This window comes from Erythrolamprus reginae, chromosome 3, assembly GCF_031021105.1.
Source record: "Erythrolamprus reginae isolate rEryReg1 chromosome 3, rEryReg1.hap1, whole genome shotgun sequence".
Lineage (NCBI taxonomy): Eukaryota > Metazoa > Chordata > Lepidosauria > Squamata > Dipsadidae > Erythrolamprus > Erythrolamprus reginae.
In genome coordinates, this window is record NC_091952.1 from 4,099,563 (window position 1) to 4,170,805 (window position 71,243).

Sequence of the window (71,243 nt, forward strand, 5' to 3'; positions counted from 1 at the left end):
AAGAACTGGGCAAGACCCTCTGCCATCTTGTACCCCCCCCCCCCCCCCAAATCTAGCTGTTAACTTCTTGTTCATTCCTCTCCCCCACCCCTCTGCTGGCAGCCCTTCGCAGGAGGCGGGTATCGCTTGGGAGCGGCGCCCGAGGAAGCATCCGCTTACGTTGCGGGAGAGTTGCGGCAGAACGCCGCCCAAGATGTGAGTATTTCAGGCCTTGAACTGAATCCGTGGCAGCCGGAGGTTAGAGCTCTGAGGGTCCCAAACCTATTGTATGGAATCAAATATATATCACAGCCCAAGACCAGCAAAGGGCCCATACTCAGAAGGTGTTGGCAGGCTGTGGGATTTTTGATTTCTCCAACGTAAGGCAGAGTTAGGAAGCGGTCAGTCACTGTCGAGGCCTGGTTAAAGTCTTTGGATTTTGGAAAATTAGGAAGGTCTGGATCAGTACAAGAAAGCTGTAGATATTCAGTTGAACAAAGAGCTCCCTCCCTCCTCTTTCTTCTTTCTTTCTTTCTTTCTTTCTTTCTTTCTTTCTTTACATAGAAGTCTGACGGCAGAAAAAGACCTCATGGTCCATCTAGTCTGCCCTTATACTATTTTCTGTATTTTATCTTAGGATGGATATATGTTTATCCCAGGCATGTTTAAATTCAGTTACTGTCTTTGTTCTTTCTTTCTTTCCTTCCTCCTTTCCCCCCTCCATCTTTCTTTCTCTCTTTTCCTTCCTCTCTCCCTCTTTCTCTCTTCGTTCTTTCCTTCCTTCCTTCCTTTCCTCCCCCCCTCCCTCTCTCTTTCTCTCTCTCTCTTCCTTCCTCTTTCCCTCTTTCTCTCTTTCTTTTCTTCCTTCCTCCTTTCCCCCCTCCCTCTTTTTCTTTCTCTCTCTTCCTTCCTCTCTCCCTCTTTCTCTCTTCGTTCTTTCCTTCCTTCCTTTCCTCCCCCCCTCTCTCTTTCTCTCTCTCTCTCTTCCTTCCTCTTTCCCTCTTTCTCTCTTTCTTTCTTTTCTTTCTTCCTCCTTTCCTCCCTCCCTCTCCCTCTTTCTTTCTCTCTTCCTTCCTCTCTCTTTCTCTCTTCGTTCTTTCCTTCCTCCTTTCCTTCCTCCCTCCCTTTCTCCCTTTCTTTCTTTCTTTCTCTATTTCTCTCTCCCTTCCTTTCTTTCTTCCCCTCTTTCTCTCCCTCCCTCCCTCCCTCCCTCCCTCTCTCTTCCTCCATCTGTCACCCAGAGTGACTTGGATGGCCATATATATGTTATCAATCATAGAATGCAGCATTGAAGCCTCCTGCTGCCAGCTGCCAGGAGTTCGATTCTCACCTCAAGGTCGACTCAGCCTTCCATCCTTCCGAGGTCACTAAAACGAGGACCCAGATTGTTGGGGGCAAGAGGCTGACACTGAACTGCTCAGAGGGGGCTGTGAAAGCACCGCCAAGCGGCATATCACCCCAAGCACTGTTGCTCTTGCTCATCGACCTTGTCTTTGGCAGGTCCACGTCGTCCTGAAGCTGTGGAAGACCGGATTTAGCTTAGACAGCGGCGAGCTGAGGAGCTACCAAGACCCCGCCAACTCTCAGTTCCTGGAGTCCATCCGTCGAGGGTAATACTTCCGCCCCGGGGAAGATTCAAACCCATAGCTGGCCCTTCAACCAGCTGCTCAGATCTGACCTTCCGGGGGACTCAGTCCTGAGAATAGGAACGGGGGCGAGTCCCAAACTGCGTCTTCCTTCGGGCAAGGGCGGTGAGTGGACTTCCCCTGAGGGCGGCCTTCCTTCCTTCCTTTTTCTCCTTCTAGAGAAGTGCCCGCGGAGCTCCGTCGGTTGGCACGCGGTGGGCAAGTCAACCTGGATCTAGAGGATCACCGGGATGAGGATTTCATGAAGGCCAGGGCTGGTACCTTCAAGGCTTTCACCGGAGAAGGCCAGAAGCTAGGCAGGTAAGTAAGCGGGACACTTACCGTATTTTTCAGAGTACAGTGATACCTCGTCTTACGAACTTAATTGGTTCCAGGACGAGGTTCGTCAGGTGAAACGTTCGTAAGACGAAACAACGTTTCCCATAGGAATCAATGGAAAATTGATTAATGCGTACAAGCTCAAAACTCACCCCTTTTGCCAGCCGAAGCGCCCGTTTTTGCACTGCTGGGATTCCCCTGAGGCTCCCCTCCATGGGAAACCCCACCTCCGGACTTCCGTGTTTTTGTGATGCTGCGATTTCGCTGAGGCCCCCCTTGCTGGGAAACCCCACCTCCGGACTTCCGTTGCCAGCGAAGCGCCCGTTTTTGCACTGCTGGGATCCCCCTGCAGCATCGCAAAAACACCGCTTTAGGCATGAAAGCTGGCTGAGTGACTTTGGACCAATCGCCAGGAGACTGGGAGTTCTAGTCCCACCTTTGGCATGAAATTGGGTGGGTGACTCTGGGCCAATCCCTAGGAGACTGGGAGTTCGAGTCCCGCGCATGAAATTCAGCTGGGTGACTTTGGGCCAATCCCTAGGAGACTGGGAGTTCTAGTCCTGTGCATGAAATTCAGCTGGGTGACTCTGGGCCAATCCCTAGGAGACTGGGAGTTCTAGTCCCGCTTTGGGCATGAAGGCCGGCTGGGTGAGTTTGGGCCAATCACCAGGAGACTGGGAGTTCTAGTCCTGTTTTAGGCATGAAAGCCGGCTGGTTGACTCTGGTCCAATCCCTATTATTTTTTCCTCGCAATCCACCAATGGAGCTTTAATTCCTCCGTGGTGTCTCAGCCAGAGAGCGTGGCACTTTCCCACGGACCTTCCCTGCCAAGGACTCAAAAGCTTTTTTGCCAAATCCGACGTAGGCCCCCCTTTTCTCTGCTTTGGCCCTAGCACCGCCCCCCAAGTGATGGGCACCAGCTCGCCCACCCAGCAGGCAGAAAACGAAGCCAAAGCCCGCTCCCTGGTCACCATCGACGAGGCGGAGCCCACCACCAACATCCAGATCCGGCTGGCCGACGGTGGGCGCCTCGTACAGAAATTCAACCACAGTCACAGGTAAGTTGGGGGGGGGGGAAGGATGTGAGGGGGGAGGGGGTCAGAGGAGGAATGGTTGAACCAGCCAAAGCTTGAAAATTGATGCTGGATATGAACTTCTGGAAGTTTTAACGGTTCATTTAGGCAAGAAAGGCAACTTTGACTTTGAGCTAATATCTTTGTGAGTGACATAGGGGAAGGTTTCGTATGGGAAGGTTTGCTTATTTGCCGATGACTCTAAAGTTTGCAACAGGGCTGATATTCCTGGAGGCGTCTGTAATATGGCAAATGATTTAGCTTTACTAGATGAATGGTCAAAGCAATGGAAACCACTTTAATGTAAAAGAATGCACTTGGGGAAAAGGAATCCTCAATCTGAGTATTGTATTGGCAGTTCTGTGTAACAAAAAATTCACAAGATTTAGGGGTCGTGATTTCTGACAGTCTCCAAATGGGTGAGGAGCGCGGTCAGGTGGTAGGGAAAGCAAGTAGAATGCTTGGCTGCATAGCTGGAGGTATCACAAGCAGGAAGAGGGAGATTGTGATCCCGCTATATAGAGAGTGTTGGTGAGACCTCACCTACAAAAAGATATTGATAAAATTGAACAGGTCCAAAGACGGGCTACAAAAATGGTGGAAGGGCTTAAGCATAAAATTTATAAAGAAAGACTTAATGAACTCAATCTGTATAGTCTGGAGGACAGAAGGAAAAGGGAGGATACGATCAAAACATTGAAATATGTTAAGATTCAGGAGGGGTTTTTAATAAGAAAGTGAACCCAAGAACAAGGGGGCACAATCTGAAGTTAGTTGGGGGAAAGATCAAAAGCAACATGAGAAAATATTATTTGACTGAAAGAGTAGTAGATGCTTCGAACAAACGTGGTTGGTAAATAATAATAATAATAATAATAATAATAATAATAATAATAATAATAATAATAATAATTTATTAGATTTGTATGCCGCCCCTCTCCGAAGACTCGGGGCGGCTCACAACACGATAAAAACAGTATTATACAAAACCACAGGAACTGAATTTAAACCTGCCTGGGATAAACATAGATCCATCCTAAGATAAAATACAGGAAATAGAAGGGCAGACTAGATGGACCAGGAGGTCTTTTTCTGCCATCAATCTTCCATGTTTCTAAACACCAGGAGACGGTGAGTTCTAGTCCCGTCTTAGGCAAGAAAAAAGACAACTGGGTGAGTGAACTAATCACCAGGAGCCCGTGTGTTCTAGCCTCCCTTTAGACACGAAGGGCAGCTGGGTGACTTGTCGCCTTGTCTCCCCTAACCTACCTCACAGGGTGGTTGTTATGGGGGGAAAAATAGGAAGGACTACATAGGTCTACAAAAAAAGATTTTTGGTAATCATCGCAGTTGACCTTGTAAAAATGAGTGTGGGCACTCACGCATGCGCGAAAGCATGCGCCCACGCTCTTTTGGCACCCAAGGAAAAAAGGTTCGCATCACTGGTATACCCTGTTTCCCCGAAAATAAGACGTACCCCGAAAGTAAGGCATGTCAGAGGTTTTGCAGAATTTGCTAATATAAGGCACCCCCCGAAAATAAGGCGTAGTCAAGTTTACATAGGGTACGGTGGAAAAACATACGATACCATTCAAAGCTGTTCATAGAGCGGTACCGTAATAATGTGGCGTCCCCTGCTGGCCCCTTCCATCGCTTTGTACCGTCCAGTACAGCAGACACAGTCTGCTGCTGTCTCACCGCCATTACAGTCTCCACTACAGTGCGTAGACTGTAGCTCCTCTGGTGGCCGGAAGCTGCAATAGCGGGAGTATACTGTTGTACCATATAAGTGCCGTCGTTTGTGTGTGTGTGGGCCATCCTGACAGGTACCGTACCGTAATCGGTGTACCGTATGGTACACTTTCTTTGGGGGTGTCAGCTTTTCTGCCCGTGAATTTGTCTTATTTGAGAAATATAAGGCACCCCCCCGAAAATAAGACATAGCACAACTTTTGGAGCAAAAATTAATATAAGACAGTGTCTTATTTTCGGGGAAACACGGTATGCATTGACATTTGTGTGGATATGTGTTGAAAATAAAAAAATAAAAAAAAATTATCAGAAAAAGAAAGAAAAGCCATCCAACCACTTTTGCCCCTTTTCCTCGGGACAGGATCCGCGACATCAGGCTGTTCATCGTGGCCGCCCGGCCGGCTATGGCCGCCACGGGCTTCGTCCTCATGACCACTTTCCCCAACAAGGAGCTCTCGGACGAAGACCAGACACTGAAGGACGCCAATCTCTTGAACGCCGTCATCGTCCAGCGGTTCGTATAAGAGAGAACACGCCGTCCGGCCAACCGGTCCTTGCCGCCTGTCTCTCTCGCCGTCTCTCTCTCTCTCTCTCTCTCTTTGCCACCGTGTAAGGTGGCCACCAGGCGATCACGCCAAGTTCCCCCGCTCTGCGGATCGGCCTGTATGGGGTTGCGTATATTCGGGTTTTCTTTTCTGATTTCTTTTTTTTTTCCCCCTCCTGTGTTGATCTGTGGACTTTTACGAAAGAAACAAAGTACCAAACCCAGACAATTTTTTGTTTTCGTTTTCCGGTCTGCCTGCGGGGCACTTCGCCAGATAATGGAGGCAACAGCCTTCTTTTTTTGGAGGGGGGCGGGCGGGGAGTGGGAGCGTAAAAGGGAGGACCAGGAATCTGTCCTGGGTCCTGTTTTGGGAGTAGGTGGCACCCTCATTCTTCTGTATTAAATAAAGTGAACCCCAAAAAGGGACCTCTATTTTTTCTCTCCTCCTATCGTTAACCAAATCCCGGTTATTATTATTTTTCAATCTGGTCACCTTTTAAGATGGGTACGCTTTGGTTCTCGTATATTTCAGATACCGAACAAAATTTTCAGCAAAAATTTGCTTCGGTATCTGAACAAAAATTCAGATACCGAACAGCCACAGAAAATTTTGTTTATTATCCGAAATGTTACCGCTGGGGGCGGCTGCAATCCCAGCAGCTTCAGGGGGCTGAGGAGCTCTATAAGCGCTCCAAGCTGCAGGAAGGGTGGGGGCGGCTGCAATCCCGGCAGCTTCGGGGGGCTCTTTTCCTCAGTGCTTCGTCGTATTGGATTTGTTATTATGTACTGTTTTTTATTATTGTTGTGAGCCGCCCCGAGTTTGCGGAGAGGGGCGGCATATAAATCCAATAAATCTAATCTAATCTTTATTACTTGTATGCAGCTGCACCAATTTTCTCCTTCTCGGCGGCGGCAACAGCGGCGGCTTCCCTTCGAGTAGCAACAGCGCCGGGAACGTCACGTGATGAAGGGAAGCCGCCGGAGCTGTCTCAGCAGTTGCCGCTGCTCTGGCGGCTTCCCTTCATTACGTGACGTTCCCGGCGCTGTTGCTACTCGAAGGGAAGCCGCCGCCGTTGCCGCCGCCGGGAAGGAGGAAGTTGGTGCAGCTGCTTACAGGTAATAAGACGAAGCACTGAGGAAAGGAGCCCCCTGAAGCTGCCGGGATTGCAGCCGCCCCCACCCTTCCTGCAGCTTGGAGCGCTTATAGAGCTCCTCAGCCCCCTGAAGCTGCCGGGATTGCAGCCGCCCCCGGCGGTAACATTTATCCCATAGGAAATAAAGAAAATAGATTTAATTGGTTCCCAGCGAGTTAACAGGGGCTGGGAACCAATTAAATCCATTTCCATTATTTCCTATGGGATAAATTAATTCGGTACTCGACCAAATTGGTTCTCGACCACACTTCTGGAACGAATTGTGGTCGAGAACCGAGGTACCACTGTATCTAGAAAGCAATTTGTCTCCCCTTCCCCAATAGTTTTTCTTGATTTCAGTTTTTCCTACCTCTTAGTTTGAGTGCCCCCATAGCTCCTCTGTCCTGTGGGTCCCATTGGGGAAGAAAGACACCCAGTTCTTGCTTTCACATCAGGAATATCTCATGCAGTCAGGTTTTTCCACCCCATAACTGTATCTCAAGACATCGCTTGGATGGTTCAAAAAAAAGGATGCTATTGGGGGGTGTCCCCCCCCCAATTTTGTCTCAGCTAACGGAGTCCACAACCGCCGGTCCACGGCGAATTCTGTAAATTATTGTAATGTGTGCATTAAAAAAACAAACAAACCAAAATCTGACCATGGGACAACAGGTTTCTTGCCCCCTTTTTCCTAACCCAAAACAGCCAAGTGGGCATCGGGTGTGGGTTTGGGCAGAGGGAGGGTGTGAGTGGGCAGACGGAAAAAAAACTTTTCCCAAAACGTGACTTGGTGTGAGTTCAACAACAGTGCTGGAAAAATAAAGGTTACACTTTTCAGAAGAGGGATGGATTGGATGGATCGATGGCAAATAATTCCAAGTTAAAATGTAGTGGCCCAAGGAATTGATAGGCTTAATTAAAGAGGGGGGTGGGGTTGTTTTTTTCACCTGAAGGCATGTTAATTGAAATTTAATTAATAAATTTAATTAATTTGACTTCTGTGCCGCCCAATCCCCATGGGACTCAGGGCAGCTTACAACAGTAAATAGTTCATACAATAAACAAAGTCAAATATTAATAATAAGAGCGGTAAAAACCCATTATCAATCCTAACGAACTATCCAATCAAACCCACATACATACAGAATCAGTTACAAATCGGACATGGTAAGATGTTACATTCATGGCCCCCCAGGCTTGCCAGGTCTTCACGGACTTTCGGAAGGCTAGTTGGGTGGGAGCAGTATAAACATTGGGAGGGGATAGTTGGTTCCATAAAGCTGGAGCTGCCACAAAGAAGGCCCTCCCCCGCAGCCCTGCCAGCCTGCATTGTTTAGTCCAGTGATTTTCAACCTTTTTTGACCCGCGGCACATTTTTTACATTTACAAAACCATGGGGCACATTAGGGGGGGGGGGGGCGGCTAAAAAAAGTTTGGACAAAAAAATTCTCTCTCTCTTCCTCCCTTTTGCTCTATTTTTCCCTCCCTTTCCCTTTCTCTTTTTTCTCTCTCTCCATCCCTCTTTCTTTCTCCCTTCCTTCCTTCCTTCCTCTTTTTTGCTCTCTTTCTCTTTCCCTCCCTACCTCCCTCTGTCTTTCTCTCTCCCACCTTCCCTCTCTCTCTTGCTCTCTCTCTTGCTTTCTTTTTCTCTCTCTCTTGTTCTCTTTCTTTTTCTCTTTCTTGTTTTCTCTTTCTTTCTTTCTTTCTCTTGCTTGCTTGATTTCTCTCTTGCTTTCTTTCTCTCTCTCTTTCTCTCTCTTGCTTTCTTTCTCTTGCTTGCTTGATTTCTCTCTCTCTTGCTTTCTTTCTCTCTCTCTTTCTCTCTCTCTCTCTCTTTCTCTCTTTCTCTCCCTCTTTTTCGTTCTTTCTTTCTCTCTCTCTTGTTTTCTTTCTCTCTCTGAGCTTCACGGCACACCTGACCATGTCTCACGGCACACCAGTGTGCCGTGGCACACTGGTTGAAAAACACTGGTTTAGTTGACGGGACATGGAGGAGGCCAACTTCTTTTGATCTAATAGATTTCTGGGAGGTATATGGCAGGAGATGGTATAATAATAATAATAATAATAATAATAATAATAATAATAATAATAATAATAATAATTTATTAGATTTGTATGCCGCCCCTCTCCGAAGACTCGGAGAGCGGCTGGTCCTAAGCCATGAATGGCTTTATAGGTAATAACCAACACTTTGAATTGTGCCTGGAGACTAATAGGCAACCATTGCAGCTCGTGGAGCAAAAGTGTTATATGGGTGTATCTAGGAACAGCTCGCACGGCTGCATTCTGGACCATTGGAGTCTCCGAACACTCTTCAAGGGTAGCCCCATGTAGAGCATGTTGCAATAATCAAGACGGGAGGTGATGAGGGCCTGAGCAACTGGGCGTAGAACCTCCTGGTCCAGATAGGTCCGCAACTGGTATACCAGGTGAACCTGGGCAAAGGTTCCCCTGGCCACAGCCAAGAGATGGTGGTCAAGGCTCAGCTGTGGGCCCAGAAGGACACCCAAGTTGCAGACCCTATCTGAAGGTGTCAATGTTTCTCCCTCCCCATTTAATTAATTAATGTTAATCCATACCATGAATCCATTTTCTACATTGACTTGCAGCCAAACAATAGTCCTTGATTTGCAGCCAGCCATTTAGTGACCAAATGTGGGGGAGAGGGACTTACGACCAGTTTTCAGCCTTAACAACCCTTGTAGTATCCACAGGGTTCATGTGATCACAATTTGGACGCTTGGCAATGAATGTCAGCAGAACTCAGAGGCTAGAAGGTTTCCCCAAAGAACATGTTTATTGGATATGTTAAGTGTCAAGGAAAGTCCAGGGGGATCTCTGAGCCGAGGTGGCGCAGAAGGTGGAGCGCAGTACTGCAGGCCACTAAAACTAACTGCTAGATCTGCAGGTCAGCAGTTTAAATCTCATCATGAAACCAAGTTGCATTTTATGAAACCAGGTTGCAACGCCTTGGTCTCTTCAGCCTTGAAAGACGGTGTTTAAGGGTTGACTTGATTGAAATGTGTAAAATCCTGCATGGGATAGAAAAGGTGGATAGAGAAAAATCATTTTCTCTATCATACAGTACCAGGATGAGGGGGCCTTCCCTAAAACTGATAGGTAAGAAACTGAGGACAAATCAAGGGAAATATTTCTTCACTCAGAGAGTCCTTGGTTTATGGAATTGCCTTCCAGAAGAGGTCGTGACAGCTGTCAGCCTTGATAGCTTCAAGGCAGGATTAGACAGATTCATGGATGCCAAGTGTACCGGTGGTTATTGAAATGGATGTCCATGTGCCGCCTCTATGTTGGTTGAGGCAGGCAGGATTCCCTTGGGTCCCAGTTGTTGGGGGTCAAGGGAAAGGGAGGGTCTTGCCTTCTCCTTCTGCTCAAGATCCCCATGGACAATTGGTGGGCCACTTTGGGCCACAGAATGCTGGACTTGATGGGCTTTGGCCTGATTCAGCAGGACTCTTCTTCTTAGGTTCTTATGTTCATCCCCAGCTCAAGGTTGACTCAGCCTTCCATCCTTCCGAGGTGGGTCAAATGAGGACCCGGATTGTGGGGGCAATAGGCTGGCTCTGTTAAAAAGTACTATTGCTAACATGTTGTAAGCCGCCCTGAGTCTAAGGAGAAGGGCATCATAAAAAAATCAAATAAATAAATAAATAATAAATGAATAAATAAAATAAATAAAGATACTCAGAGAGGGGCGGCATACAAATCCAATTAATCAAATAAATAAGTAAATATTTATTTTATTTATTTATTTATTTATTTCTTTATTAGATTTGTATGCCGTCCCTCTCCGAAGACTCGGGGCGGCTAACAACAATAAAAAAGACAATGTAAACAAATCTAATATTAAAAATAGTCTAAAAAACTCCCATTTAAAGAACCAATCATACATACAAGCATACCATGTATAAATTCTATAAGCCTAGGGGGAAGGGAAGATTTCAGTTCCCCCATGCCTGATGACAGAGGTGAGTTTTAAGGAGCTTGCGAAAGGCAAGGAGGGTGGGGGCAACTCTGCTATCTGGGGGGAGCTGGTTCCAGAAGGTCGGGGCCGCCACAGAGAAGGCTCTTCTCCTGGGTCCTGCCAAACAACATTGTTTAGTCGACAGGACCCGGAGAAGGCCAATTCTGTGGGACCTAACTGGTCGCTGGGATTCATGCGGCAGAAGGCGGTCCCGGAGATATTCTGGCCCGATGCCATGAAGGGCTTTATAAGTCATAACCAACACTTTGAATTGTGACCGGAAAGTGATCGGCAACCAATGCAGACTGCGGAGTGTTGGTGTGGCATGGGCATACCTAGGGAAGCCCATGATTGCTCTCGCAGCTGCATTCTGCACGATCTATATATAAATAAATAAATACACACACACACACACACACACACATACATACACAGAGGAAATATGGAGTTTGCAGATGTCCAGCTGATAGTCCAGAGATACTAGTAGTAATTCAGTAATACAATCCAGATACAATCAGTGTATAAAATATTATTTACTTTGGCAAATGTCTTAGTCAAGAACAATCCTGGTCATACACAATTACATCAGTCAATAACTCTCAATACATATACAATACTACAAGCTTACTTGTTCAGCTTACAAATACATTAAACCAGCATTTGAACACACGGTTCTAAATAAAGCATGGTCACATAGACAGAATAACAAAGAGTTGGAAGTTGGGATCTTCGAAGTCTGCAAATCACACGATTTAATGCAGTTTTATCTCAGGTACAGAATGCTGCGAATGGTGTGCGTTGTGTGATTTACACTATTTGTGCAATGATGTTCTAACCTCTCGGGAGGTTGCCGTGACTTCATCCAGGTTGGTTCAGGTGGGGGAGAGACTCAGAAAATGGGTTTGTTTAATTTATATTGCCCCTTTTGTTATGTTTATAACCAACACCAGGTGGCAAACTTACTCAGTTACCCCTTCCTTCTACTGTTTTCCCAACAACCACCCTGTGAGGTATGTTGGGCTGAAATGAAATCTCCCAAAAATGCATTCATCCCTGAGGTGGGACTAGAACTTGATGTCTCCTAGTGATTGGCTCAAAGTCACCCAGGCAGCTTTCATGCCTAGGGCGGGACTAGAACTCACCGTCTCCTAGTGATTGGCTCAAAGTCACCAAGCCGCCTTTCATGCCTAAGGCGGGACTAGAACTCGCCGTCTCCTAGTGATTGGCTCAAAGTCACCCAGGCAGCTTTCATGCCTAAGGCGGGACTAGAACTCACCGTCTCCTAGTGATTGGCTCAAAGTCACCCAGCCACCTTTCATGCCTAAGGCGGGACTAGAACTCGCCGTCTCCTAGTGATTGGTTCAAAGTCACCCAGGCAGCTTTCATGCCTAAGGCGGGACTAGAACTCGCCGTCTCCTAGTGATTGGCTCAAAGTCACCCAGCCACCTTTCATGCCTAAGGCAGGACTAGAACTCAGAGTCTTCTGTTCTGTACCTTGATGTCTTGGCCAGTAGATCCAACTGGTTCTAGTTGAGTTGTCCAGTTGGGTCATGAAATGCTGGCAAGGAAGCAACCCAAAACCACCAGGAACCGCATAGAAATATATAGAATACAGTAGTTTGTAGTATCCCGGTGGTCACATGATCAAACTTTGGATGCTTGGGAGCTGGCTTGTACCTTTGGCTGTTGCATTGTCCTGGGAAAGGAGGGGACTGGGTGGGTGTGTCATGTGCCCCCCCCCCATTTGCAACCACCCCAGCTGGGGTTCAACAATCAGGCTAATAGAGGAAGCCAGATTTGCTTACTAACGGCATTAGTCACTTAATCACAGCGATTCGCTTAAGAGCCGGGGTTGCGCAGTGGTTAGAGTCCAGCACTGCAGGCTCCTTTGGCTGATTGCTACCTGTAGTTCAGCAGTTCAAATCTCACTACCGGCTCCAGGTTGACTCAGCCTTCCATCCTTATGAAGTGGTTAAAAGGAGGACCCAGATTGTTGGGGACAAGGGGGTGATTCTGTAAACCGCTTAGAGAGGCTGGAAAGCACTGTGAAGCGGTATATACTGTAAGTCTAAATGCTATTGTCCTTCCTTCCTTCCTTCCTTCCTTCCTTCCTTCCTTCCTTCCTTCCTTCCTTCCTTCCTTCCTTCCTTCCTTCCTTCCTTCCTTCCTTCCTTCGAAACATAGAAGACTGACGGCAAAAAAGACCTCCTGGTCCATCTAGTTTGCCTTTATACGATTTCCTGTATTTTATCTCAGGATGGATCTATGTTTATCCCAGGCATGTTTAAATTCAGTTACTGTGGATTTACCCACCATGTCTGCTGGAAGTTTGTTCCAAGGATCTACTACTCTTTCAGTAAAATAATATTTTCTCATGTTGCTTCTGAACTAACCTCAGATTGTGTCCCCTTGTTCTTGTGTTCACTTTCCTATTAAAAACACTTCCCTCCTGAACCTTATTTAACCCTTTGACATATTAAAATGTTTCCATCATCTTCCCCCTTTTCCTTCTGTCTTCCAGACTATACAGATTGAGTTCATTAAGTCTTTCCTGATACGTTTTATGCTTAAGACCTTCCACCATTCTTGTAGCCCCTCTTTGGGCCCGTTCAATTTTGTCAATATCTTTTTGTAGGTGAGGTCTCTAGAACTGGACACAGGATTCCAAATGTGGTCTCACCAGCATCATAATTTCCCTCTTCCTGCTTGTTATACCTCTAGCTATGTAGCCAAGCATCCTACTTGCTTTTCCTACTGCCTGACTGCACTGTTCACCCATTTTGAGACTGTCAGAAATCACTATCCCTAAATCCTTCTCTTCTGAAGTTTTTGCTAACACAGAACTGCCAATACAATACTCAGATTTAGGATTCCTTTTCCCCAAGTGCATTATTTTACATTTGGAAACATTAAACTGCATTAAACTTCCTTCCTTCCTTCCTTCCTTCCTTCCTTCCTTCCTTCCTTCCTTCCTTCCTTCCTTCCTTCCTTCCTTCCTTCCTTCCTTCCTTCCTTCCCTCCCTCCCTCCCTCCCTCCCTCCCTCCCTCCCTCCCTCCCCCCCTGCCTCCCTCCCTCCCTTCAAAAGCACTGAAGTGGTATATAAGTCTAAATACAATTGCTAATGAGTGGCAAAAAAAAAAGATCGCCAATGGGGCAAAACTCATTTCACTGTCCTGCTTATCAACCAAACATTTTAGGCGCCATTGGGGTGATAAGCTGAGGACTACTTGTAAGTCTTTTGACAACAGAGCCGGGCACGAAATGCCCACCTTGAGGTCCTGCATGAAAAGGATATAAATCTTGACGTACCGCACAGTTCATTTAAAAGCACAAATTGATTTAGCTTTGCTGGATAAATGGTCAAAGCAATGGAAACTGCAGTTTAATGTTTCCAAATGTAAAATAATGCACTTGGGGAGAAGGAATCCTCAATCTGAGTATTGTATTGGCAGTTCTGTGTTAGCAAATACTTCAGAAGAGAAGGATTGAGGGGTCGTGATTTCTGTCAGTCTCCAAATGGGTGAACAGTGCGGTCGGGTGGTAGGAAAAGCGAGTAGGATGCTTTGCTGCATTGTTAGAGTAAAACAAGCAGGAAGAGGGAGATTGTGATCCCGCTGTATATAGCGCTGGTGAGACCCCATTTAGAATACTGTGTCCAGTTCTGGAGACCTCACCTACAAAAAGATATTGACAAAATTGAATGGGTCCAAAGCCGGGCTACAAGAATGGTGGAAGGTCTTAAGCATAAAACGTATCAGGAAAGACTTCATGGACTCCATCTTTAGAGTCTGGAGGACAGAAGGAAAAGGGGGGACATGATCGAAACATTTAAATATGTTAAAGGGTTCAATAAGGTTCAGAAGGGAAGTGTTTTTAATAGGAAAGTGAACACAAGAACAAGGGGACACAATCTGAGGTTAGTTGGGGGAAAGATCAGAAGCAACATGAGAAAATATTTGACTGAAAGAGTAGTAGATGCTTGGAACAAACTTCCAGCAGACGTGGTCGGTAAATCCACAGGAACTGAATGTAAACAAGCCTGGGATAAACATAGACCCATCCTTAGATAAAATACAGGAAATAGTATCAGGGCAGACTAGATGGAGCAGGAGGTCTTTTTCTGCTGTCAATCTTCTGTTTCTATGTTTCTAATTGTGTTCTAACGCCTGGGACAAAAGACTCATTCCTGCAGAATTTTCTGCACTCACCTGCTCTCCTTCTGCTGCAGCATTTTCTGCTATAAAAATTATAACCAACCCCCCCATTTCTTTGTAAAAGCGGGGTAGGTTGCACAGTTGCTATCCCCCCCCCCCCCTCGGTCTGCACCATCTTAAGCAGAAGCCCACTTTGGCGTCCCTACCCGGATCAAATCCCATCTGGCTGTGAGCACGTGAGGAGCAGGAGGGGGGGGGGTTGCCCACATGGCAGCCCAGCTCGGAGTGGCCCCCCTCCCACCCTCTGCCATCTTCCCATTTGACAGCAGCCATCTGCCCATTCCAGCACACCGCTTGTCTTCCCCACTCGGCTTTCAAGATCAAGGAAAAAATCGTGGGATTACCAACTCTACTCGGTGGAAACCCTTCGGTTCTAGGGTGTTTTGGGTCCTCTTTTGAGTGACAGATTATTTATTATTTATTTATTAGTTGGACTTTTATGCCGTCCCTCTCTGAGGACTCACAACCAGTGTTTCTAAACCTTGGGCGTTTGAAGATGGGTGGACTTCAACTCCCAGAATTCCCCACCCATTTTCAAACGCCCAATGTTCAGAAACACTGCTCACAACATATAATAAAGCAATGCATAACATCCTAAATCCAATTAATTAAATATGAAATCTAAGAAAAACCCCAAGAATAATGGCCCCAAGCCTGGCGGCATAAATGAGTCTTAAGACTCTTGTGGAAGGCGAGGAGGGTGGGGGGCTGTGCGACTCTCCAGGGGGAGCTGATTCCAGAGGGCCGGGGCCTCCACAGAGAAGGCTCTTCCCCTAGGCCCCACCAAACAACACTAATTGACGGGACCTGGAGAAGTCCGACTCTATGGGACCTGACCTGTCGCTGGGATTCGTGCGACAGAAGGCGGTCTCACAGGTATTATTATTATTATATTTTTACTACTACTACAACTACTACTACTACTACTACTACAACAACAATTGGCAGCCAATGCAGTCTGCAGAGTTGTCTTTCTCTTGCTCTTTTTCTCTTTCCAGATAAAATAGAAGAGAAATGTAAGAAAGTTGGAAGGGACCTTGGAGGTCTTCTAGTCCAACCCCATTCTAGCAGTAAACCTTTGTTTTTAAATTAATTTTTAAAAATTCATTATAACCCAGAAAGACAAAAACAGACATCCCTGTTCAAGCAGGAAACTTTATTTATTTATGTATTTTATTTATTTATTAGATTTGTATGCCGCCCCTCTCCGCAGACTTGGGGCGGCTAACAACAGTAAAAAGACAATTTAAACAAATCTAATATTAAAAGTAATTTAAAAAACCCCAATTTAAGAAACCAATCATACATACAGACATACCATGCATAAATTTTATAAGCCTAGGGGGAAGGGAATATCTCAATTCCCTCATGCCTGACGACAGAGGTGGGTTTTAAGAAGCTTACGAAAGGCAAGGAGGGTGGGGGCAACTCTGATATCTGGGGGAGTTGGTTCCAGAGGGTCGGGGCCGCCACATAGAAGGCTCTTCCCCTGGGTCCTGCCAAACGACATTGTTCAGTCGACGGGACCCGGAGAAGGCCAACTCTGTGGGACCTAACTTGTCGCTGGGATTCGTGTGGCAGAAGATGGTCCCGGAGATATTCTGGTCCGATGCCATGAAGTGCTTTATAGATCATAACCAACACTTTGAATTGTGACCGGAAACTGATCGGCAACCAATGCAGACTGCGGAGTGTTGGTGTGACATGGGCATATTTGGGAAAGCCCATGATTGCTCTCGCAGCTGCATTCTGCATGATCTGGAGTTTCCGAACAGTTTTCAAAGGTAGCCCCATGTAGAGAGCGTTACAGTAGTCGAGCCTCGAGGTGATGAGGGCATGAGTGACTGCGAGCAGTGACTCCCGGTCCAAATAGGGCCACAACTGGTGCACCAGGCGGACCTGGGCAAATGCCCCCCTCGCCACAGCTGAAAGATGGTTCTCTAATGTGAGCTGTGAACGCCCAAGTTGCGGACCCTCTCTGAGGGGGGTCAATGATTCCCCCCCCCCCCAGGGTAATGGATGGACAGATGGAATTGTCCTTGGGAGGCAAAACCCATAGCCACTCCGTCTTATCAGGGTTGAGTTTGAGTCTGTTGACACCCATCCAGACCCCAACAGCCTCCAGACACCGGCACATAGCCTCAGTGCAGTACTGCAAGCTACTTCTGTTGCTCACTGGCTGCCAGCAATTTGGCAGTTCAAATCTCAGTAGGTTTGACTCCGTCCTTCCAAGGTTGGTATAAAGCAAGGAGTTCAGGGGGCAAACGATCCAGATAATCGGTCCAAAACTCCACACGGGAATTCTTGGCAAGTTCAAACATCGGCACACAACACTCCAGGAACTCAGCGGCTGTTCCCGACAAACGCCCCTCCTCATAGCGTCTCCTTAAGTCTCATTCCTCAGTTGTGCCTGGTGAAGCTGGGCGGGGCACTCTCCTCGTGAGTAGCCTCCTCCCCTGAGCTGATCCTGCCTCCTCTGCACTCTCCAAGCCCTGGCATCTAAAACGGGTGGTTCACACTCCTCGGTGGAGCTCTGTTGCTGCCTGCCTGCCTGCAGGCCTTGCTAATTCTGACCAGCCTGGTCACTCGCTGTCAGTTCTTGTTCCAGCTCATCTTGTCCGTGTGTGTTTGTGCGTTCCTCTCTCACCTTTCCTGGAAAAGATCCAGGAAGTCAACCGGGGCTGCTGTTCCCATCTGAACAATTACGTGCCTCTGTTAAAGAACGGTTTGTATGCTTTCCAAGGCCGCAATCCCCCAGCAAGAAGTGTGGGCTGCAACTGCGTACAAGTTGTACCTTTCTCGCAACACTGCTTGCTTTTATTTCCAGTTTCCTGGGTGGGGGGGGGGAGGTCTTTGGATGGCCGGAGATCAATAATAATTAAGAAAAAAAAAAAACCCTGGCATTTGTTCCTTCTGTGCCAGGGACCTCCACAATGGATATAATTTGACATTCAAGTCCTGGTGTAACTTATACGCTGGTGCTCAGCGTGGGCTTGAAGTAGAGAGAGAGAAGTCACACGCTGGGATTTATGCTTTGCAGCTTCAAAGGTATTACTGGCTTCCGTTTCTTCCTGCCGGTACCTCTGGAATTGTGCAATTCCCACTTGGGGGGTTGGATAAAAAATAAAAAGTTTTAATTTTATTCTGCCTACATGCTGCTTTTTCCTGTGCCAAGAAGGATGTGTCATATCTATAGATCTTTTAGAATAGTTTCCCCCCCCCCCCTACAATCTTGACTATTTTAGATTTTAGGGTTTTAGATTTTTACTAACTTTGCACACGTCTTTTAAAATAATTAAAAGCATAAAACGTATCAGGAAAGACTTAGTGAACTCAATCTGTATAGTCTGGAGGACAGAAGGGAAAGGGGGGACATGATCGAAACATTTAAATATGTCAAAGGGTTAAATAAGGTTCAGGAGGGAAGTGTTTTTAATAGGAAAGTGAACACAAGAACGAGGGGGCACAATCTGAGGTTAATTGGGGGAAAGATCAGAAGCAACATGAGAAAATATTATTTGACTGAAAGAGTAGTAGATGCTTGGAACAAACTTCCAGCAGACATGGTTGGTAAATCCACAGGAACTGGATTTAAACATGCCTGGGATAAACATATATCCATCCTAAGATAAAATACAGAAAATAGTATAAGGGCAGACTAGATGGACCAGGAGGTCAGACTTCTATGTTTCTATGTAATTAGATTTCTCATATATATTATCTTTATTTACAATGTTGTACGCCGCCCTGAGTCGCTTCAATAAGGGTGGCATAGAAATCTAATGAATGAATGAATAAATAAATAAATATTTGAAGAGGGGTGGACTTCAACTCTTGCTGGATGGGGTTGACGTCTGCCAGTTGCAAGATTAAATTCTCCTTTAAAATAATATGCATTGGTGTGTGGGGTGTGTGTGATCTCATTGCAGATTAAAATAATCTTCAATGGCTTCAGTAGAAGTATCTATTTTTATGACCAAGTCTTTCCTGATTTAATGAACTCAATCTGTATAGTCTGGACTGGAGCAGTGTTTCCCAACCTTGGCAATTTGAAGATATCTGGACTTCAACTCCCAGAATTCCCCAGCCAGCATTTGCTGGCTGGGGAATTCTGGGAGTTGAAGTCCAAATATCTTCAAGTTGCCAAGGTTGGGAAACACTGGTCTGGAGGACAGAAGGAAAAGGGGGGAAATGATGATTGAAACATTTAAACATGTTAAGGGGTTAAATAAGGTTCAGGAGGGAAAGTGAACACAAGAACAAAGGGGCACAATCTGAGGTTAGTTGGGGGAAAGATCAAAAGCAACATGAGAAAATATTTGACTGAAAGAGTAGTAGATCCCTGGAACAAACTTCCAGCAGACGTGGTTGGTAAATCCACAGTAACATGCCTGGGATAAACATAAATCCATCCTAAGATAAAAAACACAAAATAGTATAAGGGCAGACTAGATGCACCATGAGATCTTTTTCTGCCGTCAATCTTCCATGTTTCTAATGATGGGTTTGTTTAATGACTTTAAAAATCTGTTTAAAGCCAGGTTGTTCTTGCTAGCAGAATGGCATAGGCATACTGGAAGGGGGCTGGACATACTGGTTTCAATTGGGGGAGGGGAAGGCTGTCAGAGGTGCCTGCTACCATCTTTTATTTATCACATGCCACATTGACATTTTGATTTTTAAAAAATTCTGTAACCCGCTTAGAGAGGGCTGGAAAAGCACTGCGAAGCGGTCTATAAGTCTAAATGCTGTTATTGCTCTTCCTACTCCTTTTCCTCTCTTGCAAACGTCCCCTCAATTACTGTTGATGTTCCCCAGTTAGGTTATGAAACATCTGCAAGAAAACAGCCAAGCTCAGTTAGCACCAAGGATCATACTGTCAGTATCTGGCTCTGCCTTTTTGCAAACCCCGCTCCCATCAAGCACTGATGCTGTTCCCTAGTTGGGTCCTGAAACGTCTGCAAGCAAAGCACCAAGTTCAGAGAGCACCAAGCACCCCCTCAATTGCAACCTCGAGAGCTAGTAAGCATCGCCCTTCACTGGCAAGCTTCCAATTCTGCAGCAAATAAGGTGCAGAGAGAGAGAGCGCCCCAACCACGAGAGGGCGCCGAATGCCATTTCGCGCGTGCTCCCTAGCGGCCGCTGCCAGTACTGCAGGCAAATGACCCGGAAAAGCGTTCTACGAGAACGATGGCGGTGGGCGGCACCGTTTCGGCCTCTCTCGCGGTTAAAGACCCCCACGCCCGTCTTTGAAAACCCTCCCGCCGGACGCGGACAGCGGGGGACAGAAGACCCAACCCGGCAGAAAAAGGCGACCACTTTATGAGGCGCCCAAAATGGCGGCGGCACCGCCTTCCTTGGCTCCGCCCCCTCTCTGTTTAAGTCCCTCGCTCGCGCATGGCCTGCTGGGTTGCGGAGTGCGGCCCCGGGCGGTCGGGCGGGGAGGGGAGGAAGGGCCCATTTGCGCAGGCGCGGCTCCTCCCCTCCCCCCTCCAGCTCCCGTCCGTGCCGCTCGCTGGCCGCGCCTCGCCTCGCCTCGGTCCTCGCGGTGCGGATTTCGAAACGCCGGGACGACGAGAATGGGCGTCCGCATGGAGACCATCGCCCCCGGGGACGGTGAGGCGGGGCGGGCCGGGTGGGGGGCGTGGGACGCCTCCCACAACGCCCCCTCCCCTTCCCGGGTTGGGGAGGGGTCGTCATCTGAGGGGAGGGGGAGCCCCCTCAAAGCCCCCTCCCCCCTCTTGCCCCCCCCTCTTGCCCCCCCTCTTGACGGGTCGTTTCCTTTTCTCCCCCCCCCCCCCGCAGGGAGGACCTTCCCCAAGCGCGGCCAGACCTGCGTGGTGCACTACACGGGTGAGTGGGGGAGGGGGAGGTGGGGGGAGGGGAAATGGGTGGGGGAGGGGAGGAGGGTCTTTCTCCCGAAAGGTAGAGATGGGGGGAGGCTCCCCCCGTCTCCCCTCCATTCAGGGGTTGCCCCAAGGGGAGCCCCCCTCAACACATGGGGGTCTTTTGCATGGAGGGCAAGTGGGGGGGGAGGGTCCGCTACCCATCGTCCCCAGCCGGTGGCTCCGAAAAGGCTGGGAAAGGGGGCCAGCTGTCAGGGAGGGGGTTCCTGCTTGGATAGTGCCCCCTTGACATATAGTGGCAGAAATAGGCAAATAGAGAAATAGACAAGCTTGGTGTCCCCAATATTTCACACACACACACACTCCTGAGATCGCCCCCTCCCCCAGTTTCTCTCTTTCTTACACACACACACAAACATTGTCTCCTGGGATCCTTCACACACCCCTCTCTCTCTCTCACACACAGAGAAATACACAATCTTGGCCCCACCAATACACATGGACACACCTCTGGCACATTTTCTCTCTCCTTCCTTCCTTCCTTCCTTCCTTCGTTTCCCTCCCTCTCTTTCCTTCTCTATTTCTCTCTCCCTTTTCTTTCTATTTCCTTCTCTCTTTCTTTCCTCCCTCCCTCTCTGTTTCCCCCCTCTCTTTCCTTCTCTTTCTCTCTCTCTCCTTCCTTCCTTCCTCTCTGTTTCCCTCCCCCTCTCTTTCCTTCTCTCTTTCCTTCTCTCTTTCTTTCCTTCCTCCTTCCCTCTCTGTTTCCCCCCTCTCTTTCCTTCTCTTTCTCTCTCTCCTTCCTTCCTTCCTCTCTGTTTCCCTCCCCCTCTCTTTCCTTCTCTCTCTCTCCCTCTTTCTTTCCTTTCTTTCTTTCTCCATTTCCTTCTCTCTCTCTCTTTCTTTCCTTCCTTCCTCTCTGTTTCCCTCCCCCTCTCTTTCCTTCTTTCTCTCCCTCTTTCTTTCCTTCCTTCCTTTCTTTCTCCATTTCCTTCTGTCTCTCTCTCTTTCCTTCCTTCCTCTCTGTTTCCCTCCCCCTCTCTTTCCTTCTTTCTCTCCCTCTTTCTTTCCTTCCTTCCTCTCTCTCTCTCCCTCTTTCTTTCCTTCCTTCCTTTCTCTGTTTCCCTCTTTCCTTCCTTCCTTCCTCTCTGTTTTCCTCTCCCTCTTTCTTTCTTTCCTTCCTTCCTCTCTGCTTCCCTCCCCCCCTCTTTTTCCTTCTCTCTCTTTCTGTCTCTCACACACATAATTTTGTCCTCCCCCCACCAAACATTGCTAGTCCCTTGGCCCCCAGCAACTCGTGTACATACTGCTGGCACCTTCACACCCATACGTGCCCATCAACACACTCTTTCTCCTGGCATTTTGTCCCCCCTTCCTATTCCTGGCATCTTCCCCTCCCAACACACACACACACTGCTGGTATTTCAGCCCCCCCCCCAACTTCTGGCATCTCGCCCCAAAACAGCCCTGGCACCTGCACCCTTCAGATCAGATTGGCCCTTTGGCCATTGCCTCCCATTCCCCTCCGTCCTCGCCTTCCAGGTGGGCTTCTCTCCTCCAGGACGCCCCTTGGCCCTTGCCCTCCCCGGAATACAGACCCCCAACCCTGAGGCCCCCCCCCCTCCCTCCCTTCCTTAATGGTGAATTTTTCCTTCCTGCCATTCTCTCAATGGCACTTCACCCTCTTCTGCCCTGTTCCACGCTATGTGGATTGGACTAAGCTGTTTTAAAATGTATTGGTGTTTTAGAAATTACATTATATGTTTTTAATATTGAAGGGTTTTTAACATTAGATTTCTTACATGTTTTGTATTAATGTATTAATTAATTAGACTTCTACGCCGCCCTTCTCGAAACGTCTCGACATAATGAAAAACAATATGTATAAAGAAACCTAATTACGGTTAAAAAAGAGTTATTTATAAAATCATTTTAAAAAATCCATATGCAGTCATTGCCATTCATTCAATTAATCATTCATAATCAATCATTTACTTTTATTATGGCATTCAGTGGCCCAGCCTCTGCTTCGTAGGTTCAGTTTGTATTGAATGAGTGATTTTTGATATTCAGCTTTTATAATGTTTTAAACGAACTCTTCATATCAATTGGATCCAATTGTATTTTGTACAGTTTTATTGTTGACATGTTGTGAGTCGCCCCCAAGTCCACGGAGAGCAGCGGCATACAAATCCAATAAATAAATAAATTATTATTTGATTTCATTTATATATTTGCCAAGCAAATACCGGTATATAAATGTATTTATACGAGTACGTCTTTGTACAATTTTGTTGCAAGCCGCTCAGGAGAAGGGTGGCACATATAAATCTAATTAATTAATAACTAAATAATAAATGTGTGTTTTCCATTGGCAGTTTTGCTCCTTGGGGGGGTTGGTGACCGGAATATGCCCTCTAAGAGAGAGAGAGAAAAAATCCACATTCCTGATTCCAAAATTGTTGTGCTTTTAAAGAGCTGTTTGATTGAGAAAAAAAAATATTCCCTGACTTTTCTCAGGTAGCAAAGTTGTGGTTGGTTGCCTATTTATTATTTTTTTCCACGTTTTTGTATCTCCTTTTCCTCGATTTTATTTTTATTTGCACCCCGCCTTGATTAGTGCAAAATGCAGCTTTTCTCGACAGCTCCTGTCCGTGTTGCTTAGTAATTCATCCTGTGAGTTTTTTGGGTTTTTTAAAGCACTGCTTCGGTTAAAGATGCTCTCTTGCATGTTAGAATAGACCCAAGAATAAACCCAAAAGTTTTTTTTTACTTTGCAGGGTTTTTCATTGTTTCTGTCTGCAAAGAATGTTTTCCAAGCCCTAAGTCTTTGCAGGGTTTTTTTCATTACTCTAACTTGCTCTGAGTAAGTTTCTTTCCAGCCCTAACCAGATGTTCCCAGCTCTTACCAGCTTGCAAGCTCTTTCATTGTTACTCTCTGCTAAGAATGTATCCCAAACCCTGTCTTTGTAGGGTTGTTTTTCCATTGCTTTACTTGCTCCAGATGTTTCTTTCAAGCCCTTACCAGGTACTATTAATGTACCCAGCTCTTGCAAGCTCTTTCATTGTTACTCTCTGCAAAGAAGAATGTTTTCCAAGCCCTAAGTCTTTGCAGGTCTTTTTTGCATTGCTCTCCTTGCTCTAAATGTTTCTTCCCAGGTGTTAATGATGTTCCCAGCTCTTACTGGCTTGCAAGCTCTTTCATTGTTACTCTCTCTGAATAAATTTGTTAAGCCATAAACCAGGGGATAAAATAATGTCCTGAAACTGACCAGACTAAGGACGCTAGCCAGATGAATACCCGGTAAACAGATTATTTTCCCTATTTGGCTCCCCAAAAACTAAGCTGCATCTTATTTATTCATTCATTCATTCATTCATTCATTCATTTATTAGATTTGTATGCCGCCCCTCTCCGAAGACTCGGGGCGGCTAACAACAATAAAGAAAACAATGTAACAAATCTAATATTAAAAAATAATCTAAAAACCCCAATTTAAAAAACCAATCATACCAACAAGCATACCATGTATAAATTCTATAAGCCTAGGGGGAAGGGAAAAAATTTCAGTTCCCCCATGCCTGATGACAGAGGTGGGTTTTAAGGAGCTTGCGAAAGGCAAGGAGGGTGGGGGCAACTCTGATATCTGGGGGGAGCTGGTTCCAGAGGTTCGAGGCCGCCACAGAGAAGACTCTTCTCCTGGGTCCCGCCAAATGACATTGTTTAGTCGATGGGACCCGGAGAAGGCCAACTCTGTGGGACCTGACCGGTCGTTGGGATTCGTGTGGCAGAAGGCGGTCCCGGAGATGTTCTTATATTCTGGTGCGTCTTATACTCCGAAAAATACGGTATGTGCAAGATTCTGACATGGTAAATCTTTTAGTCTCCTGGTAGAAACCCCCTTTTGCAAAAGATCTCTCATCTCTCGATCTTGTTTTTTGCTCCTTTTGATTTATTTTTATTTATCAAACCTACATGCTGCCCGTCTTGGCTATTCAGAGTGAGTAAAATGTTGGTTAAAAGGCACACATTGCTATAGCAACCTTGAAACCGAGATGGTTAGGAAGTGATCTCCCTAATACAAGACAATTAGATGCTTATCTAGACCTGGACTTCATTCTGGGAAGTTTTTTTTAAAAAAAATCTGTAAAATAAACAACAGAAGAGGAATTTTTCCATCGCCTTGTTTATCTGCTTCATTTCTTCAGATGATAAAATTGAACGGGTCCAAAGATATCAGGAAAGACTTAATGAACTCCATCTGTATAGTCTGGAGGACAGAAGGGAAAGGGGGGACATTTTTGAAACATTTAAAGATGTTAAAGGGTTAAATAAGGTTCAGGAGGGAAGTGTTTTTAATAGGAAAGTTAATACAAGAACAAGGGGACACAATCTGAAGTTAGTTGAGGGAAAGATCAGAAGCAACGTGAGAAAATATTATTTTACTGAAAGAGTAGTAGATGCTTGAAACAAGCTTCCAGCAGACGTGGTTGGTAAATCCACAGTCACTGAATTTAAACATGCCTGGGATAAACATAGATCCATCCTAAGATAAAATACAGGAAATAGTATAAGGGCAGAGTAGATGGACCAGGAGGTCTTTTTCTGCCCTCAAACTTCTGTGAACTAAAACTGTCCACTTAGGAAGCAACACTGATTGACCATCAACTTCACCTGCTGTTGTGCACATTCAACTTTGTACAGAACAAAGTATTCAATGAGAATATTTAATTCATTCAGATCTAGGATGGGTTCTTTGAGGGTTCCCTTTATTATTATTTTTTTGAGCAGTATATATTGGAGATATTGGAAGGCTGCTATCATGTCTCCCCTGGTCCTTCTTTTCATTAAACTAGACATACCAAGTTCCTGCAATCGTTCTTCCTATGTTTGAGCCTCCAGTCCTCTAAAGATTGAAGCATCCAACCTCCAAAGTTTGAAGTACAGTACAATGATCTGGGGAGAATAATGATCTTTCTTCATCTTGACTTTTCCGTGACACCACCAACATTTATCTCAAGATTGCTTGCACAGTAGATAAGGAGTCAGACATTGGGGGATTTTGGGGTATGGCACGAAATTCCAAGCCCTAAATCACAATCGTGGGTAAATCTGAGCCAGGGTGGTGCAGTGGTTAGAGTGCAGCACTGCAGGCTCCTTCACCTAACTGCTAGCTGTAGTTCAGCAGTTCAAATCTCACCAGGGTCAAAGTTGACTCAGCCTTCTATCCTTCCGAGGTGGGTTAAGTGAGAACCAAGATTGTTGGGGGCAAGTGGCTGATTCTGTAAACCGCTTTGAGAGGGCTGTCAAAGCACTGTGAAGCGGTATATAAGTCTACATGCTATTGCTATTGCTACTTCCTCCCTCCCTCCCTCCCTCCCTTTCTAAAATGTGGACCCAGATTGTTGGGGGCAATATGCTGATTCTGTAAACCGCTTAGAGAGCTCTCAAAGCACTATGAAGCGGTATATAAGTCTACATGCTATTGCTATTCCTCCCTCCTTCCTTCCTTGTTTAATTTTGTAATTGTGCTTAGAGCCTGTATGAATGGAATGGAAAATATGGAATGGAGTAGAATAGAATAGAAAAAAATGGAATGGAATAGAGTAGAATAGAAAAGAAAATATGGAATGAAACAGAAAAGAAAAATGGAATGAAATAGAATAGAATAGAATAGAGAATGGAATGGAATATAAGTGGAATGGAATGAAATGGAATAGAAAATATGGAATGCAAAATATGGAATGGAATGGAAGAGAAAATATAGAACAGAATATAATTCTTTCTTGGCCAAGTGTGATTGGACACACAAGGAATTTGTCTTTGGTGCAGATGCTCTCAGTGTATTTAAAAGAAAAAGAGACATTTGTCAAGAATCAGGAGGTACAACACAATGATTGTCATAGGAGTCAAATAAACAACGAAGCAACAATATTAATAAAATTTTAATGATACAAGCAACAAGTTACAGTCATACATTCCTAAGTGGGAGGAAAAGGGTGATAGGAATGATGAGAAAAACTAGTAGTCATAATATTGCAGACTTAGTAAAAAGTTTGACAGTGTGGAGGGAATTATTTGTTTAGCAGAGTGATGGCATTCGGGGAAGTCTAGTTGTCTTGGTTTGCAGTGCTGTGTAGTGACCTTTTGACGGTAGGAGTTGAAGCAGTTTATGTCCAGGATGCAAAGGGTCAGTATATATTTTCCCCACCCTCTTTTTGACCCGTGCAGTCCACAAGTCCTCAATGGAAGGCAGGTGGGCAGCCATTGTTTTTTCTGCCGTTATGGACACCTGCAGCAAAATGGAGCCAGCCAGCTCTTGTCTTGCTGGCTCTCCACCCACGAGAATCTCTCTGGCAAGCAGGCTGAGAAAAAAGGAAAAGCAACCGAGGAACAGCAGAGGCAGCTCGGTGGGGGCTCGGAATTAAGAGTTCTTGGAAGGTGTGAAGCTAACACGGGAGTGATCCAGGCCAGGTTGTCTGTGAAGGTGGTTGGATGACCCCCGGAGGGCATCCGGTTGAGGAACGTTGACTCTACCAACCTTTCTAATTATTATTATTTATTATTATTATTTATTAGATTTGTATGCCGCCCCTTTCCGTAGACTCGGGGCGGCTTACAGCAATGATAAAAACAATATATAATGACAAATCTAATAGTTAGAATCTAAAATAATAATAAGACATTTAAAAAGTCTAAAAAACAAGAAACCCCAATATATAAAAAAGATACATACAGTCATATCATTAACAGAAAATTACATAGGCAATGGGGAGATATCTCAGTTCCCCCACACTTGATGACAGAGGTGGGTTTTAAGGAGCTTACGAAAGGCAAGGAGGGTGGGGGCAGTTCTAATCTCCGGAGGGAGCTGATTCCAGAGGGTGGAAGCCGCCACAGAGAAGGCTCTTCCTCTGGGTCCCGAGAAACGACATTGTTTAGTTGACGGGACCCGGAGAAGGCCAACTCTGTGGGACCTAACCGGCCTCTGGGATTCGTGCGGCAGAAGACGGTCTTGTAGATACCCCGGTCCGGTGCCATAAAGGGCTTTATAGGTGATGACCAACACTTTGAATTGTGACCAGAAACTGATGGGCAACCAATGCAGACTGCGGAGTGTTGGTGTGACATGGGCATATTTGGGGAAGCCCATGATAGCTCTCGCAGCTGCATTCTGTACGACCTGAAGTTTCCGAACACTCTTCAAAGGTAGCCCCATGTAGAGAGCGTTACAGTAGTCGAGCCTCGAGGTGATGAGGGCATGAGTGACTGAGTAGTGAGTCCCGGTCCAAATAGGGCCGGTGCACTAGGCAAACCTGGGCAAACGCCCCCCTCGCCACAGCTGAAAGATGTTTCTCTAATGTGATCTGTGGATCGAGGAGGACGCCCAAGTTGCGGACCCTCTCTGAGGGGGTCAATGATTTCCCCCCCCCGGGTGATGGACGGACAGATGGGATTGTCCTTGGGAGGCAGAACCCACAGCCACTCCGTCTTATCCGGGTTGAGTTTGAGTCTGTTGACACCCATCCAGGCCCCAACAGCCTCCAGACACCGGCACATCACTTCCACTGCTTCATTGACTGGACATGGCCGCCACCCCTTAATAATTTAATAATAATAATTTATTAGATTTGTTTGCCGCCCCTCTCCGAGGACTTAATCCAGTTCCTTGTGTTGTGGTGGCCCCCAACCATAAGCCTAGCGCCAATTCTCCCAACAGTGCTTGATTGGCAGGAAGGTCAGAGGGACACCCCCATTGCAAACACCTGATTGGTTGGTTTGTAAAAATCCTTAGTCGCTTAAAGACTTGATTGATTGATTGGATTTATATGCCGGCCCTCTGCCGAGGACTCAGGGCGACTTGTGGACTTCCAACTCCTGAGTGACCAAGGTTGGAGACCCCCCCTGCATCATAGATGAGAAACCACATCAAGGAAAATGCCCAGGGGGTAATTTCTGGTCCTTCCTGCCCTGTGGCTATTGTAGCTTGATGCTTCCGGGTTTATTTAATTTTATGTATTAAATTTTGTTTGCTGTCCATCTCGCCGTAAGGCAACTCTGGGGAGCTTTAACAGGGTTAAAAGCAATGAAACTATACAAATATATCTCTGTCTCTATATCTTTCTCATCTCTCTCCCCCCTCTGTATTTATCATCTATCAGGATGTACTACTGCAGGCTATCTAATTTATATCTACTATCTATATCCATCCTATCTGTAAATCATCTCTACTCTTTCATTACCACCCATCTATATCTCTGCCCATCCATCCATCTTCATCATCTACCTACTGACCTACCTACCTACCAACCATCCATCTAATCTCCCTTTGTCTGTCTGTCTGTCTCACTCTCTTTATCTGTCTATCCACCTACCATCCAGCCATCTAATCTCTGTCTGTCTATATCTGTCTGTCTGTCTCTGTGTATCTGTCTATCTACATCGTGTTTCTACCTATATACAATCCATTTAATTTCTGTCTGTCTGTCTGTTTGTCTACCTTCCATGCGTCCGTCTGTCTGTCTGTCTGTCTGTCTGTCTGTCTGTCTGTCTGTCTGTCTGTCTGTCTGTCTGTCTATCTATCTATCTATCTATCTATCTATCTATCTATCTATCTATCTATCTATCGTGTTTCCCCGAAAGTAAGACAGTGTCTTACTTCCTTTTTACCCCCAAAAGCCCCACTACGTCTTGCTTTCGGGGTATGTCTTACATTGGAAAAAAATTGAAAGGGTCGTGTTCCCGAAGGCATCTCCCCAGAGTCCAGAAGGGCAGCCGCGGGACAGGAGCCTCGTGAGCCCTTTTCCAAGTTCAACCTCAGGGCTCCAAGCGGCGTGCACGCGTGGAGCCACAGACGCGTGTCGGGGAAGCGTGTGTCTGGAGGGGAGGAGCCGCTCTGCGCAGTTGGGCAGCCCCACCTGCCTGCTGGAAAGGCGGGCGAAGGAGGGCGCAGCTCCGGCCGCTCGCCTCGGAGCTGGTTGGCCTCGCTGGCCGCTTGCAGCCGAGCCTCGGCAGGACTCGGTTGCTGGGACGAGCGCCTTCGCTGCAAGCCACCGCCCGCTCGGCTCGCTTCGGACCAGCGCCGTCCTTCGCTTTGCCAAGCCGGGGAAGAGGCGGTGGCGCCGCGGCGAGGCGAAGGCGAGGGGCGCACGGGGAGCTTGGAAGCGACGTCATCGGGCTCCCCCCCCCCCGGCAATACCCCCCGTGTTTCCCCAAAAGTAAGACATATGTCTTACTTTCGGGGTACGGCTTATATTAGCCAACCCCCCTGAAACCCCCGATACGTCTTACAATCGGGGGTGTCTTACTATCGGGGAAACAGGGTATCTATCTATCTATCTATCTATCTATCTATCTATCTATCTATCTATCTATCTATCTATCTATCTAATCTCTGTCCATTCTGTCTCTGTCTATCTGTGTATCTGTCCATCTACACTATTTATCTACCTACTTACTACCCATCTAATTTCTGTCTGTTTGTCTGTCTACCTTCTATCCATCCATCATCCGTCCATCTAATCTCTGTCTACACCATGTATCTACCTACCTATCTACCGTCCATCTAATTTCTGCCTCCCTGCCTACCTTCCTTCCATCCATCCATCCCTCCATCCATCCGTCTATATCTATCTGTCTCTGTCTATCTGTGTATCTTTCTACTATATCTATAGAAACACAGAAGACTGACGGCAGAAAAAGACCTCGTGGTCCATCTAGTCTGCCCTTATACTATTTCCTGTATTTTATCTTACGATGGATATATGTTTATCCCAGGCATGTTTCAATTCAGTTACTGTGGATTTACCAACCACGTCTGCATCATATATCCACCTTCCTATTATCCATCTAATTTCTGTCTGTCTTTCTTTATCTCATCTACCTACCATCCATCTAAATATCTGTCCATCCACCCATCCATCGATCCATCTGCATAATCTATTTACCTACCTACCATCCATCTAGCCCCCATCTGTCTGTCCACCCATCCATTGATTCCATCCATCTGCCAATCTATCTCTTATCATTCCTCCCCCTCTATCATTTTTCTCTCTCCCCCCCCCCCCCCCGTCATCTGTCTACAACAAAGTTATAAATCATGGTTAAAATTAAGGTAAAAAAGATGAGGGGGGAGGGGACGTGGCATGCAGTGGGGGAGAATGGGATCTCCTTATGGCCCATCCACCCACCCCCAGTGGGAAAATGTCCCCATTGGGGGGTCCCAAAGCCATCTGGCAGAGCCTGGTTTTCACAGGAAGGTCAGGAGGCTGGAAGGCAGATTTCCCTGGGGGGGGGGGGGGCAGGGGGGCTGGGCATTAGATGTACTAAAGGCCAGGATCCATGGCAGATTGATGCTTTTTTTTAATGGGGGGGCACCTGAATGTTCCCCTATGCAAGGGCCCCCAAACTTGGCAACTTTAAGACTTGTGGACTCCAACTCCCAGAAGTCTCCAGCCAGTTATTCTGGGAATTGAATTCTGGGAATTGAAGTCCACAAGTCTTAAAGTTGCAAAGTTTGGGGACCCTTGGTAATGCATGGCTACCAGACACCCCCCCAATATCTGTCCATGAATGGGAACTCAGACCCCCCCTCTAAAACAGTGGTCCCCCCCCCAGCTCCTCTTCAAGTCTCTCTTTGCTTCCCCCCCTCCTCCATCTGTTGGTTTCCCTTCCCTGCTGCCCTTGGGTGGGGAAGGAAATGACAGGCTGCGTCTGGGCTGACAGGAAGAACAGGATTTTAAAAAAAGAATGGGAAAAAAAATTGGCAGAGAGCCAGCTTGGCGTAACGGCTAAGGCGGCGAGGTTAGAAACCCGTAGGCTGGGAGTTGTACTCATTCCTCTTAGGCATGAGAGGCAGCCAATCACCAGGAGATGAGAGTGCTGGTCCCGCCTTAGGCACGAAAGCTTTGGGCCAATCGCCAAGAGGCAGTGACCTCTAGTTCTGCCTTAGGGGTGTATTCGGGGAGTGAATTTGGGCCAATCACCAGGAGGCTGGGAGTTCTAGTCCCGCCTTAGGCGTGAAACCAAGTGGGTGACTTTGGGCCAATCACCAGGAGGCTGGGAGTTCTAGTCCCGCCTTAGGCATGAAACCAAGTGGGTGACTTTGAGCCAATCACCAGGAGACAGGTGAGTTCTAGTCCCGCCTTAGGCACAAAAGCCAGCTGGGTGTCTTCGGGCCAGTCACCAGGAGATGGAGAGGTCTGGTCCCAACTTAAGCACAAAAGCTTTGGGTCAGTCGCTAGGAGACAATGAGTTCTAGTTTTGCCTTAGGTACGAAACTGGGTGGGTGTTTCTGAGCCAATCCCTAGGAGACTGAGAGTTCTAGTCCCACCTTCGGCATGAGCCAGGGTTCCACAGTGGTTAGACTGCAGCACTGCAGGGTTGACTCAGCCTTCCATCCTTCCGAGGTGGGTCAAACGAGGACCCAGATTGTTGGGGGCAAGAGGCTGAGTCTGTAAACCGCTTAGAGAGGGCTGGAAAAGCACTATGAAGCGGTATATAAGTGCTATTGCCCTTCCTTCCTTCCTTCCTTCCTTCCTTCCTTCCTTCCTTCCTTCCTTCCTTCCTTCCTTCCTTCCTTCCTTCCTTCCTTCCTCCTTCCTTCCTTTCCTTCCTTCTTCCTTCCTTCCCCCTTCCTTCCCCCTTCCTTCCTTCCTTCCCCCTTCCTTCCTTCCTTCCTTCCCCCTCCCTCCCTTCTTCCTTCCTTCCTTCCCCCTCCCTCCTTCTCCCTCCCTCCCTCCCTCCCTCCCTCCCTCCCTCCCTTCCTTCCTTCCTTCCTTCCTTCCAGGCCCAAATTGTTGGAGGCAATGTGCTGATTCTGTAAACCACTTAGGAGGACTGTGAAAGCAAGTGGTAGATAAGTCTAAGTGCTATTCCTATTTTGTGGCCAATGGGGAGGGAGCTCAATTCGCTCAACAACCACGCGACTCTCTAATGGCGGTGATTCACGTAACAACGGTGGCAAGTGAGGTGGTAAAAAGGGGGCAAAAACAAAAGGAGCGACACAAATTTTGGGGCTCAATTGCAGCTGAAAAGGTGGTACGTGGCTTGGGCTGGGGGGGGGGGGCGAGTGTTTGCCAGCCAGCAGTGTCCCGAAAAGTTTGGGTTTGGGACAAGCCTGGGGGGGGGGGGGGGGGGGGGGTTAATTTTAGGCCCTGAATCTGGCTTCCTGATGCTGTTTTGCCTCTCTGCCGGGGCTCGTGGCTCTCGCTCCAGCTGCCCAAATGAAAGCTAAACCCACGTCAGGTTGCCGAGAGCGCCCAGCTTGAGTCGCTGTGTGTGGGCGAATGTTCCTGCGTCAGCTCCACTTGTCTGGATTAAATTGGTTAAACAGGAGAAGCGTTGGAAGAGACCTCGGAGGTCCTCTAGCCCAATGCCCCTCCCCAAGCAGGAGACCCCACACCAGCGCTGGCGAACCTATGGCGCATGTGCCACAGGTGGTGGCACATGGAGCCATTATCTGAAGGCACGTGAGGTGTTGCCCTAGGTCAGCTCCTGGCTAGCCAGCTTATTTTCAGCTTCAGAGAAGACCATTTCGCCCTCTTGGAGGCTTCAGGGAAGTCCCCTAAAACCTGGAGTGCAAAAAACTGCCTAACTGGCAAACCGGAAATTCAAAAAACCGGACTTCCTGTTTTCCCATTGTGCTGTTTTTCACACCCTAGAGCAGTGTTTCCCAAGCTTGGCAACTTGAAGATACCTGGACTTCAACTCCCAGAATTCCTCTAGAGTTGTTAACCTGATCCTACGCAGCTTCTGCTCAGGCAACTTCACTCTACTCACAAGAGCCTACAAAACTTTTGCCAGACCCATCCTTGACTACTGCTCATCTGTCTGGAACCCATACCACATCTCGGACATCAACACCCTTGAAAATGTCCAAAGATATTTCATCAGAAGAGCCCTTCACTCCTCCACTCGAAACAGAATTCCCTACGAAAATAGACTAACAATCCTGGCCTAAAAAGCCTAGAACTACGGCGCCTAAAACACGATCTGAGTATTGCCCACGAGATCATATGCTGCAATGTCTTACCAGTCAATGACTACTTCAGCTTCAACCGCAATAACACAAGAGCACGCAACAGATTCAAACTTAATACAAACCGCGCCAAACTTGACTGTAAAAAATATGATTTCAACAATCGAGTTATCGAAGCGTGGAACTCATTACCGGACTCAATTGTGTCAACCCCTAACCCCCAACACTTCTCCCTTAGACTCTCCACGATTGACCTCTCCAGGTTCCTAAGAGGCCAGTAAGGGGCGTGCATAAGTGCACTGGTGTCCCTTTCATCCCCTGTCCAATTGTCTTTCCTTTCTTTCACTTATCATATATATTCTCTTCCTTTCATATATCCTCTCCTCTAAGTTCACCTTCACCCTCTTTTATATTATCACATGTCTATTTTCTTCCTATGTATTTGTGTATTGGACAAATGAATAAATGAAAAATGAATGAAAGTTGCCAAGCTTGGGAAACACTGCTCTAGAGGCTTCAAGATCCTTCCCTGAAGGTTCGGGAGTGCGAAAAACAGCCCAGTGGGCAAACCGGAAGTCCATTTTTCCAAACTTCCAGCTTGACTGTTTCTTTCACCGTCCTAGGCCTCAGTGAGGCCTGTACGCATGCATGGAGCTGAAGGGGGGATTATGCGCATGCGCTGGGGCAGTGCAGGGGTGTTGGCGCATGCATGGGGTGGGGAAAGGAATGGATGTGTGAACGAGCTCACATGCTAGCACACGCAAACCCTTTTGGCACATGAACCAAAAATGGTTCGCCATCATTGCCCTACACAAATGAAGACGAACCTTTTTTTTCCTCGGGGGCCAAAAGAGCGTGCGTGCACACTATCGCACATGCGCGAGTGCCCATACCCATAATTCAATGCCAGGGGAGGGTGGAAACAGCTTCCCCCGCCACCCGGAGGCTCTCTGAGGGCCAGAAACGGCCTGTTTCACAACTGGGCCCTGTAGGCTCATTTTTCACCCTCCCCAGGCTCCAAAGGCTTCTGTTGAGTCCCGGGGAAGGTAAAAACGCCCTCCCCCATCCCCTAGGAGGCTCTCGGGAAGCCAAAAACGCCCTCCCAGAGCCTGTGTGTGAGCCAAAAATCAGCTGGCCAGCACACACATGCACATTGGAGCTGAGCTATGCTCCAGTGGCTCACGTGCCAGCAGATATGGCTCCGCGTGCCACCTGTGGCACCCATGTCATAGGTTCGCCATCACTGTCCTACACCATTCCGGACAAAGGGCTCTCCATTCTCTTCTTAAAATCCTCCAGGGATGCAGCGCCCACAACCTCTGGTGGTAAGCAGTTCCACTGGTTAATTGTCCCCGAAAATAAGTCACCTCCGAAAGTAAGACATAGGAGAGGTTTCATAGAATTGCCTAATACAGTGATGCCTTGTCTTACAAACCCCTCGTCATACAAACGTTTCGAGATACAAGCCCGGGGTTTAAGATTTTTTTTGCCTCTTCTTCCAAACTATTTTTACCAAGCCACCGCCACTGGGATGCCCCGCCTCCGGACTTCTGTTGCCAGTGAAGCGCCCGTTTTTGTGCTGCTGGGATTCCCCTGAGGCTCCCCTCCATGGGAAACATCACCTCCGGACTTCCATGTTTTTGCGATGCTGCAGGGGAATCCCAGCAGTGCAAAAACGGGCGCTTCGCTGGCAACGGAAGTCCGGAGGTGGGGTTTCCCAGCGAGGGGAGCCTTAGCGAAATCGCAGCATCACAAAAACACGGATTTTTGCGATGCTGCAATTTTTGTGTTTTTGAGATGCTGCAATTTCGCTGAGGCTCCCCTCGCTGGAAACCCCACCTCCGGACTTCCGTTGCCAGCGAAGCACCCGTTTTTGCGCTGCTGGGATTCCCTTGCTGGGATCCCCCTGCCGCATCACAAAAACACGGAAGTCCGGAGTTGGGGTTTCCCATGGAGGGGAGCCTCAGGGGAATCCCAGCAGCGCAAAAACGGGCGCTTCGGCTGGCAAAAGAGGTGAGTTTTGGGCTTGCACGCATTAATTGCTTTTCCATTGATTCCTATGGGAAACATTGTTTCGTCTTACTTTTCACCTTACAAACCTCGTCCCGGAACCAATTAGGTTCGTAAGATGAGGTATCACTGTATAAGGCTTCGGAGAGGGGTGGCAAATCTCATAAATATTGTTGTTGTTGTTATCATTATTATTATTATTACTATTATAATAAAAGTAAGACATAGGAGACGTTTCGTTTTGTAGCATTTCCGAACAGAACATGTATAACATAAATTTGAAGAAAGTATAATTGTTGTAGAAACATAGAAACATAGAAGACTGACGGCAGAAAAAGACCTCCTGGTCCATCTAGTCTGCCCTTATACTATTTCCTGTATTTTATCTTAAAATGGATCAATGTTTATCCCAGGCATGTTTAAATTCAGTGACTGTGGATTTACCAACCACGTCTGCTGGAAGTTTGTTCCAAGGATCTACTACTCTTTCAGTGAAATCATATTTTCTCACGTTGCTTTTGATCTTTCCCCCAACTAACTTCAGATTGTGTCCCCTTGTTCTTACATGGAAATAACAGTACGGTAGCAGTAAGAAATTACAATCACAGTTTGTCTGGTTATGCTGGTTTGTGATGACAACTACTGTACAGTATATAATAAATGTTCATTTCTTTTGTTCAGCAATAAAGGTGAATTCTTCATTGAAAAAAAAAATAAGACATCCCCTGAAAATTATGTTTTCGGGGAAACAGGGTATATAGGTCTAAATGCAATAGTGCTATAATTGAAGCCAAAAGTGTTGTATGTGGCTTGGGGGGGGAGAGTTTGCCAAACAGCAGCTTAAGGGACAGGGTGGGGTTGGGACACGACAGGAGGGTGGCCTTTATTTAACCCCAAGTCTAGGTTTCTAAAATAGACCTCGCTCAATTCCTGCAAGCGTTTGTACGTTTTAGCCTCCTAATCCATCAATTGACCCCCCTCGTTTTCATTGGGTCCTCAAGGGTTTGTGTGTCGGTTCTGAGCGTTGCCGTGCCCAGTGGGTGAATGCTGTTCTCCGTACTGAAGGAGCGGGTCCAGCAGTCACATGGGTTGCTCATGTCCAATCCGGTGGAACTGAGCCTAGTATTAAAAAAGCTTGCCGGATCCGCCCCTTCCCCAGAATTCGCTCAGTTCGCATATCCTGCGGTTGTATGTGATAGCTCGTTCAACATTCTAACACCTTCCCTTCGATCTTTTCCTTCAAAAAGTAGTAAGATTTATTGTCTTTTATTATTTACTTGCACTAATTGCGCCAGCCGTTTAAAAGAAAAAAAGAATAAAAGCGGCTAGGCTTTTTTCCTTGGGAGAAGTTGCGGTTTCGTTTTCCCCCGGCGGTTTTGCCGGTTACGATTCCTGCGGCCGCTTGTGGATTCTTCTAATCCCTTGGCCTGGAGGTCCCGGTGCAAGTATTTATCCATTGAATTATTGATTATTTATTGTATACAAAAATATTAAGGGCTTATAAAATACCTCCTGCGGAGTGAGACGCCTTCTAGTCTCCTGGACTTAGTCGATCGCTTTCCCCTTAAGAATTTCTACGGAGCGATTTTTTCGGCGCGAAGGCCTTCGCGCCCTTTTTTAAAAATCTAGGCCTCTCGTGTTGGCCTTCTGCCAGCCGCGTAGGCCTCAGTCCACCGCGTGGATCCGGGAGCGGGCCTTGGGGGTCCCAGGCTAAATTCTCCACCGGCTAAGCCTCCAACCAGAGTGCCTTGGTTTTACTTAATTACAAAGTTTAGGGAGGCTGGCCCCGCTGGATTTGGGGGCACGAACTCTGGGTTTGCCCAGATTGTCCTCACTCTTCAGCAGCTTCGAGGCCTCGAAGCAGGATCCATTCCTCTTGGGAAGTCCTTGAAATTCTTCTCCTTATTATTTAATTATTGGCTCAGCCTTGTCTTCTGTTAATTGTCAGACTATGGCTTCCTTTCCCAAGAGAGGCACAACTAAAGGTCCCAGAGAGGCCAGGCCTACAGGCGATGAGATTACTAGTATCCCCCAGGCCTCTTCCTCCTCTTCTCCAGGGGCCCGCCCCTCGACCAAGGTCACCAGGGCCGAGAAGAGAAGGGACCTAGCCCTACAAAAAATTCATGACAAATCAGCCAAACGTTTGAAAGTGCAGGCCCAAGTAATCAGTAGTCAAGACCCACCAGAGGCCTCTAGTCTGCCTCCCTCTGGGGTCCCTGTGTTATCTCTGGATGAGCCAAACCTAGACAGACCCCAACCTAACCTATGGGGCATAGGTCCAGAGGAACCAGATATTATTGAAGATTCCCCCCAGCCAGGATCCTCCCAGGCCTTTAGGGATTCTTCTGCCATTTCTGCTGATATTTCCAGTTTACCTCCTGAGTTCCAATCTATTTTTGCTGTGTTGTCCAAAGCCATTGATGCCAAACTCTCTACCATCAATGAGCTTCCCTTACCTCTTCCTCCTTCTCGTTCCTCCCGCCCCTTGGGTTCTTCCCCAGCGGTCAGAGCTCCTATTCAGGATGATTCAGAATCCTCCCAGGATGAATATGAGGATGTAGAGGAGGATGAAGACCCTTTTCAGGGATTATCAGAGGATGAGGAATCCCAAATAAAGGTCCCTCCTCCAATTACTATTTTTCCTTCTCAACTATTCAAATCTCTCCTCCTCAAAGCTAGAATTTCTACGGGATTAGCGGCCCAGGAGAAACAAGCCTCCACTTCCACTGATCCCCCGGAGGAGAATCTACCTTACTTCACAGAGGAACAGGAGGATAACGAGGTAATTCCTATGCCTAAACTGTTTAAAGATGCCTTACTCAAACAGTGGGATTTTCCAGCCTCTGGCCTTAATCCCTCTACCAAGGACAGAAAGTTGTATAAACTCTCTTCTTCCTATGAAGAGCTTCTATCCTTTCCCAAACCAGATGAACCTGTCAAGATTCTTCACTCGGCAGCGGCTGTGCCAGGCGAGGCGGAGGAAGTCCTCCGCCCAGAGGACAAGCGCATCGAGCAAATGCTCAAAAGAGGATTCACCGCTGATTCCTGGGCTATTAAAAGTTCTGCAGCGGCCTCCTTCTTCTCCAGAGCCATGCTGCTGTGGCTTCGCCAACTTCAACAGCACATTCCTCCCGATGACTTGAGAGGTCAGCAAGACTTCAACAAGGTCTTTGCAGCTGCCCAGTACGTGGCTGATGCCACCTTACAATCTACTAGATTTTCTGCTAAGTCTATTGCAGCTTCTACAACGGCAAGAAGACTCCTATGGATTCGCCCTTGGCAAGCGGGAGTTCGCCAAAAGTGGCAGTTATCCCAGGGCCCCTTAAAGCGCGACCTTCTCTTCGGTGATCTTCTGGATCCACTCCTCACGGAGACCTCGGACAAGAAGAAGGTTTTGGGTCCAACCACGAAAAAGGTTACCAAAACGCAGTCCTTTCGTCGCCCAGGGCGCCAGCAAGAGCAAGCGGCTTCCTATCAGAGATCTCCAGGTCAGTATTCCCCCCGCTTTCGTTCCCAAGGCAGGAACTCCAGGGGTAGAGGGTTTCGTTTCCAAAGGGGAGCTTCCTCTAACAGGACTTCAAAAAAACCTAGATGGTAATCTTACCTCCATTCCCATAGGGGGTCGCCTGGCTCATTTCGCCTCTAATTGGCGTCTCACCTCCAAGGACCCTTGGGTCATTGACACTGTTCAATCAGGCCTTCTTTTAGAATTTATTTCTCCTCCCCCAAAACGTTTTATTTCCTGCCCTTCTCCCAGGTCATCCTCAGATTGTAACCGTATGGAGGAGGCCATTTCTCATCTATTGTCCATCAGAGCCATTCAACCGGTCCCTTCCGGTCAGAGGGGCCTAGGTTTTTATTCCATCCTATTTATGGTTCCAAAGTCCTCCGGAGGTTGGAGAGCCATTTTGGATTTAAAGAAACTAAACCTATTCATCAAATATAGGAAGTTTAAGATGCACTCCTTGTCTTCTATTTTGGCCGCCATTCACTCGGGAGATTTCATGGTCTCCTTAGACCTCACTGAGGCTTACCTTCACATTCCTATAGCCAAGTGCCACAGAAAATTTTTACGTTTTTCTTTTCAAGGCAGGCATTTCCAATATAGGGCGATGCCATTTGGCCTCTCCTCGGCCCCTCGGGTCTTTACAAAGCTCTTGGGGTCCCTGGCGGCCTATATCCGGGCGTCTCCCATCCACATTTTATGTTATCTTGATGATATTTTAATTCATGGGAACTCCCTAGAGAGAGTGAAAACAGACCTTTCTGTCACCATGTCAGTCCTCCAGGACCATGGATTTTCCATCAACTTTGATAAAAGTCACCTCCAACCTTCCACTTCCATTTCTCACCTGGGATCCATTATTGATTCAAAATCCTCCCAGGTTTTTCTCTCTCCCGAGAGAAAACTCAGTATAGTGGAGTTAATTTCTAACATTTTATCTAAGCCTTCAGTATCCATAGTTACTCTATCTTCCCTTTTGGGGAAGATGGTGTCATGCATAGGCATCATTCCCTGGGCTCGCCTTCATGCTAGGGAACTCCAGTGGCTACTATTGCCTTTTCAGAGATCGGGGCACAGCAACTCAAATCGACGCATTGTCATCCCACTGAGTGTTCGCAGATCCTTCAAGTGGTGGAAGTCTCCAGCCATGGACAGAGGATCCCCGTTCAGGTGCCCGGATCAATTTGTCATCACCACAGATGCCAGTCTATCGGGATGGGGCGCCCACGCCCAGGGGATGATAGCCCAGGGCACGTGGTCCCCGGAGGAAGCTTCCAGGCCAATCAATTGGCTAGAGTTAAGAGCCGTTTTTCTGGCTCTGAAGCATTTCTCTCCTCGCATTCCCAACCGGCACGTTCTCATTCTCACCGACAACATTGCCACAAAAAGCCATATCTGCAGACAGGGGGGCACGAGATCCAAGGCTCTCATGAGGGAGGCCCTCAAGTTGGGTCTTTGGGCGGAAAAACATCTCCTGTCGCTCCTAGCCGATCACATCTCGGGGAGTCTCAACGTCCAGGCGGATTGGCTATCCCGAGCAACAATAGACCCAGGAGAGTGGAACCTTCACCAAGACCTGTTCCATCAAATCACCCTCAGATTCGGCCTACCAGTCCTGGATCTCTTCGCGACCAATGCGAACGCCCAGCTCCCTCGCTTCTATTCCAGATTTCCATCCCCGGGAGCGGAAGCAATCAATGGCCTCCGGAGTCCATGGCCTCCAGGCCTACTCTACGCATTTCCTCCAATTCCAATCCTCCCGGACGTGATTCACAAGGTCCTCACCGAGAGGGCCCGAGTAATCTTGATCGCCCCTCATTGGCCCCGCCGGCCCTGGTTCGCAGATCTCCAACAGCTGTCCGTCCAGGACCCTTGGCGACTCCCCGTTTCGGGGGATATGCTGCGGCAGGGGGCCTCTTTCCATCCAGACCCGGAGTGGTTCCACCTCACCGCCTGGCTGTTATCAGGAGAGATTTAGAACTGCGTGGTCATGACTCCGATTCAGTGGAGGTCATTCTAAAGGCCAGGAGGGGCTCGACCAATCGAATCTACGACCACACGTGGTCCAAGTTTCACCAGTGGTGCCTACAGGAAGGTTTCTCCCCTCTGTGCATCCCCATACACAGAATTATTTCCTTCCTTATGCAAGGCTTCCATAAAGGACCTTCCACCAGCACCCTCCGGCGTCATCTGGCAGCCATTTCATCTGTCCTAGGGGGTCCCCGCAGACAGCCTCTCCGATCCTTCCCTGAAGTCCAGGAATTCCTCAAAGGCATAGCCAACCTCAGACCTTCCAAGGTCCACAGGTATCCATCCTGGGATTTGCCTCGGGTTCTACATTCCCTCACGCAGGCACCATACGAACCCCTAAAATCGGCGTCCCTCAGGTACCTATCCTTTAAGGTAGCCTTCTTGGTGGCTATTACCTCTGCCCGACGCATTTCGGAGCTAGCTGCCCTCTCAATCAGGCAGGACCTTTGCCAATTCCATCAGGACAAGGTAGTCTTGCGACTGGACCCCACCTTCTTACCCAAGGTCAGTTCCATGTTCCACAGATCTCAGGATATTGTACTACCTTCCTTCTGCCTCCAACGAGACCATCCCTTGGCAATTAGATGGCACACCCTGGATCTCACCAGAGCGCTGAGAATATATATCCAACGCACAGGACCCTTTCGGAGGTCAGAAGCACTTTTTGTAGCCTATCATCCCAGAGTCATGGGGGCCAAAGTGTCTTCATCAGTAATAGGCCGTTGGATCAGAGGGACTATATCTAAGGCCTACGAGTCGGCCTCCCTCTCAGTTCCAAGGAACATCACTGCGCATTCCACCAGGAGCGCAGCCACCTCGGCCGCTTGGGCGACTCAAGCCCCGTTGGAGGAGGTCTGCAAAGCAGCCACTTGGGCCTCGCCAAATTCCTTCATCAGGCACTACAAAATTGATTCTTACGCTTCAGCGGACGCTGCCTTCGGCAGAAGGGTACTCCAATCCGTTATCTCACACGATAGCAAGCTAATCCCTCCCTAGGGACCATCTATTGGGTATGTCCCATGTGACTGCTGGACCCGCTCCTTCAGTACGGAGAATAGGCGTTGATTGCTTACCTGAACGCCTCTTCTCGTACGGTGAGCGGGTACAGCAGTCACTTCCCGCCCTTGTATGTGTCTTCTTTACCTTTCTATATCTTTCTTTCCTCTAACAATGAGAGTTGAACACTACAGAGCTTCACAACTGAGCCTAGTCTATGGATTCGCGAATTCTGGGGAAGGGGCGGATCCGGCAAGCTTTTTTAATACTAGGCTCAGTTCCACCGGATTGGACATGAGCAACCCATGTGACTGCTGTACCCGCTCACCGTACGAGAAGAGGCGTTCAGGTAAGCAATCAACGCCTATTTTCTGGTGCCAGCGTGGGCGCGAGAGATTTGCATGACGAAGAGCAGGCTTGGCTAATTCCTTTTTTTTTAAAACTGGTGCTTGTTCAAGAGAGTTGGAAACCAAACGTTGATTAGCGGCAGCAATGCGGGTTTTTAATTTCGTCTTATTTTTGTTCAGGAGCTGCCAGGCACGGCAATTAAACCCGTTCTTCTTCTCCCAAATAATTTAAAAGCAGCACCGTCCTCATAATATGCCTGGCACCGTTGGCCTCCCAAGCTTTGCCATATACAGTGGTGCCTCTACTTACGAACTGAATTTGTTCCCTTGACCAGGTTCTTAAGTAGAAAAGTTTGTAAGAAGAAGCAATTTTTCCCATAGGAATCAATGTAAAATCAAATAATGCGTGCAATTGGGGAAACCATAGGGAGAGTGGAGGCCCTGTTTCCTCCCAGGAGATTCCTAGAGAGGCCCCACAGAGGCGTCTCATCGCCTTTTCCGGCCCTGTTTCCTCCCGGGAGATTCCTAGAGAGGACCCACAGAGGCTTCTACCCGCCTTTTCTGGCCTTGTTTCCTCCCAGGAGATTCCCAGAGCCCCCAGGAAGGCTTCTCCCTCCGGCCCTGTTTCCTCCCGGGAGATTCCTAGAGAGGCCCCACAGAGGTTTCTCCCTGCCTTTTCCGGCCCTGTTTCCTCCCGGGAGATTCCTAGAGAGGACCCACAGAGGCTTCTCCTTGCCTTTTCCGGCCCTGTTTCCTCCCGGGAGATTCCTAGAGAGGCCCCACAGAGGTTTCTTCCTGCCTTTTCCGGTCCTGTTTCCTCCCGGGAGATTCCTAGAGAGGACCCACAGAGGCTTCTCCCCACCTTAATTGGTATGGCTGGATTGGCAACTGTGTGCCCCAGGGATCCTGACCCTGGCAAGGAAGGTTTCCACAGGGGTAGGTTGAGGCCTCGTCTCTATGCTGATGACCAAAGGACCAAGGTCAAATAGGGAAAACATTTGGAGCTACTGATAGAAGAGTATATCTTCTGCTCAAGGTTGATCTTGTAGCGTCCTTGGTTGCTCTACAGGCTGAACATCATCAGTGCTAGATATGGAATAGTGGAGAGGAGGAGGAAGGGTGGAGAAGAAGAGGGGAAGGAAGAAGGAGAACAATGGTGGAGCCCTTTCTGTTATCTGAAATTGGTTGTTTTCTGGAAGACATTTCATTAACCAACTAGGTAACATCATCAGGGCTAGAAGGGAGTACAGTTTGCAGATTTAGAAGAGGAGGAGGAGGAGGAGAGAAGGAAGGGAGGAGGAGGAGGAGAAGAAGAAGAAGAAAAGGGAGGAGGAGCAGGAAGAGAGGGAGGAGGAGGAGGAAGAGTGTGGGGTCCTTTATGTTTTCTGAAATTGATTGTTTTCTCGAAGACATTTCATTGCCCAACTAGGTAACATCAGCAGGGTTAGGAGGGAATGGGGTTTGCAGATTGAAGAAGGGGGGCAGGAAGAGGAGGAGAACAATACTGTGGGCTCCTTTCTGTTCTCTGAAATTGGGTTTCCCCCCCCCCCCCCTTGCAGACGTTTCATTACCAAACTAGGTAACATCATCAGGGCCAGAAGGGAGTGGGTTTGCTCTCTCTTTATCTACATTGACTTGCCAGTGTTAATGGGATAGTGACAGAACAACATTTTTTTTAAAAATCCCACTGCCAGCAACACGAACAGGGCAAGCCACTTGTATACAAACCCTCCTAGCCCTGACTATGTTCTCTAGTTGGGTGATGAGATGTCGGCAAGACAACAACAGAAAAAGACCTCATGGTCCCTCTAATCTGTCCTTATACTATTTCCTGTATTTTATCTTAGGATGGATCTATGTTTATCCCAGGCATGTTTAAATTCAGTTACTGTGGATTTAGCAACCACGTCTGCTGGAAGTTTGTTACAAACATCTACTACTCTTTCAGTGAAATAATATTTTCTCACGTTGCTTCTGATCTTTCCCCCAACTAACCTCAGATTGTGCCCCCTTGTTCTTGTGTTCACTTTCCTATTAAAAACACTTCCCTCCTGAACCTTATTTAACCCTTTAACATATTTAAATGTTTCGATCATGTCCCCCCTTTTCCTTCTGTCCTCCAGACTCTACAGATTGAGTTCATTAAGTCTTTCCTGATACGTTTTGTGCTTAAGAACTTTCACCATTTTTGTAGCCTGTCTTTGGACCCGTTCAATTTTATCAAATACTGTATCTTTTTGTAGGTGAGGTCTCCAGAACTGGACACAGTATTATTCCAAATGGGGTCTCACCAGCGCTCTATACAGCGGGATCACAATCTCCCTCTTCCTGCTTGTGATACCTCTAGCTATGCAGCAGGCTTTCCCTGCTTCCGACTCTTGCTATCTTGTTGTTCATTCCGGGTGGCACACGGCCTTCGAAGTCTCTGTGGTGGGCACCCGGCCAAACAGGGCAGAGTGAATGAGCAACGCCTGCCAGCCTGCCTTGGAAAATAAAATAAAACCCCCTAATTCTTCACTCAGCTTCCAACTTGCAGGCACATGCCCACAGTTGTTGCCCCGGGATAGAGGTCCCATTTGCGGGGCTGTTGCCTCTTTCTCCACTTTGCAAGGGCATCCAGCAAACCTAGAAAAACAGGGAAATCCGGGAATTATCAGGGAAATCAGCGGTTCGGAAAATATTAGGGAATTTGTGGGAAAAAACCCAGGGTAAACCAGGGGGGAAAACTAAACTGTATTTAAATGTTTAAAAGTCAGGGGAAAATCATGTAAACAACAAAAAAAAAACCCCGCATAACTGTGGCAACAAACTCAACCCTGATAAGACGGAGTGACTGGGTTTTGCCTCCCAAGGACAATCCCATCTGTCCATCCATAACCCTGGGGGGAGGATTATTGACCGCCTCGGAGAGGGTCCGCAACTTGGGCGTCCTCCTCGATCCACAGCTCACATTAGAGAAACATCCTTCAGCTGTGGCGAGGGGGGGCGTTTGCCCAGGTTTGCCTGGTGCACCAGTTGCGGCCCTATCTGGACCGGGAGTCACTGCTCACAGTCACTCATGCCCTCATCACCTCGAGGCTCGACTACTGCAATGCTCTCTACATGGGGCAACCTTTGAAGAGTGTTCGGAAACTTCAGATCGTGCAGAATGCAGCTGCGAGAGCTATCATGGGCTTCCTTAAATATGCCCATGTTACACCAACACTCCGCAGTCTGCATTGGTTGCCGATCAGTTTCCGGTCACAATTCAAAGTGTTGGTTATGACCTATAAAGCCCTTCATGGCATCGGACAAGGATACCTCCGGGACCGCCTTCTGCCATGCAAATCCCAGCGACCGGTTAGGTCCCACAGAGTTGGCCTTCTCAGGGTCCCGTCGACGAAACAATGTCGTCTGGCGGGGCCCAGGGGAAGAGCCTTCTCTGTGGCGGCCCCAGCCCTCAGGAATCAGCTCCCTCCGGAGATCAGGACTGCCCCCACCCTCCTTGCCTTTCGCAAACTGCTCAAAACCCACCTCTGTCGTCAGGCATGGGGAAATTGATTCCCCTGGGCCGTTTCCGTTTTATGTATGGTCTGTATGAGATGGATGATTGTTTTCTATATTAAGGGTTTTTAATTGTTTTAAATGTTGGATTTGTTTTGTTCTTGTTGTGAGCCGCTCTGAGTCCTCAGAGAGGGGCGGCATACAAATCGAATGAATGAATGAATGAATGAATGAATGAATGAATGGGAATGGAATGGAATGAATGAATGAATGAATGAATGGAATGAATGAAATGAATAAACAAACAAACAAACAACTTGCTTCCTCAGCTACCAATATTTCTCCATGGCTTAGCCATTTGGTATGGCGTCTTCTACGACCGTGCCTTGACTAGATCAGCGTTTCCCAACCGGTGTGCCGCGGCACACTAGTGTGCCGCGACCCACCGTCAGGTGTGCCGCGGCGAGAGGCGGCGGAGGAGAGTGGGCGGATCGGGTGGGCAATGGGGCAGGGCGGAGAAGCCAGGGGCGCGTTTGGCCGGAGGCACCTACTGCCGCACCTCCCTGCCCCTGCCTCCCCACGGTGCCTCCGGCCAAACGCGCCCCTGGCTTCTCCGCCCTGCCCCATTGCCCGCCCGATCCGCCCACTCTCCTCCGCCGCCGCCTCCTGCCTTGGGGCGAGCAATCCGGGAGTCCGGGACTGTGTGGCTTTGCGCCATGAAGAGAAAACGGCCGACTTTTCCCTGCTGCCGTTTTCTCTTCATGGCGCAAAGCCACACAGTCCCGGACTCCCGGATCGCTCGCTTCTCCGGTCAGCAAAGCCATCTGCCCAGGAAAGCGCCGCGCTGGCCGGAGAAGCGAGCGATCCGGGAGTCCGGGACTGTGTGGCTTTCGGCCGGGCTAACGGGAGGCGGTGCGAGGCCGGGCGCTGGGGACGTCTGGGAGGGCGAGGAGGCTGATGGCTGCTGTGCACTCCACTCTCTCTCCGGCTCTCTCTCGCTCTTTCTTTTTCTCTCTGTTGCTGGCGTGGTGAACGAGAGAGAAAGAGAGAGAGAGAAAAAGGAGGGGGGAGAGAATGAGAGAAAGAAAGCAAGAGAAAGAGAGGGAAAGAAAGCAAGAGAGTGAGAGAAAGAAAGGGGGGAAGGAGGGAGAGGGAAAGACATAGAGGGAGGGAAGGAGGGAGAGAGAAAGAGAGCAAAAAAGAGAGGAAGAAAGAAAGAAAGAAAGAGGGATGGAGAGAAAGAAGGGAAGGAAGGAAGAGAGAGAAAGAGGGAGGGAGAAATAGAGTGAAATGGAGGAAGAGATATTTTTTTTGTCCAAACTTTTCTTTAGCCCCCCCGCCCCCCCCTTCAGTGTTCCCCAGAATTTTGAAAACATGAATAATGTGCCGAGGCTCAAAAAAGGTTGGGAAACACTGGACTAGATCACAAGTTACAGGGAAATGTCAGGGAATTTCAAAATGCTTTCCCCCTGGACACCCTGAACTCGTCCTGTCTTTTAATCCGTCCTGCCGGATTCTCCTTGAAGGTTTCGCCCGCCAGCCACCGAGTCCGGTTTAAGGCCGTTTGGACGGATAAAATTCCATCCATATTGCGTATCCAAAGGCTGATGGTCAAGATTGAAGCCATTCTGCCTCTGTAAAATGAATCATGCATCGGATGAGCGTTTCAGAAGATCCACCCAAAATTTGGAGCAGCCTATAAGTTAAATAGATGCTGATGGTGGTTGAAATATACCGCCAGCCCATCTCTGGGTACAGTTTCTGGCGATTTGGGTTTGTGTTTTTTTAACAGTTATGTTTGAAACGAAGGCAGCCTGCTGGTCGGCAGAATAATATTTGGGAATAGAGATGTGCTTAAACGTGAGCTGGTGTTGTGACGCAGCTGCCCAAAAAGAGAGTGCGGTTCTTACTTTGTTTCCCCCGAAAATAAGACCCTATCTTGTATTGTTTTGAACCCTGAAATAAGTGGTTGGCCTTATTGCCACCTGCTCAAAACCACAATTGGGCTTTTTTATTATCAAGGGATGTCTTATTTTGGGGGAAACAGGGTATCTATCCATCCATCCATCCATCCATTTCCTTCCTTCCTTCCTTCCTTATTTCCTTTCCTCCCTCCCTCCCTCCTTCCCCCTCCCTGAAAATAAGAACATGTCTTATAATTTTTTGAACGTTGAAGTAAGCACTTGGCTTTATTGCAATGTACTCAAAAGCCCAATTGGGCTTATTATGTTTTATTTTGGGGAAAACAGGGTATCTATCTATCCATCCATCCCTATATCTGCCTGCCTGCCTGCCTGCCTGTCTCCATCCACCTTTCCATCTACAGTCCTTCCTTCCTTCCCTCCCCCCCTCCCTCCCTGAAAATAAGAACATGTCTTATAATTTTTTGAACCTTGAAGTAAGCCCTTGGCTTTATTGCCATGCACTCAAAAGCCTGGTTGGGCTTATTGTGTCATATTTTGGGGAAAACAGGGTATCTGTCTATCTATCTATCTATCTATCTATCTATCTATCTATCTATCTATCTATCTATCTATCTATCTATCTATCTATCTATGTCTGTCTGTCTGTCTGTCTGTCTATCTATCTGTCTTAGTTCCATCTATCTAGCTCCGTCCTTCCTTCCTTCCTTCCTACCTTCCTACCTTCCTACCTTCCTACCTTCCTTCCCTCCTTCCTTCCTTTTCCCAAAAATGCCAGTTGTGGCATCGAGAACTACCTGTATCGATGTTTTCATTTCAATGTCAGCTTCACAGCAAGGTGGTTGACAAAAAGATAAACAATGATTTAATAAATAAAGCAGGTGTATTGGGCTTTCTTGGGTAGCCAAACCACACAAATACAGTGATCCCTCGTTTTTCGCAGGGGATGCGTTCCAAGACCACCTGTGAAAAATGAATTTCTGTGAAGTAGAGGAAAGATATTTTTTAATGTATGTAACGAGTATTTGGACTTTTAAAACCCACTCTTTGCATTAAAAAGTCATAGAAACATAGAAGTCTGACGGCAGAAAAAGACCTCCTGGTCCATCTAGTCTGCCCTTATACTATTTTCTGTATTTTATCTTACAATGGATATATGTTTATCCCAGGCATGTTTAAATTCAGTTACTGTGGATTTATCTACCACGTCTGCTGGAAGTTTGTTCCAAGGATCTACTACTCTTTCAGTAAAATAATATTTTCTCATGTTGCTTTTGATCTAGAATGTTTCTCAGCTGGAACTACATGTGATATCCTACCAGGTTCTTTAATAGAGTACAGTAGGACTGTAGAACAGTGTTTCCCAACCTTGGCAACTTGAAGATATCTGGACTTCAACTCCCAGAATTCCCCAGCCAGCAATGCTGGCTGGGGAATTCTGGGAGTTGAAGTCCAGATATCTTCAAGTTGCCACGGTTGGGAAACACTGCTGTAGAAGAATTTTATGAATTTTTAATGGATTTAAGCCCCCTTTGAAAACCCGTAGTTTATAGTTTATTAGAGCCCCTCCGAAGAAGTAGCGAATCCGCGAAAGATGAACCGTGAAGAAGCGAGGGATTACTGTACCTTGCTGGAAATCCCCCCCCCTCCCTTCAGAGGTCTTCAAACTTAGCAACTTTAAAGACGTGTGGACTTCAACTCCCAGAATTCTCCAGCGAGCAAAGAGAATTCTGGGAGTTGAAGTCCACAAGTCTTAAAGTTTCCATGTTTAAAAGTCCTCTGGTCTTGTCCCACATATCTGAGAACCAGGACAATGGGAAAGATTAATTTAGATCACAGGAAATCCCAAGAGATCCCCGCAGGCTGGCTGACCTAAAACAGAAGGTAGAAGATGAAAGACAGCTTGTCTTTGACTTATTCCCACCATGGAGCCCAGAATTTTATGTTGCTAAGTGTGACCTTTATTCACACTTCTTGTTGTTGTTGTTCCTCTTCTTCTTAGAAACATAGAAGACTAACAGCAGAAAAAGACCTCATGGTCCATCTAGTCTGCCCTTATAATATTTCCTGTATTTTATCTTAGGATGGATCTATGTTTATCCCAGGCATGTTTACATTCAGTGACTGTGGATTTACCAACCACGTCTGCTGGAAGTTTGTTCCAAGGATCTACTACTCTTTCAGTAAAATAATATTTTCTCATGTTGCTATTGATCTTTCCCCCAACTAACTTCAGATTGTGTCCCCTTGTTTTTGTGTTCACTTTCCTATTAAAAACACTTCCCTCCTGGACCTTATTTAACCCTTTAACATATTTCAATGTTTCGATCATGTCCCCCCTTTTCCTTCTGTCCTCCAGACTCTACAGATTGAGTTCATGAAGTCTTTCCTGATACGTTTTATGCTTAAGACCTTCCACCATTCTTGTAGCCCGTCTTTGGACCCGTTCCATTTTATCAATATCTTTTTGTAGGTGAGGTGGTCTTCTTCTTCTTCTTCTTCTTCTTCTTCTTCTTCTTCTTCTTCTTCTTCTTCTTCTTCTTCTTCTTCTTCTTCTTCCTCCTCCTCCTCCTCCTCCTCCTCCTCCTTCTTCTTATCATTATCATTATGTCAATACAACACAGCAAACGAGATCACTATGCTGGATTTCGTATTTCATCACCAGTCGGGCACTTCCCAATCATTATTATTATTATTATTATTATTATTATTATTATTAATTAGATTTGTATGCTGCCCCTCTCTGAAGACTCGGAGTGGCTCACAACAGCGATAAACAATGTGACAAATCCAATACTTAGCAACATCTAAAAAACCTAACGATTGTTGCTGCATTCCCTGGGGTCACGTGATCAGTGGATAAAAATGGGGTGGTTTTTTCAGGGTGTCCAGCAAACCTGGAAATCAGGGAATTATCTGGGAAATCGGCAGTTCGGGAAATATCAAGGAATTTGTGAAAAAACAGCATAAATCGGGGGGGGAAACAAATTGTATTAAAATGTTAAAAGTCAGGGAAATAATCATGCCAAAAAAAAAAACCCCAACCAAAAACCGGATTGTGCTGCCTGGCAGAGTCCAGCAAAAATGAGCATAACTGTGGCAACAACTTGCTTCCTCAGCTACTGATATTTCTCCATGGCTTAGCCGTTTGGTATGACCTATAAAGCCCTTCATGGCACCGGACCAGATTATCTCAGGGACCGCCTTCTGCTGCACGGATCCCAGCGACCAGTTAGGTCCCACAGAGTGGGTCTTCTCCAGGTCCCATCAACTAAACAATGCCGCTTGGCGGGAGCCAGGGGAAGAGCCTTCTCTCTGGCGGCCCCGGCCCTCTAGAACCAACTCCCCCTAGAGATTAGAATTGCCCTCACCCTCCTTGCCTTTCATAAGCTACTTAAAATCCACCTCTGCCACGAGGCATGGGGGAATTGAGATGCTCTTTCCCCCTAGGCCTTTACAATTCTATGCATGTTATGTCTGTATGTATGTTTGGTTTTTATAATAATGGGTTTTTAATTGTTTTTAGTATTGGATTATTATTGTATGCTGTCTTGTTATTGCTGTTAGCCGCCCCGAGTCTCCGGAGAGGGGCGGCATACAAATCCAATTAATAATAATAATAATAATAATAATAATAATAATAATAATAATAATAATGACATCATCTACGACCGGGCCTTAATTAGATCGCAAGTTACAGGGAAATGTCAGAGAATTTCAAAATGCTTTCCCCCCTGGACCCCCTGATACTTTATTTTGCTCCTCCCCACAGGCATGCTGGAAGACGGGAAGAAATTTGACTCATCTCGCGACAGGGGCAAGCCGTTCAAGTTTGTGATGGGCAAACAGGAAGTCATCCGCGGCTGGGAAGAAGGGGTCGCCCAGGTAGGTTGTCCATCCATCCCTCCCTCCCTCCCTCCATCCATCCATCCATCCGAATTTTGAGGCAGGAGATCATCAAAGCCCAGGGTTGTGTGTTTCTCAACCTTGGGAGATGGGTGGACTTCAACTCCCAGAATCCCCCAGCCAGAATAAAGGAGACTTGGAAGGGACCACTCATTTTCCGGGGTGGGGAGACACAATATAATGAATAGGTAATGAAAGAAGTTAATGTGATTTATGCCCTTGGAATTTAAATAATTTTTGTTTCCCCCCCTGTATTGCTGTGGTTAGACTTAAGGCATGAAATAGTTGATATGAATTGATATCTTTGAAGATAAGTAAATTTTGGATTTTCTTCTTAAAGGGCAAATGTTATAAATAAGGGTTAAGCAATAGGTATGAAATAAGTAAGCGCATTTGGAAATGATTGAAGTACCATGGCCTAAATTTCTTAGATGAGAGGAACAGACTGCAGAAATTTATCAGTTAACAGCGTTTTAAATTTGAATAAGAAAAGAAAATAATTTTTGTAATCCAGGTGATAAAATTAAAAGGAGATAACATATGATAAATGATGTAGACCAAAAGGAAACAGATACGAACTATTGCTAATAATAAATAAATAATACATAATAAAATAATACGAATTATTGCACTGTATTGAAGATGCAAGATATATGACACTGCATGTTTGTATGTGTGAAGAAAAATAAAAAACTTTTGCAACAAAAGAAAGAAAGGGGATTCTCCGAATCAAGAGCTATATATCGTATTTTTCGGAGTATAAGATGTACCTTAGCTTGGGGCAGGAAAATAAGGGAAAAAAATCTGCTTACCAGGTATTCATCTGACCAGCGTCCTTAGTCTGGTCAGCTCCAGTACATTATTTTATCCCCCGGTTAAGGGCTTTAAAAAAACTTTATTCGGAGAGAGTAACAATGAAAGAGCTTGCAAGCGGTAAAAGGCGGGAACATCATTAGCACCTGGAAAGAAACATTTGGAGCAGGTAGAGCATTGGAAAAAACCCTGCAAAGACTTAGGGCTTGGAAAACATTCTTCGCAGGAGTAACAATGAAAGAGCTTGCAAGCTGGTAAGAGCTGGGAACATTGTTAGCACCTGGTTAGGGTTGGAAAGAAATATTTGGAGCAAGTTAGAGCAATGGAAAAAACTGCAAAGGCTTAGGGCTTGCAAAACATTCTTTGAAGAGAGTAACAATGAAAAAGCTTGCAAGCGGGTAAGAGCTGGGTACATTAATAGTACCTGGTAAGGGCTGGAAAGAAACATCTGGAGCAAGTAAAGCAATGGAAAAACAACCCTACAAAGACAGGGTTTGGGATACAATCTTAGCAGAGAGTAACAATGAAAGAGCTTGCAAGCTGGTAAGAGCTGGGAACACCTGGCAGTCTTGATTTGAACCCAGAACGGCTTCTCAACCCTCTTTAACTTCTCATTCTCCTTTGTTTTCCCCCACCTCAGATGAGTGTCGGCCAGAGGGTCAAGCTGATAATTTCTCCAGATTATGCTTATGGACCGACCGGTCATCCTGGTATCATCCCTCCACACGCCACCCTAATTTTTGACGTGGAGCTTCTAAAGATGGAATGACCGAGAGAGGCTTCCGCCCTCCCATTTTCCCTGCTCTGGGGTAAAGGATCGTCTCCCAAGACTCCGGGATGGCCTTTCCAAATTGGGCATTGGGGGAGGGGGCGCTGGTTGGAGGAAGAGGGACCTTTTGGGGGGGAGTGTTGGGGGGTCTCTTGGCTTGGGAGAGCAAGGTGTACTGAGCTCAGGATTGGACTGTGAGGTCCTTGGTGTGCTCAAGACGTGTCCAGTGGTTAAATGGGAGTAAGCCTTATTTATCTATCTATCTATCTATCTATCTATCTATCTATCTATCTATCTATCTATCTATCTATCTATCTATCTATCTATCTATCTATCTATCTATCTTATCTATCTATCTTATCTATCTATCTTATCTATCTATCTCTATCTATCTATCTATCTATCTATCTTATCTATCTATCTCTATCTATCTAATCTATCTATCTTATCTATCTATCTCTATTTATCTATCTATCTATCTTATCTATCTATCTATCTCTATCTATCTATCTCTATCTATCTATCTATCTATCTATCTATCTATCTATCTATCTATCTATCTATCTATCTATCTATCTATCTTATCTATCTATCTATCTCTATCTATCTATCTCTATCTATCTATCTATCTATCTATCTATCTATCTATCTATCTATCTATCTATCTATCTATCTATCTATCTATCTATCTATCTATCTATCTATCTATCTATCTATCTATCTATCTATCTATCTATCTATCTATCTATCTATCTATCTATCTATCTATCTATCTATCTATCTAATCTAATCTAATCTATCAGATTTGTATGCTGCCCCTCTCCATAGACTCGGGGCGGCTAACAACAACAATAAGACAATATAGACAAATCCAATATTTAAGTTAATTTTAAAACCCTAATTTAAGAAACCAATCATACATACAGACACCATGCATACATTTGATAAGCCTAGAGGGAAGGGAAAGTCTCAATTCCCCCATGCCTGACGGCAGAGGTGGGTTTTAAGGAGCTTACGAAAGGCAAGGAGGGTGGGGGCAACTCTGATATCTGGGGGGAGTTGGTTCCAAAGGGTCTGGGCCCCCACAGAGAAGGCTCTTCCCCTGGGTCCCGCCAAACAACATTGTTTAGTTGACGGGACCCAGAGAAGGCCAACTCTGTGGGACCTAACCGGTCGCTGGGATTTGTGTGGCAGAAGGTGGTCTTGGTGGTATTCTGGTCTGGTGCCATGAAGGGCTTTATAGGTCATAACCAACACTTTGAATTGTGACCAGAAACTGATCGGCAACCAATGCAGACTGCGGAGTGTTGGTGTAACATGGGCATATTTGGGAAAGCCCATGGTTGCTCTCGCAGCTGCGTTCTGCACGATCTGAAGTTTCCGAACACTTTTCAAAGGTAGCCCCATGTAGAGAGCATTACAGTAGTCGAGCCTCGAGGTGATGAGGGCATGAGTGACTGTGAGCAGTGAGTCCCGGTCCAAATAGGGCCGCAACTGCTGCACCAGGCAAACCTGGGCAAATACCTCCTGTGCCTTTTGCAGTGTCAAGGGCGGGGTTCTTGCTGTTTCCTTGATTAGCCTTTTGGTGGCCTTCTAGCGCTGATGATGTTACCTAGCTGGATCGCAAAACGTCTGCGAGAAATCCAAAAGTGAATTAAATCACAACGTACACACACACCACCATTGCTGTTATGGGCCTACCAAGATATGCTCATGTCTCTTCAGCACTCCACGGACTGCATTGGCTGCCAATTGGTTTTTGGACCCAATTCAGAGGGTTGGTTATGACCTATAAAGCCCTACATGGCATTGGACCGCCTTCTGCCGCATGAATCCCAGCGCCCAGTTAGGTCCCACAGAGTCAGCCTTCTCCGGGTCCTGTCAACTAAACAATGTCGTTTGGCAGGTGTTAGGGAAGAGCCTTCTCTGTGGGGGGCCCGGCCCTTTGGAATCAACTTCCCCCCAGATATTCACACCGCCCCCACCCTCCTTGCCTTTCATAAGAATTTGAAAACGTACTTATGTCGGCAGGCTTGGGGTCACTGGACCCCAGCCTCTGCCCAGTAAATGTATTGGATGTGACAGTATGTATGCGATTGTTCGTTTTTAAAGGACTAGTTTTAAGGCAATTTTTAAAGGAATTTATTCTATTATTTGGCTTAGAAATGTTTTATATTGTATCTTTTTTATCGAAGTGTTGTGAGCTGCCCCGAGTCCACGGAAAGGGGCGGCATATAAGTCCAATAAACAAACAAACAAACAAATAAATTATTATTATTATTATTATTATTATTATTATTATTATTATTATTATTAAAGATGGGAAGTGTGTTGCAATTTGTTTATTTATTATTTATTGAGTAATAAATAATAAATAAACAAATTGCAACACACTTCCCATCTTTAATAATAATAATAATAATAATAATAATAATAATAATAATTTATTAGATTTGTATGCCGCCCCTCTCCACAGACTCGGGGCAGCTCACAACAACAATAATAACAATGTGTCAATGTAACAAATCTAATATTTAAAAAACATCTAAAAACCATACAACCCAACCATACCTTACATATAAGCCTGGGGGAGGTATCTCAATTCCCCCTTGCCTGGCAATACAGGTAGGTCTTAAGCAATTTACGAAAGACAAGGAGTGTGGGGGCAGTTCTGATCTCTGGGGGGAGTTGATTCCAGAGGGCCGGGGCCGCCACAGAGAAGGCTCTTCCCCTGGGGCCCGCCAGATGACACTGTTTAGTTGCGGGGACATGGAGGAGGCCAACTCTCTGGACTCAGAGCGGCTCACAATAAATAATGCAATAAATAGGGAAATGTTTTTAATAGGAAAGTGAACACAAGAACAAGGGGACACAATCTGAAGTTAGTTGGGGGAAAAGATCGGAAGCAACATGAGAAAATATTATTTGACTGAAAGAGTAGTAGATCCTTGGAACAAACTTCCAGCAGACGTGGTTGGTAAATCCACAGTAACTGAATTTAAGCATGCCTGGGATAAACATAGATTCATCCTACGATAGAATACAGGAAATAGTATAAGGGCAGAATAGATGGACCACGAGGTCTTTTTCTGCTCTCAGTCTTCTATGTTTCTATAACAAATCTAATATTAAAAACATCTAAAACCCCACATTAAAACCATACAACCCAGTCATTCCGTGCATTAACTATATATACCTGGGGGTATCTCAGTTCCCCCATGCCCAAAGAGATGGGGAAATCAAGCTCTGCCGACCCTCCTGCGCCCCCTTCTGGAGGGCAGCCGCCAACCAAGGCTCTTTATTTTATTTTTCACTTTTTGTCTCGGCAGATTCAGCACACGGAGAACCCCAGAGACCTTCGCTTCGAGATGAACGCACACCAATTTGTATGGAGCTTTCCCGGCTGCCCGCCACTCTCTTGGTGTCGCCCTCCGCCCCGATTTGAATGTTTCCGAGCCGCTCGGTTTCCTACGCTTCCTCCGTTCTCCTTTGACAATTTTTTTTTTTTTGGAACTTGACGCAGGAAAAAAAAATATAGTGTGGCCCCTTTAAGACTGACGGACTTCGACTCCCAGAATTCTTTGTTTCTGGGAGTCGAAGCCTGCCCATCTTAAAGGGGCTGTGGTTTTTTTTTTTGTGGACCCCTCCCGCTCTGTGCTATAAACCTCGGCTGTTTTTTGGGGTGGGTGGGTTATGGGTTGGGAAAGACGGTGGGGACAATAATGTCCTTTAATTTTATTATTTGAGGGGTTTTGGGGGGTGTAGGCTTGAGTTGTGCACAATTGTTCTTTCCCGTTTGGTAAAAAAAATAACATTATTTTTTTTTGGAAGAATCATGTTAAAATGCTGCTGGAAGTCGCCGCCAAGCTATAGGGAGTGGACCCCTCTCCCCGTCAGCCCTAGTTGACCTCCGAGGGTCCTCCCCCACATTTGCCCCCAAATCGCTTCCATCCAAGGGGGAAAGACGGTTTCTCGCCACGAGGACATGAGGTCCGTGGCTTTTAAACTCCCAATTTTCCCCCCCGCAGACTTTTTAAACTTCCAGCAGCCCGACGACGAGAGAAACTCAACTCCTGCCGTTCGCCGTAAAGTGAGTTGGGGGGAGCCCTTCCCACGCCAGCCATCCCCCCCAAATCCCCCCCTCCAAAATGCCCGTATGGAAAACTGATGCTGGTCGTCTGCAGCTTTTGCGACCCTCCCCAACCTCACTCTCCCCCCCTACGCGCCACCCCTTCTTTCGGCGGTCCCCCTTCCCCATCCCACCCCTTCCCTCCCTCTCCGGCCCTCTTCCCCTCCCCTTCCGTTGTGAGTTTTGGTAAGAGAATCGCCACTGCCCTCTGCTTCCCACGTCCACAATCTCCTTCCTCTTCCTCCTCATCATCATGTGAACGTATAGAGTTTTATTACTGCAATAAAAATGCTTTATGCTGGCTTTTCTCAAACCTTGCCTGGGTCTGGTGGCAAGTGGGTTTTCTTTATTTGTATGTGTATGTGTGTGTTTAACATTTTTGTTGATAAAGAAATGGAAGGAACGCACAAATCCCAGTGACCAGTTAGGTCCCACAGAGTTGGTCTTTTCTGGGTCCTGTCGACTAAACAATATTGTCTGGCGGGACCCAGGGGAAGAGCCTTCTCTGTGGCGGCCTCGACCCTCTTGAACCAGCTCCCCCTGGAGATTAGGATTGCCCCCACCCGCCTTGCCTTTCGTAAACTCCTTAAAACTCACCTCTGCCGTCAGGCATGGGGGAATTGAGACATCTTCCCCAGGCCTATATAGTTTATGCATGGTATGTTTGTGTATATGTCTTGCTTTTTAAATAAGGGTTTTTTAGATATTTTTAAATATTAGACTTGTACATTGTTTTTATTATTGCTGTGAGCCGCGCTGAGTCTACAGAGAGGGGCGGCATACAAATCTAATAATAATAATAATAATAATAATAATAATAATAATAATAATAATAATAATATGCTCTCTACATGGGGCTACCTTTGAAAAGTGTTTGGAAACTTCAGATCGTGCAGAATGCAGCTGCGAGAGCAGTCATGGGCTTCTCTAAGTATGCCCATGTTTCACCAACACTCCGCAGTCTGCATTGGTTGCCGATCAACTTCCGGTCACAATTCAAAGTGTTGGTTATGACCTTTAAAGCCCTTCATGGCACTGGACCAGAATATCTCCGAGACCGCCTGCTGCCGCACCAATCCCAGCAACCGATTAGGTCCCACAGAGTGGGCCTTCTCCGGGTCCCGTCAACTAAACTATGTCGGTTGGTGGGCCCCAGGGGAAGAGCCTTCTCTGTGGCGGCCCCGGCCCTCTGGAATCAACTCCCCCCGGACATTAGAACTGCCCCTACTCTCCTTGCCTTTTGTAAGCTCCTTAAGACCCACCTCTGTCGTCAGGCATGGGGGAACTGAGACATCTCCCCCGGGCATATACAATTTATGAATGGTATGTTTGTATGTATGTGTGTTTGGAAAATGGGGTCTTTTAAATATTTTTAAACAGTAATTTAGATTTGTTGTATATTGTTTTTTCACTTTGTTGTGAGCCGTCCCGAGCCTGCGGAGAGGGGCGGCATACAAATCTAAAAAATAAATAAATAAATTAATAAATTAATAATAATAATAATAATAATAATAATAATAATAATAATAATAAGTATAGATCTATTTCCATCAGCTAGCCATACCCTTACCAGGATTTGTGTGTGTGTGTGTGTGTGTGTTTATGTATCACGTGTTTTTGCTGAATTTTTGAAATTAAGGGAGGCTAAGAGGTAATTAAGAGGCAAAAGGGAACTGACGTTCCTTCAATATACTATGCACCTAGGATTTTAGAGGAGGAAAACCTGTTCGATAGCACAGCCCCACGCTCTTTCGGCACCCGGAGAAGAAAAAGGTTCACCATCACTGATATAGGGTCTCAGCAGGGGATTGAACTAGAAGACCTCCACAGTCCCTTCCAACTTTGATATCTTGTTATTCAGTAATGCTGTTCTTGCATTTATTTCAGGCTCTGTCACTCAGGGCCAGAAGATTCTTCCTTCCACCTTAAACTCCAAATCTTCCTTCTTTTCTTCCCTCCTTCCTTTCTTTTTCTGCCTTCCCTCCCTCCCTCCCTTTCTTTCTCTCTTTCTTTCTCTCTTTCTTTACCTTTCATCCTTCCTTTCTCCCTCTCTCTGTTTTCTTTCTGCTTCCCTTCTCCCTCCTTCTCTCTCACCAATACCACCTTTTCTCCCTCTTCTCCCTCCTTTTTTCCTACCATCTTTCTTTTCTTTTTCTTCCTTCTCTACCTTCCTTCCTCTCATCCTTCCTTCCTTCCATCCATCCATCCATCTATCTATATCTATCTTATAGAAACATAGAAGATTGACGGCAGAAAAAGACCTCATGGTCCATCTAGTCTGCCTATATACTATTTTCTGTATTTTATCTTAGGATGGATCTATGTTTATCCCAGGCATGTTTAAACTCAGTTCCTGTGGATTTACCAACCACGTCTGCTGGAAGTTTGTTTCAAGGATCTACTACACTTTCAGTATCTATCTATCTATCTATCTATCTATCTATCTATCTATCTATCTATCTATCTATCATCTATCTATCATATCTGTCTATCTCATCTGTCTGTCTGTCTGTCTGTCTGTCTGTCTGTCTGTCTGTCTGTCTATCTATCTATCTATCTATCTATCTATCTATCTATCTATCCATCTGTCTCGATCCATCCATCTATCCTATTTTATACTATCCAATCTATCTTAGCTATCCATCCATATGTCTACTTTTCTTCCTTCCCTCCCGTATCGCTTCTACCTCTGTTATTCCATGTCCTAAGACCTGCCTGTATTTCCGTTTGGTTGGGGCCTCTTCCCCTTTTCCCCTGAAAGTCCCCCTCCCCCATCTTCCCAAGCAGTCCTTCCTTCCTTCCAGCTGCTGTTCTTGCAAATTAAAAATTCCCAGAAAAAGCTGCGCTTGTTTACTACCAAGGCTGGCCTGGCTTCTGCTAGGAGAGAGGTCAGCCCTTCTCTCTGGCGGTTTGTAGCTGGCTTGTGGCCAAGGGACATAGAAACCTAGAAGATTGACGGCAGAAAAAGACCGCACAGTCCATCTAGTCTGCCCTTATACTATTTCCTGTATTTTATCTTAGGATGGATATATGTTTATCCCAGGCATGTTTGAATTCAGTTACTGTGGATTTACCAACTACGTCTGTGGAAGTTTGTTCCAAGCATCTACTACTCTTTCAGCAAAATAATATTTTCTCACGTTGCTTCTGATCTCTCCCCCAACTAACCTCAGATTGTGCCCCCTTGTTCTTGGGTTCACTTTCCTATTAAAAACACTTCCCTCCTGAACCTTATTTAACCGTTTGACGTATTTAAATGTTTCGATCATGTCCCCCCTTTTCCTTCTGTCCTCCAGACTCTGCAGATTGAGCTCATTAAGTCTTTCCTGATATGTTTTATGCTTAACCCTGCTATTCAAAAACACTATACACTTGTAATCTTCCCGGGTCTATTTGACCCGGACCGAAAATTGCTTATTTTAGGTACTTGCTTGGTCTTTTTGAAAGCTTTTTTCACTTGGAAACTAGTTTGAACATTTCTGCACACAATGAAATAAAAATTGAACTGAAAAAATTAATGCTCATTGGTTTATTTTGCACATAAACGCCCTGCCCCCCTTTTTGGGAAATATTTTTCAATTTGTAGATAGTTTTGCTTGTAGGCTTATACTCGAGTATAAGACACTATGGTCTTATATTCGAAAATAAACAAGCATAAATTTTTTCAGTTGATTTATACTTTTCTTATGACCAGGAATGTTCAATTTTGTATATCAAACCTTTTGGGGGGAAATCCCTTGGAGATTTGTAGCCTAAAAAAAATATAAACTGACACAAAATGCTCAAAAATGGGGCTGGGGGCTTTTTGATCAAAATAAACCAATAAGCATCAATTGTTTCAGTTCAATTTTCATATCATTGTGTGCAGAAACGTTCAAACTAGTTTCCCAGTGAACAACGTTTTCAAAAAGACCAAATTTAAGTACCTAAAAAAATATTTTTGGTCCGGGTCCTATACGGATTAATTGTTCTAACTATCAGGAATTTTCTCCTTAGTTCTAAGTTGCTTCTCTCCTTGTTGAGTTTCCACCCATTGCTTCTTGTTCTACCCTCAGGTGTTCCGGAGAATAGGGTTGACTCTTCTTTGTGGCAACCCTTGAGATATTGGAACTTCAGAAGAGAAGGATTTAGGGGTAGTGATTTCTCACAGTCTCAAAATGAGTGGTAGGGAAAGCAAGTAGGATGCTTGGCTGCATAGCTAGAGGTATAACAAGCAGTAAGAGGGAGATTGTGATCCCCTTATATAGAGCGCTGGTGAGACCACATTTGGAATACTGTGTTCAGTTCTGGAGACCTCACCTACAAAAAGATATGGATAAAATTGAACGGGTCCAAAGACGGGCTACAAGAATGGTGGAAGGTCTCAAGCATAAAACGTATCGGGAAAGACTTAATGAACTCAATCTGTATAGTCTGGAGGACAGAAGGAAAAGGGGGGACATGATCGAAACATTTAAATAGGTTAAAGGGTTAAATAAGGTTCAGGAGGGGTGTTTTTAATAGGAAAGTGAACACAAGAACAAGGGGACACAATCTGAAGTTAGTTGGGGGAAAGATCAAAAGCAACATGAGAAAATATTATTTTACTGAAAGAGTAGTAGATCCTTGGAACAAACTTCCAGCAGACTTGGTAGATAAATCCACAGTAACTGAATTTAAACATGCCTGGGATAAACATATATCCATTGTAAGATAAAATACAGGAAATACCGGTAGTATAAGGGCAGACTAGATGGACCATGAGGTCTTTTTCTGCCGTCAATCTTCTATGTTTCTATGTTATCATGTCTCCCCTGGTTCTTCTTTTCAACAGACTAGATAGCCATGCCTAGTTCCTGCAACCATTTTTGTATGTTTTAGCTTCCAGTCCTCTAATCTTCTTTATTGCTCTTCTCTGCACTTTTTCTAGAATCAGCATCCTTTTTATTTTATTTATTTTATTTATTTATTTATTAGATTTTTATGCCACCCCTCTCCGGAGACTCGGAGCGGCTTAGAACAAGTAACAATACAAATCCAAAAATTAAAACAGATTTAAGACCCTTAATATAAAAAAACCCAATCATACATCTCATACAGACCATACATAAAGCAGAACGGCCCAGGGGAATCAATTCCCCCATGCCTGACGACAGAAGTGAGCTTTGAGAAGTTTGCGAAAGGCAAGGAGGGTGGGGGCAGTTCTAATCTCTGGGGGGGGGGAGTTGATTCCAGAGGGTTGGGGCCGCCACAGAGAAGGCTCTTCTCCTGGGTCCTGCCAACCGACATTGTTTCGTCGAAGGGACCTGGAGAAGGCCAACTCTGGGACCTAACTGGTCGCTGGGATTCGTGCGGCAGAAGGCGGTCCTGGAGGTATTCTGGTCCGACGCCATGAAGGGCTTTATAGGTCATAACCAACACTTTGAATTGTGACCAGAAACTGATCGCCAACCAATGCAGACTGCGGAGTGTTGGAGTAACATGGACATAACTGGGGAAGCCCATGATTGCTCTCGCGGCTGCTTTTTGCATTATTCCAAGTGTGGCCTTACAAAGTGATATATAAACACTTCACATGATATGAGACATGATAAGAGACTTCCAATATCTCAGCGGTTGCCACAAAGAAGGAGTCATTCTCCAAAGCACCCAAAGGCAGGACAAGAAGCAATGGGTGGAAACTAATCAAGGAGAGAAGCAACTTAGTTATTTATTTAGTTATTTATTTAGTTATTCCTTTATTCATTCATTCGACTTCTATGCTGCCCAATCCCCAAGGACTCGGCGGTTTACAATAATTATATAAATAAAAATACAAATAGATATGGAGCAATACAAAAGAAGTCGAATATAATCTAAACTATGTAAAACCCTGTATTAAAAGAATCCCCATTAATATAAAGCAGTCATAACCCCAGTGTGTTGACCAAACCTGGATGCTGGCAGATCTCCAAGAAATGCTCTGAACTGCGTCCATTTCTTCCGCCTGTGCACAATTCAGAGGTCACACCGACCCAGATTTGCTGCAGGAGCTGGTGTTTTTTCCAACGTGCCTGCTTTCTGATTTGTTAATCATTTCAAAACAAAACAGAAGATTGTTCCAGGCACCAAGTAGAAGACAAAATACCCAGGTGGTCCTTGAGTTAAGAACTATCTTGTTTAGTGACCGTTTGAAGTTAACAATGGCACTTGGGGGGGAGGCCCGACCCGCACCATTTTCATGTTGACCCGTTGTAGCATTCCCCAAGGTCACATGATCAAAACTCAAAAGCTTAGCAACTTAGCAATTACTGCCGCGAGAATAAAATATGCTCCAAGCTGGAAAAGACATGACACTCCATCAGAAAAACAAATAATAGAATTTTTTTTTAGCTGCGTGGGGATGGATGAGATGTCAAGAGATATCAAAGGTATACAAACAGATGAAGAAGATAAACCATGGGATAAATGGCATCGCTGGATCCAGAATAAAATGATACTAGGAGAGGGCAAAAAACAAAGCTACTCAGACGACTTCAGACATAAGATATAAACCATAATGTTCAATAAGTTAGAGGGACTTTATTTCTACTCTTCTTATTTCTCTTTTAATGATGTAACTAAACAGAAATTGAATCGTAATATATGAGAACTGAAATGGGCTATGATCTGTAATATACAATGAGTTATTTCTACTTTTTTATTGTATTTGAAAACATAAACTTGATTTAAAAAACTCAAAAGCTTAGCAACTGGCATGTGCTTATGACTAGTGTTGGGCGAACCGAACACGCACAATTCAGGCCCGTACTGAATTTTGTAGTGTTCGGCATGCCGGACCTGAACCCAATTTTTTTTCAAAATTTGTGCTTTGGTTCCGCGTTCGTGCCAAACGCTGCGAAAGCCACCGCCCGGCTGTCATCTGCTGAGAAGAGGAGGAGGACCCGGGCGCCGGTGGCGGCGGCGGAAGGCGAACACCGGGGAGCTGTCGGCTGGGAGGGAGGCACAAAAGGAGCTGGGGAATCCCTCCCACAAAGAGATTCTGGGGGTGGAGCTTTGACATCACATATACTGGCAGGTTGCTAAAGACACCAAGGTGATCACTTCCTGGATTCCATGGAATCCAGGAAGTGATCACCTTGGCGTCCTTAGCAACCTGCCGGTATACATGACGTCAAAACTGCCCCTGGAATTTCTTCGTGGGAGGGATTCCCCAGCTCCTTCAAAGGGAGGTCTTTTCATGTAATATATATATATATATATATATATATATATATATATATATATATATGTTTTTTCTTATGTCGGATGACCCTGGTATATTTTTAAGGAACGTCACAGCTCCTTTTTTTTGCCTATAGGCCCAGCCTAGGGCCACTGCAAGGCAGTAATATATTTATAGCCGACAAACTATATTTTGTATGTGTTAAATGTTTATAGCTGGAATTTTAAAATTAAGGGAGACCAGTAAATATATATATATTTACGAAAAAGAACGCTGCAGCGGTGCTGCAAGCAAAGGGAGGTCTTTTCATGTAAAAATATTTGGTTGCGGCACCGCTGCGGCGCCCTTTTTCATATAAATAAAAATAAATAAAAATAAAAAGTCTGTTAAAATAAAAAACGATGGGATTCCGGGGGCGGAGCTTTGGTGCCATGGACCATTCGGGTTCAGGTTCGGGTTTGGCCGAACTTTGCGTGAAATTCGTCCAAACTTGCCGAACCCGAACACCGTTGGGTTCGCCCATCACTACGTATGACAGTTGCAGTCTCCCGTGTGTGTGTGTCACACACAACATCCCCCTGGGACCAGTAGTGGGTTGCTGCCAATGCGGTAGTGGACTGCACATCAGTAGCGGCTGTCAGATTGCGCAATTTGTGCACGACCACTCCAGTGGCAGTCCTATGGGCCACGGCATCTCCCCCCCCCCGTTTTTTGTATTTTAAAAAAATAATCTTTATTAATCTGATTGGTTTTTATATAAATGGGTTTCACTGGGGTTAGTTTTTTAGAGCTTATATTCGACTTCTTTTGTATTGCTGTATCTTTTTGTATTGTTATTATGTTGTAAGCCGCCCGGAGTCCTTTGGGATTGGGCAACATAGAAGTCGAATCAATGAATGAATGAATAAATAAATAAATCTTTATTAGGTTTCTGCATATAAAAATAGAAGTAAAAGAAAAAATAAAACAAAACAAACAAGGGGAAAAAACAAGAACAACAGACAAACAAACATAACCCTGAACAACATATAAAACATTCGGTTACAGACAGTAGTGTTCTTTATATGCACATAGACATAGTTATTTACTTATCATTGATTAATATTTTCTTTCACTACGTACATATATATTTATTTGTTATATAATATTGTGTTTGGGCCTGGGCCAGCCGTTACTCCCACAGATGGGAGAGACGCGGCACAAAGTGAATGTGAAAGCCTGGCTCACAGCCAGGAAGACGTGGCAGACAGCCAGGAGGATTCAGCAGACAGCCCAGGGGATTTGGCCTGCAGTCCCTCAGACAGTCTTTCCTCGCTGAGTTCGTCTGCAGATCAATACAGTATATTGATCTACGTAGCCGAAGAGCTATGCAAAGAAGGGATCGCTTTAAGGAGTATTACAAATCATTATAGGAGCACCTGGGCTGGGTGTGGTTCCCTTTATGAGGGCTAAAGGGATAAAAGGGAACAAGGGCCAAGGCAAACTGGCTGTTTATCTGTGTTGTTTTGTGGTTCCTGCTTCGAAGTTTCTGTTCCTGTTGGAGTTTTCAACCCAGCTTTTTCAGACAAGTGGGAGGTGAAAACTCTGGGACTTGCTGTTTGCTTCAAAGATTCCAAAGGACTCCTGAAACATCTTTGCTCATTCCAGGTTGTCTTTGTTTGTTTTTCCCTGTGTTTTTTGTATGCGGCTGAAGTAAGCCTTGCATTGTTTTTGGACATTAAGAACTGTTTTTTGAGTAAGCTATTTTTGTTTGTCTAATACAAGTTTCCTGATTAGCAGAGCACGTGTGTGTTTGATTTCTTTTCATTGGAATTGAAAAGCCAGTCGAGCCAGTCAGGCAGAACATATAGAAGATATAATTTGTCAACCGTGCTGTTGACTCAATCAAGCGATCCAGTGTTAAATATTTGTGTCTAGTGTGTGGATCTGTAGGTTTCGTATTTTTTGTTTCTTAGTTAATTTTTTTTTTTTTTTTTTTTGGTGTGCGTGCATGTAAGCAAAATCTTGCGAGGGGACACAGGCACCCATGAGATTTCAGCACCTTTCGGCTTCTGTGCATGGTGCGGAAGCACAAAAAGTGCCGAAATCTCTTTTACGTGCACATCCCCTTGTGACATTTCAGCGCGTTTTTTGTTCTTGCGCATGCGCAGAAGCAAAAGCACATTGGGGACATGCGCACGCAAGTATGCCAACCGAAGGTGTATGCACAGTGTACCAGACAAAGGGTGACTCAGAAATCAGCTATAAACTCTAGCTCCCTCTTGTGGCAGTCTGCGACACCTGCAGCCAATATATTGCTAACCCAACAGATAGGGAGAGTCCTAACAAAAGCAAATCACGTGACCTCAGTATACTCTGACCGTCATAAATATGAGCCAGTTGCCTAGCATCTGAATTTTGATTAAAAAACGGTCACAAGTCACTGTTTTCAGTGCCCTTCTAACTTTGAACAGTCCCTACGTGAGTGGTTATAAGTCAAGGAGCAGCGGTATAAATTTTTCCCAATTTACCAAGCTGAGTTTTTGCTGGAAAGTAATCCCGCCTTTGGCCTCCAGGTGGCGCTGCATGCCTCCATCTCCTGCCTCCTCTAGGGAAATAAGATTTTGTAATTTTCCCCAACAGCTGGTGATGGAGCTTCACTTCCCTTCTGCTGCCTGAATATCTTTGACATCTGTCATGGCTGAATTGTACTGAATGGGATGCGTGTGTGTTGATTGGATGGTTTGAGTTGGAGGTTTATAGTTTTAGGTATTTATATTTGGCTTCTTTTTATTGTATTTGTATCTTTTTTTATATTGTTGTAAGCCTCCTTGAGTCCTTCGGGATTGGGCAGCATAGGAGTCGAATTAAAATTAATAAAATAAAATAAATAAATAAATAAATAAAATAAAATAAAATAATAAATGGCTAATTTAATGAAAAGAAGGACCATACTTTTATTAGGATGTAATTCTAATTGAGTTCAGTGTTACTTACTGTAGATAAACAATAGGACATGATAGCAGCCTTCCAATCTCTCAGGGGTTGCCACAAAGAAGAGGGAGTCAAGCTATTCTCCAAAGCAACTGAGGGTGGAACAAGAAGCAATGGGTGGAAACTAAACAAGGAGAGAAGCAACTTAGAACTAAGGAAAAATTTCCTGACAGTTAGAACAATTAATCAGTGGAATAGCTTGCCTCCAGAAGTTGTGAATGCTCCCACACTGGAAGTTTTGAAGAAGATGTTGGATAACTACAGTGGTACCTCTACTTAAGAACTTAATTCGTTCCGTGACCAGGTTCTTAAGTAGAATCAATTTTTCCCATAGGAATCAATGTAAAAGCAAATAATGTGTGCAAACCCATTAGGAAAGAAATAAAAGCTCGGAATTTGGGTGGGGGGAGGGGGAGGAGGAAGAGGAGGAGGAGAGTCACTGCCAAAGGAAGAAGGTGAGGTGAGGGGAATAAAAAAAATCCAAAACTTTAAGGCTAAAAAGAAAAAAGAGGGACTCTGAGGTGGCGTGAGGCTGCCTCCCATACACTGCGCCAGAGAGAGAAACCCAGGCGGGCGAGAGGGAGGAACCTCCCGCTCCTTTGACTGAAAGGCAGCTGCTGCTGCTTCCTCTTCCTTCCCATGCTGAAGGGCTACCCTCTCCTTTCAGTCGCTCGCTTTGTAGCCGGCGCCTTTCAGTCACTGTGGTGACTCCTCGGTTTGGCTGAAGCCAAGTTGATCTGGCCAGGGTGAAGTGCCCCCTTTTGCCTTCCTGCACCCAGACACTCTGTGTATGCAAGTAGTTTATTATTATTGTTGTTATTATTATTATTGTTGTTATTATTGTTGTTATTATTGTTGTTGTTGTTGTTATTATTATTATTATTATTATTATTATTATTATTATTGTCAGTACAACACAGCGAACGAGATCACTATGCTGGATTTCGTATTTCATCCCTAGTCGGGCGCTTCCCAAGCACATAAGACTGTGTGATGTAGCAGCGAATTATTTTGCCGATCCCAGTAAAGTGGCCTTTTGCAATTGACAAATGGAGATTTTGTCAATTCCAATGGTTTTCAAATGTCCACTGAGATCACTGCACCCACTTTCACTGGCTTATGCCAGAGTTGTTGCAGCTCAATTTTTAGATCTTCGTATTTCACTAATTTCTCTAGCTGCTTCTCCTCAATTCTGCTGTCTCCTGGGATTGCGATGTCGATGATCCATACTTTCTTTTTCTCCACAATCACAATGTCTGGTGTGTTGTTGTTATCATCGTCATCATCATCATCATCATCATCATCATCATCATCATCATCATCATCAATTAGATTTGTATGCCACCCCTCTCTGGAGACTCAGAGCGGCTTACAACAACAAAACAATACAAATCCAATAGTTAAAATAGTTTTAAAAACCCTTAATATAAAAGCAGTCATACATCACATACAGACCATACATAAAACGGAAACGGCCCAGGGGAATCAATTCCCCCATGCCTGGTGACAAAGGTGAGTTTTAAGAAGTTTGTGAAAGGCAAGGAAGGTGGGGGCAATCCTAATCTCTGGGGGGAGTTGATTCCAGAGGGCCGGGGCCGCCACAGAGAAGGCTCTTCCCCTGGGTCCCACCAGATGACATTGTTTCGTTGACGGGATCCGGAGAAGGCCAACTCTGTGGGACCTAACCGGTCGCTGGGATTCGTGCGGCAGAAGGCGGTCCCGGAGATATTCTGGTCCGATGCCATGAAGGGCTTTATAGGTCATAACCAACATTTTGAATTGTGACTGGAAACTGATCGGCAACCAATGCAGACTGCGGAGTGTTGGTGTGACATGGGCATATTTAGGGAAGCCCATGATTGCTCTCGCAGCTGCGTTCTGCATAATCTGAAGTTTCTGAACATTCTTCAAAGGTAGCCCCATGTAGAGAGAGTTGCAGTAGTCGAACCTCGAGGTGATGAGGGCATGATTTTCTCCCCAAGCACCCAGAGAAAGGAAAATGCTTCGTTCACTCTGGACTGCCAAAGCCTCCTTAAGCACCACCAAAAGGCTCCTCTGGCAGCCCAGAAAAGCCCAAGATGGCCAGGATTAAAGGGGGAAGGGCAGGAAACTGGCTGGACCTTCGTGCTGCTCTCATTTTTCCTGGGAAATTTTTTTGAGCTCGGGTTCTTAAGTAGAAAATGGTTCTTAAGAAGAGGCAAAAAAATCTTGAACACCTGGTTCTTATCTAGAAAGGTTCTTAAGTAGAGGTGTTCTTAGGTAGAGGTACCACTGTATTTGTCTGAAGTAGTGTACGGTTTCCTGCCTAAGCAGGGGCTTGGACTAGAACCGTGAATGCTAAAGCCCACTGCAACAATATCGCCAAAAAGGCTTCCAGAGTTGTTAACCTGATCCTACGTAGCTTCTGCTCTAGCAATCTCACACTACTGACTAGAGCCTACAAAACCTATGCCAGACCCATTCTCGAATACAGCTCATCTGTCTGGAACCCACACTACATCTCAGACATCAACACTCTCGAAAATGTCCAAAGATATTTCACCAGAAGAGCCCTTCACTCCTCCACTCGAAACAGAATATCCTACGAAAATAGACTAACAATCCTGGGTCTAGAAAGCCTAGAACTACGGCGCCTAAAACACGATTTGAGTATTGCCCACAAGATCATATGCTGCAACGTCCTTCCGGCCAACGACTACTTCAGCTTCAACCGCAACAACACAAGAGCACACAACAGATTCAAACTTAATATTAACCGCTCCAAACTTGACTGTAAAAAATATGACTTTAACAATCGAGTTGTCGAAGCGTGGAACTCATTACCGGACTCAATAGTTTCAACTCCCAACCCCCAACATTTCTCCCTTAGACTCTCCACGATTGACCTCTCCAGGTTCCTAAGAGGCCAGTAAGGGGTGTATATAAGTGCACTGATGTGTTCGTGCTGTTGTAAAATGGAATGTTTGCAACTGTCATTTCTTCCTAGTACAGTGAACCCTCGATCATCGCGAGGGTTCCGTTCCAGGACCCCACGCGATGATCGATTTTTAGCGAAGTAGCGGTGCGGAAGTAAAAACACCATCTGCGCTTGCGCAGATGGTGTTTTTGCTTCCACTGCCGCCCGCCCTTCGCCCGCCCACCCCGTTGCTCGCGCCCGCCCACCCCATTGCTCACGCTGTTGCTGGGGCCGCTTCCCAGCTGGGGAGCCGAGCTAGGGAGTCCCGACCGGCCCGCGCGTTGCTGGGGAAAGCGCGCGCGCTTGGGGAATCCCTAGCTCCGCTCCCCAGCTGGGGAGCCGAGCTAGGGATTCCCCAAGCGCGCGCGCTTTCCCCAGCAACGCTGCGCGCGGTCCGGACTCCCTAGCTCGGCTCCCCAGCTGGGGAGCGAGCTGCGATGTCCCCAAGCGCGCGGGCACCGCCCGCCCGCCCACGCTGTTGCTGGGGGCCGCTTCCCAGCTGGGGAGCCGAGCTAGGGAGTCCGGACCGCGCGCGCGTTGCTGGGGAAAGCGCGCGCGCTTGGGGAATCCCTAGCTCCGCTCCCCAGCTGGGGAGCCGAGCTAGGGATTCCCCAAGCGCGCGCGCTTTCCCCAGCAACGCGCGCGCGGTCCGGACTCCCTAGCTCGGCTCCCCAGCTGGGGAGCGAGCTGCGATGTCCCCAAGCGCGCGGGCACCGCCCGCCCGCCCACGCTGTTGCTGGGGCCGCTTCCCA

At 46.3% G+C, this 71,243-nt stretch overlaps 2 protein-coding genes across 2 annotated transcripts in view; both read left to right on the top strand.

Moving 5' to 3' along the window:
- Positions 1–5,734, top strand: part of NSFL1C (NSFL1 cofactor) — a 22,432-nt gene extending 16,698 nt beyond the window's left edge. The window contains exons 5-9 of the mRNA XM_070744410.1: positions 103–195; positions 1,480–1,589; positions 1,785–1,925; positions 2,837–3,001; positions 5,130–5,734. Of these exons, the coding sequence (XP_070600511.1) occupies positions 103–195; positions 1,480–1,589; positions 1,785–1,925; positions 2,837–3,001; positions 5,130–5,292 (672 nt within the window). The 3' untranslated portion in view covers positions 5,293–5,734. The remainder of the gene's footprint in view (positions 1–102; positions 196–1,479; positions 1,590–1,784; positions 1,926–2,836; positions 3,002–5,129) is intronic.
- A 14,490-nt stretch (positions 5,735–20,224) lies between these two features.
- On the top strand, positions 20,225–57,692 carry FKBP1A (FKBP prolyl isomerase 1A). Its single transcript, XM_070744413.1, has 5 exons — positions 20,225–20,261; positions 20,451–20,498; positions 51,535–51,647; positions 53,122–53,290; positions 56,580–57,692. The coding sequence occupies exons 1-4, from the start codon at positions 20,225–20,227 to the stop codon at positions 53,248–53,250; spliced, it is 327 nt and encodes a 108-aa protein (XP_070600514.1). The 3' UTR covers positions 53,251–53,290; positions 56,580–57,692.
- Positions 57,693–71,243: the final 13,551 nt, after the last annotated feature.

Coding starts and splice junctions, on each gene's coding strand:
- FKBP1A (XM_070744413.1), top strand. CDS start 20,225: ATGGGCGTCCGCATGGAGACCATCGCCCCCGGGGACG. Junction 20,499..51,534: donor CTGCGTGGTGCACTACACGG/GTGAGTGGGGGA, acceptor TCCTCCCCACAG/GCATGCTGGAAGACGGGAAG. Junction 51,648..53,121: donor GGGAAGAAGGGGTCGCCCAG/GTAGGTTGTCCA, acceptor CCCCCACCTCAG/ATGAGTGTCGGCCAGAGGGT.